Raw genomic sequence first — 72,089 nt, 5'->3', positions numbered from 1 at the left:
TTTATTTGATCAGTTGCAAGGTGCCAAGTGTTTTTCAAAAATAGACTTGAGGCCCGGGCACCATCAGGTAAGGGTTAAGGAGGAAGATATTCCAAAGACAACATTTAGAACCAGATACGGGCACTTCGAGTTTCGTGTTATGTCGTTCGGTTTGACTAATGTCCCAGTAGTATTCACGGATTTGATGAATCGTGTGTTTACGCCCTTTTTAGATCTGTTCATAATTGTATTTATCGACGATATATTGGTGTATTCTCGTTCAAAGGTTGAGCATGCAGACCATCTGCGTACTGCGCTTAGAGTTCTACGAGAAGGGAAGTTGTATGCGAAATTTTCTAAATGTGAATTCTGGTTGAACTCTATAGCTTTTCTTGGGCATGTCATTTCGGGTGAAGGATCCAGGTGGATACACAAAAGATTGAGGCAGTAAGAACTTGGCCTAGACCCACAACACCGACGAATGTTCGTAGCTTTCTTGGTTTGGTAGGTTATTACAGGAGATTTGTAGAGGGATTTTCTTCTATTTTAGCACCTTTGACAAAGTTGACTCAGAAGGGAGCAAAGTTTCAATGGATTGATGCTTGTGAATGGAGTTTCTAGTCATTAAATGACAGATTAACGTCAGCACCAGTTTTAACGCTTCCAGAAGGGACCGATGGTTATGTTATCTATTGTGATGCTTCAGGCGTTGGGTTGGGTTGTGTGCTGATGCAGCATGGTAAGGTTGTGGCTTATGATTCTAAACAACTAAGAAAGCACAAGAAGAATTACCCTACCTACAATTTAGAGTTAGCTGCAGTGATTCATGCACTAAAGATATGGATGGCACTACTTGTATGTCATTCATGTTGATATCTATACGAATCATAAGAGCCTCCAGTACATCTTCAAGCAAAAGGAATTGAATCTATGTCAAAGGAGATGGTTGGAGCTACTTAAAGAATATGACGTTGATATTTTATACCATCCGGGGAAGGCGAACGTAGTAGCCGACGCCCTCAGTCGTAGATCTATGGGTAGCCTATCGTATTTAAAGCCAGAAAAGAGGGGAATAGCCCATGAGGTTCATCAGCTAGCTAGTCTTGGAGTTCGATTACTGGACTTAGGTGATATTGGAATTACTATTCAGGATACGCCAACATCCTCTTTAGTAATTGAAGTAAAGGAATGCCAGTACGAGGATCCTATGTTAGTTCATTATAGGGATACCACCTTTCAGAAGGAGAAGACACATTTGAAATTACAGAAGATGGGGTCCTTAGATATCAAGGATGATTATGTGTCCCTAATGTTGCAGGGCTATATCGGCAGGTTATGGGAGAAACTCACTATTCTCGTTATTCTGTCCATCGAGGAGCGACAAAGATGTACCATGATATCAGGGAAGTATATTGGTGTGACGGAATGAAAAAGGATATAGAAGAGTTTGTTGCTCAGTGTCCTAACTATTAGCAAGTTAAGATTGAGCATCAGAAACCCGATGGGTTATTGCAAGTTATGGAGATTCCGACTTGGAAATGGGAAGTAATCAATATGGATTTCATCATAGGCTTACCTCATACCCAGCGTAAGTTCGATTTGATATGGGTGATTATTTATAGGCTTACAAAGTCAGCCCATTTTCTGCTCGTTAGAACTACATATTCCTCAGAGGATTATGCAAGGCTTTATATTAAGTAGATAGTATGACTGCATGGTGTCCCTATATCTATTATCTCGGATAGAGGGGATCAATTTATAGCTAACTTCTGGAGGTCCTTCCAAAAAGGATTGGGGACTCAAGTAAGTCTCAGTACAACATTTCATCCCCGGACAAGCTGAGCGTACTATTCAGACACTGGAGGATATGTTACGAGCTTATGTAATAGACTTCAAAGGTAGCTGGGATGATCATCTGTCGCTTATTGAGTTCGCATATAATAATAGTTACCATTCCAGTATTCGGATGGCTCCATACGAAGCTCTTTATGGATGGAAGTGTAGGTTGCCTATAGGGTGGTTCGATATTGGAGAATTTGGATTACATGGGCCAGACCTGGTTCAGCAAGCCATAGAAAAGGTAAAGCTTATCTGGGGTCGACTATTGACAGCTTAGAGTTGTCAGAAGTCATATTCTGACGTGCGGCGTCAAGATTTAGAGTTCGAGGTTGACAACTGGGTATTTTTAAAGGTGTCACCTATGAAGGGTGTGATGAGGTTTGGCAAGAAAGGCAAACTTAGCTCACAGTATATTGGGCCTTATAGGATTATTCGGAGAGTGGGCCAAGTAGCTTATGAGTTAGAATTGCCCTCGGAGTTGGAGTATGTCCACCCAGTTTTTCACGTATCTATGTTACGGAAGTACATTGTCGATCCTACCCGAGTGGTGCCCATGGATGATGTACAGATTACAGAGGGCTTGTCATACGAGGAAATTCCAGTTTCCATCCTAGACCGACAAATCCGCAAGCTACGGAATAGGAAGGTAGCCTCCGTAAAAGTACTTTGGAGGAACAACAATGTGGAAGAAATGACTTTGGAGGCCGAGGAAGACATAAAGTCTAGATATCTCTACTTATTTCCTCCTCCAGAGAATGTTCCGACTAAGACATCATAACCATAAGGTACGTGTACAAATTCTTTTATTGGTTATTATCGTTGGTCGTGTGAGGCCATTGTTGTTGGTCGTGTAAGGTCATTATTGTTATTGATAATTGTGGTCTTGTATGGCATTGGATTATTAAGCTTCTACAGGGAGAGTTGGTAGTAGTGTCGTTACAAAGGCGACCCTGCCAAAGTTATATAGATCACGGGGAGTTGAACATTTGAGGATGAATGTTTCTAAGGGGGGAAGGATGTTACATCTCGCGTTTTCGTACGTTAAAAGTTTCGTCTTCAGTTAATTGACGTAGACTCGGGGATGAGATCATCTTGACGTTAACTTATTTTCGCTATAGTGTTATGAAGGATAAAGGGGTACATGAATTAAAGAAAACGAGTTTCGTTAAAAGTGGCCAATTTGGAATAAAATACGGGTCGAGAGATAATACCCGATAATTATGAACTAGTACCATACAAGGTACCATATAACCATGGTAGTATAATGTATAAAGTATATTAAAAATAAGTAGAATTTTAAGTAATTTGCGATAATTTTTAAATTATACAGGTAATTGGTTAATTACCGGATAACGGGATATTATCTAGTTAATTATTGAAGTGTGGAAATAAGACGTGGCAGCAAGCCACTACTAAGATATATGACTCTTAGTCATAATATCTTAGGTGGCCACCTAAAGTTAGCTACATAGTGACACCTACGTGTAAGACTTTTACGATTTAGTTTCCTTATTACAAAGCTTGGTTTTCATTGATTTCTTTTTACACAATCTTTCCTCCTAAAGAAAAAACCTTCAGAAACATATACTAACACTTAAATGTATGGAGACATTCTGATCCTAAGCTAATTTCGTCAAAAATTTCAAGAAGCAAAAGCTAATTTCGTTAAAAATTTCAAAAAAATAGAAGCTTAATCCGATTTTTGGGGTTCTAAGTTTAATCCACGAAGGTTTCCAACGGAATATTATATAGAGTTTTCCCTACTCCAGGTATGTGAAGGCTATCCCTTCTTTCTTTTTGGCATGATCTATAAGACACAAACAAAACGAGCAAACACACAGTTTCCATAAATTACTCTATTCATAGAAATACTAGGGGTGTCTATATTATTGATTCCCCATGTGAATTATTATTATCTTCTGTTCATGGGTCTCAGAATAATACGTAGTTGAAAAAGTTTATCTGGAAGGAATATTGAGATTTTTACGTTTTTTTCATGCATTTCACCCATTTATCCATGTGCATTGACCCATGATCAGATGACGTTATATACACATATATATATATGTAAATATATATATATGGTATATGGGAAAAGGTTACGACGTTATATACGCACCGCCACCTGATCAGCTGATACATGTTTATGATGTTGCCCACAGTGGCCGAGACGATATAATGGGATGCCCTCAGTGGCTTGATGATATTATGTACACCCATACCTATGCATGACATGACATTTATATGCACGTACATGACATTATAAATGTTTCAGAATTTACAAAGTTATTCAGATTTAAAGATGTGTTTCTTTATTCCATGTTTCACCTTTTTTTTTACGTACTAATTTTCATGCCTTACATACTCAGTACATTTTTTGTATTGACGCCCTATTTTACGGGGCCCGCATTTCATGCATGCAGGTGCAGGTAGGCAAGCTGACAGTCCTCCTTCTTAGGATCCCTTATCAATGAGAGTTGGCGTGCTCCACTTGATCTGGAGCTGCTTTTGATTTTGGTACGATACATTTATATATATATGGGTATGATGTGGCTCAGTCCCGTCTTTGTACAGTTATATTTCTATTAGAGGTCTGTAGACAGTATGTCTAGTTGGGTGGTATGTGGCCTTGTCGGCTTTCAGTTTTGGATGTATAGTTGTCTATAGAAGCCTTGCCGGTTCGCCCACTGTATTCTGCAATGTATATGTACATATGCCTTGTTGGCATGTCTCCTTCATGTATGTTATTTTCGTAATTCAGCAGATATTATTCAGGTTCATATCGTAGACGCGTGCTTAGGGGTGTTTGACAGGTAAGACTCAGGCACCCATCGCGGCCCATCGATTTAGGTCGTGACAAAAATTGTGAGAGTGAACTCAACAACGAAAAATGTAACAAGTAATAACAACTTTAATTAAATATATATAAGTAAACTAAGAGTCTAAACCAGTAAATTTTCACATATGTGACTAAGGAAATGGAGCAGACGTGGCCGGACTATGACTCAACCTCCGAACCACAAAGAGGCAGGACATAGAGGCTATACAAGATGACAATGAACGAATTGATAAATTCTCTAAGGAGATTTGAGATATCTTATGACAGCTTATGCACCAAAGTGATCAACACTCAGAAGTATTTTTTTAGAAGAAATTAATTATGATGGGTTGTTAAGACAATGCTTTTGTTTTGTTAAAAGTCCTTATTTTGTGGTTGTTTAGGACTGTGATCGACTATGGGCCACCTATAATTGTTTTTGCCTGACTAGTGTTACTATCTATATGTTGTATCTATGCATATCTTTGTTTGTTGTTTATTTCCTTCCTTCTTTTTGATTGATATCAAAGGGAGAGAATAAAAGAGTATAAAGACAGGGAGGCAGCGACAAAGTAAGTTGTGGACCTAAAGGAGGGGAGAGCACCAATAAAAGGGAAGCACACATTAATATTTAACTCTTTTTTTATTTTTATCACAAAAATGGGGAGATTGTTAGGTTCATAATTTTAATAATGACCAAAACAAGAGTTAAGTTCATACTACTAATGCAAGAAATACATGTGCGGGGACATCAAAATCAAGATGAAGAAGAACGACTCAAGAAGCCAAGTTGCTGCTGAAAAACGATTGAATAAAGCCCATCAATCAAGGCACAAAGCAGGGTAGCAGAGAATGAAAGAGAATCAGTCAATACAACATTGCAAGATATATGGAAGTCATCCATCGGAAGATATGAAATAAATTAAGAATTTCAATCAGCCCATTCATTGGAAGATATGAGATCAATCAAGAACTTCAAATCAGCCTTTATGTGCATAGAAAAAGATTGCCAAGAAAAGAAAATTGTGAAGATCAAAGCAGTCGATATCAAAGAAGATCTGACAAGCAAAATGATTCAATGAATCTAGTCACACTCCGTGTACTGGATCCAAGAGGCATTCCTTGGGTCTTACTGTTAGAATATAACTTCCTCAAAAGGAAAAATACAATTAAATGTTTTTGTGTTTTTGATCTCTCAGTACAAGGAAGACAGAATACATCACATGCATTGGTGGGTAAGAGCAAGAAGATTTGAAGATCACTATGTAACTTTCATATAGTTTTCTGTCTTTCTACTTCATAGCAAAAACACTGTATTCCTAAGTCTACTTGTGTCTTAATAGATTGAGAGAAAAAGAAATCAAGTGAAAGGTTGTGTCTAAGAATGACTACTATAACTCGTTGGTGGTGAACAAAAGTGTAATGACCCGATTGGTCATTTTGAGCATTTGCATTTCGTTCAGCTATTTGAAGTTTTGAGTATGTATTATGACCTGTGTGAATCGTCAGTTTTGGTTTTCAAGTGATTCAGAATTTATTTGGAAGAATGATTCTCAACTAGGAAGCTTTAAGTTAGAAGAGTTGACCAAGTTTGATTTTTTAGTATTTGACCTCGGATCGGAGTTATGATGGTTCCGTTAGGTCCAAATGGTAATTTTTGGACTTGGGCGTATGCCTAGATTTGAATTTGGATATTTCTAGAAGGTTTCGGCACTAATTGGTGAAAGTTGGAAATTTGAAGGTTTAGAATGTTCATAAGTTTAACCGAGAGTTGACTTTGATGATATCGAGTTTGAATTATTGTTTTAAAAGTTGGAATAGGTTAGTTATGTCATTTGGAACTTGTATGCAAAATTTGGATTCATTCCGGATTGGTTAGGCTTGAATCGGACGCTTGGTTCTAAGTTTGAAGTTTATGAACTTAAGAAATTGATCTTGATCGACGATTCGTGTTTTGATATCACTATGTGTGATTTGAGTCCTCGAATAGGTCTGTGTTATGTTTTGGGACTTGTTGGTATGTTGGGACAGGGTCCCAAGGGGCTCAGGTGAGTTTTGGAGTGGTTTCAGACCATTCCAGGCCATTTTTAGTTGTTGGATTTTGGCCACAGAGGTGTGCATCGCGATCGCAGACTTTGGGTCGCGTTCATCAAGAGAAAATTTGTTGTTTGGGAACTGTGAGTCGCGATCGCGGAAGCCTTTTTGCGATCACATAGAGGAAATTATATTGTCATTGACCTGACTTTGAAAGCTTATATCTTGCAATCTATAAGGAATTTGGAGATAATCTAAAAATAAACGTTGTAGCACTTTGTGTCTAATTTTTATATAATCAAATCGTTTTTCAGGCTGTCTGAGAAGAGTTTGGGAAGGGTTAATGGAAGTTTGTTCATCGCAATCGCGGGGAAATGGCCGCGATTGCATAGGGTAAAAATTGTCCTGGGAAATTTTGTAATTGCGATCGCTAGGTTTGTGACCGTGATCATGAAAGGTACCTCTGGAACAATATATATGGTACTAATTTCGAAGGTTTAAGATATTTTAGCATATTTTGAGCTATGGAGCTAAGATTTAGGCATTTTTTAAGGCGATTTTCACCACATGGATTGGGGTAAGTATTTTCTACTTGGATTTGATTATATTTCATGAATCCATCTTCGAGTGTGGCATTTGATTAATGATTTTGAAAGAAAAATTGGGGGGTTTTGTCTAAACTTTTATAAAGTGAATTTTTGAGTTTTGAACATCAATTCGGAGCCGGATTTGAGTAAAACTAGTATGGTTGGACTCATAATTGAATGGGTTATCAAATTTTGTCGGCTTTGTCGGGTTCCTAGGTGCAAGCGCGAGTTTGACTTTTTGGTTGACTTTGGGTTTTTGATTAAAGATTTCACCTTTATCGATTGAGTTTGTTTCCTTTGGCATTATTTGATGTTCTTGAGTTGCTTTTGGCTAGTTTCGAGCCGTTCAAAGGTCAGTACGCACGGGTTGACATTCCTAGAGTATGGGTTGGCTTGCTCAGTATTGAATTTGACTTGTTCGAGGTAAGTAACTCATCTAAACATGGATTTGAGGGTATTTAACCCTGGGAACTGTGTTATAAAAGATGTATTGAGGTGAGCACATTCTAGGTGGTGCGCGTGTGCGCGTAAACCAAGTAAATCATGATTTTAGTCGACTATTAGACTATGATCAGACTTGTTTTGTTGTAATATCTTGTTACATCCATTTTCTCACTACTTATTTGATTGTATGAGCTGTGAATCGTGTTAGAAATCATGTTTAGGCTATATGCTTATTCTGTTTAGACCTACTGAGGTCATCTATGCTATTGAGTTATTTGCTTAAATTGCAAATACATACTCAGTCATATTCATTCATTTGTACGTCATATCTCAGTCTCTATTATCATTTATTGTCATAGCATTTTATCATCGTTTGGGCTGATTGACATGAGATTTGTGATCCCAAGAGACTGGAGAGATTTATGACTTAATTGGGGCTTGAAGGCAGACTATGAGTGATAATTATGGGATCAGGATGCATGTCGCAATAGGTTTTGTTGATTCATGATGGATCGGGTTGCATGCCGCAACAGATTTTATTGATTCATTATGGGATCGGGATGCACGCCGCAATAGGTTTTATTGATTCATGACGGGATCGGGCTTCACGACGCAACAGGCCATGTTGGCTTATATTAGCGCTTGGGTAGGATCCGCCCCTCCGGATTTTGACATACCAACAATGAACGCAGGTACCGAATGCCGAGTAACGAGCGATTGAGTGTGAGACACTAAGATTGAGTAATTTGAGAGTGTGAGTACATGAGTTCATCACTGTGATGCATTACATTTGACATGCATAGGTATGTAGGCATAGAGATGCATTTCCTCATGCTAAATGGTATTGTGACATTCATGGCTTCACATGCACATTGACATGTAGGCATAGAGGTGTACTTTCCTCATGCTATCTGATAATAAAACATCTTATTTGTTGTTGAAAGTTTTTAAAAAAACCACAGTTTTCTGATATACTCATATTTTGGTGATTTCGGTGAAAGAATTAGGTTTTACTGTTATACCTAAAAAGCATGCCTATTTTTCGTAATTGTGAACGAGATGAGCATCATATTTTTGAGTTATTACTTGTGTTGCTTTTATTATATTGTTACGAGTTGTTCTTGGCTATTGGTATTGGACCCTGATCGTTGTCCAAGCTCGTCACTGCTTTCAGCCTAAGAATAGGTTTGTTACTTATTGAGTACATGGGTCGCTTGTACTCATACTACACTTCCGCACCTTGCGTGCTGATTTTAGAGTTGATGTTGCTGTGTATGGCGGGAGCTGACATTGAAGATGTACCTGCATTCTTGTTATATCTGCCTCTTGTTCTTCTTAGCTTTAGATTTATACATCTGTTTATGTATATTTCGAATAGATGATGTATTTATTTCATACTAACTTTGTAAACACTAAATCTTAGAAGCTCATGATTTGTACTACCAGTCCTTGGGTTTTTGTATAAAAGTTCAGTTATTTGATCATTATTTTCTCAGTAAATCTCATTTGAAATTGGAATATTGTTAAATTGGCTTACCTAGCGGGTTGAGTTAGGTGTCATCACGACTAGTTGGATTTTGGGTCGTGACAGAAAGAAAAACACAAACTAATCTATAACTCAATTCGATTGAAGATCTAAGAGAATCCTTATGACCCAAGAGGACTGGATGTAGGTGTTATATCGGTACACGAACCAGTATAAAAATCTCTAACTCATCTGTTGTTTATTTCTTATCTTCTAATATATATATATATATGATGTGCTAACTATTATTTGCAGAAAAATTACAGTTGACTGAGAAGTAACCAAACCTAATAATTGATTCGGTATGGTTCAGTTCGTCGGTTTAATTGTTTTTGAAAGATCCATTAACAACTCTAGTAATTTCTTTCAAATAAATCATCCAGAAATTATATCGAAATACTGGTGATACTGTGCATCTTGAGAACATGAAAAGAAATGAAATCTGAGACACAAAAAAGATCATTATCTTCTTGAAACAGTGTCAGCCTCTTGGATTTTTCGAGCAAAGTTGAAAGACATAAATTTTTTAAAATAAATCCCACACAATAAAATCTTACTTAAACGTAGGATTTTCAGTTGCTTACGAATCTAGTTGACGATGTCATACATTTGGCAACAATCATCTACATCCAAAGAATCAACGGTGCACAATTAACTAGTGTGTTTTGTCTCTGATTTATTAAATGAAGCTATCTTTACCTTTTAATACTCTCGTGTGCGCAGTAAATCAAATTTGTCCACTTAAACCTAAACAACGCACACGTAAGAGAGAAGGCGGAAGAATACCACTTATGTTTTTCCTATTTTGCCCTAGTAAGTAATTGGAAGAAATGAAAAGACTTTTTATGATTTTAAAAGGAACTGAGAAGATTAGGGTGCAAATCATTAGGCAAAGGAATAAAGTGTAAATTGCAAAAGAGTACATATGTTGGGTGCAAATTGCAAAATATCCCAACATCTTAGTTCTTAACATTCAAACTAATTTTAACATACCCAAAAATGCAAACAATTCATCAGAAAAGGAAAACGAAAAGAATAACAAGAGAAATTTCATTTAGAAAGCCCAGATATTTTTAAAAAGTTGAAGAGCATACTCTAAAACATAAAATAAATTGTAAGCAATAATGAGAAAGTGGCACCGATTAAAAAATCAAGAGAAAATGCATAAAATAACTATTAAATTTGTCCGGAAAAATTATTTACACACCTAAACTTTACGGGCGACCTTTTACCCCCCTATTTTAAACTTAAGTGAATTTAATACTCTTTTGAGTGATGACATGGCGTAAAACATGTAGTTATACGCGTGAACGTAAAAAAAAAATAACTTAAAACTAATTTAATGGTCCAGGTGTCACTTTCATATTGAATATTATAACTAATTAACTTAATACTATTTTTTTCTTTTTTCTTATTCATTTTTCTTTTCTTTTTCGTTTTTTTTTCTCTTTCTTCATTTAACAGAAACAGTGAACTGGGCGCTACCTTGGCTAAAATATCCATTTTCGGTGACCTTATTCTTATCTACATCCTTCTTCAATTGAGATTTTCTCCATCCGATTTTTCATCTATTTGCTGAAAAATACCTCTTTAGAACCAGAAATAATGTTTAAAAGAAGACAAGGTGTCACCGGAAAATTCTCCGGCCGGAGAAAATTTATAGGTCCTTAACGAGTGGCTCTATATCTCAGGTTTTATTCAATCTTCCAATACAAAACTAGGAGGAATAAAGTGACAAAAATTCTACTAAGGAAACCCATACGAAGGAAATTAGGAGCACAAACCCAACTCATCAAAAAATAGGTACCAACGATACCAAACTTTCCGGCCAACCCAAAATTTCTCTCTATCCCAAGCTTTCCGACGCTTTTTCTCCTTAATTTCGTGTAATGTCAAAGCCACAAATAAATTTATCTACAATGAAAAAAGAAGAATAGAGATAGAGTTATTTAAGGCAGGTTATGGCTGTGAATGACTTCCACAGTGGCAACGGCAAAAATAATGAAGAAGAAAGGTGAAGAAGATGAAATGAAAAAAATATAGAAAAGGAAAGAAGAACTATATATATATATATAGTGTAGCATTTGATAACATTTGATACATGTATGGCGCGTGTTAACACAACCCACCACAAGACTGGTTCAGTATTTTGAATGAGGTATTAAATTCACTTAAGTTTAGAATAGTGGGGTAAAAGGTCGCCCGTAAAGTTTAGATGTGCAAATGATTTTTTCGGACAAATTTAAAGGGTACTTTATGCATTTTCTCAAAAATCAATGAAAAGAATAGAAGAAAAACAAAGGTGAGAGTTTGATTCAAATGGAACCAACAACAACTAAAAAAAGGAAAATAAAGAAAACAATGGCGAGAAAATTTGAGCCAAATGGCAAAGAAGCGAAAACAGAAAAAAAAAAAAAAGAATAAAAATGAGAAAACAATTGCGAAATTCTAAATGAAAATTAATGTGAATGAGAGAAGAAAGAGAAAAGGAAAAAGAAGAAAAAAAACGAAACTGTTATAAAATAAAAGAAATGCAGTAAAATGTAAATAAGAAGAGATAGAAAGAAGGAAGAAGTCTTTTATTCTTTCACTTTGGTATATTTTTCCATTGTAATTACATGGCCTTTTATAGGCATAAAAAGTAAAGATGATGGACATAAAGTAGGAGATTTAATCTTTAAGTTATTCACAGCATGGGCATCCAATATAGCATCCAATGTACTAACTATTCATAACACTCCCCCTTAGATGTTCATGTAAGATAATGTGCCTCATTAAGAACTTACAAAAAAAAATATTGGGATGTACATAGTTATTTATAATATGCATTGCTTGCTGCCTCATTAAAAACCTTACCAGGAAAATCCAGTGGGACAAAACTTTGGTTAAGGAAAAGAGTGCAGCGTGTAGTTACTTCCCCTGATGAAAAATCACTTAATGTCTCGAAGACGACGCATTCCAATCTTATATATCAGCTTTTCAAATATTGAGATTGGTAATGCCTTAGTGAACAGATCAGCCAAATTATCACTTGAACGAACTTGTTGTACATCTATTTCACCATTCTTCTGAAGATCATGAGTGAAAAAGAATTTCGATGAAATGTGTTTTGCTCTATCTCCTTTGATATATCCTCCTTTCAATTGAACTATGCATCCAACATTGTCTTCATACAATATTGTTAGAATATTCTCTTTCGAAGAAAGACCACATGTTTGTTGAATGTGTTGAGTTATAGATCTCAACCAAACGCATTCTCGGCTTGCTTCGTGAATGGCTATTATCTCTGCGTGATTTGAAGAAGTAGCAACCATAGTTTATTTTGTCGAATGGCATAATATGGTTGTACCTCCACTTGTAAATAAATAGCCTGTCTGAGATCGACCTTTGTGTGGAACAGACAAATATCTTGCATCTGCATAATCAATCAATGATGGCTTGGATTCATTTAAATAAAATAAACTCATATCAATAGTCCCTTGGAGGTATCCGAATATATGTCTAATACCATTCCAGTGTCTTTGTGTTGGTGAAGAACTAAATCTTTCCAATAAGCTTACTGAGAAAGCTATATCTGGTCGGGAATTATTGGCAAGATACATTAATGCCCCAATTGCACTAAGATATGGTACTTCGGCACCAAGAAGCTCTTCATCATTTTCATGAGGTCGGAATGGATCTTTCTTTATATCAAGTAATCTCACAACCATCGGGGTACTCAATGGATGTGCTTTATCCATATAGAATCGCTTTAAAATCTTTTCGGTATATGTTGATTGATGGGCAAATATTCCATCTTTCATATACTCAATTTGTAGACCAAGACAAAATTTTGACTTTCCAAGATCTTTCATTTCAAATTCTTTCTTCAAACAGTCTACTGTTTTTGGAAGCTCTCCAGGAGTTCCAATGATATTTAAATCATCAACATACACGGCGATTATAACAAATTCAGATCCAGACCTTTTTATAAAGACACAAGGACAAATTGGATCATTCTTGTACCTTTCTTTCAACAGGTATTCACTCAGGCGATTGTACCACATACGACCTGATTGTTTCAATTCGTATAAAGATTTCTGAAGCTTTATTGAATAAGTTTCTCGAAAACTTTTATATGCTTCTGGTACTTTAAATCCTTCAGGCACTTTCATAAAAATTTTGTTATCTAATGATCCATACAAATAGGCTGTAACAACATCCATTAGATGCATATCAAGTTTTTCTTGCACTTCCATATTTATGAGATACCTGAAGGTGATAGAATCCACTACAGAAGAATATGTCTCCATATAATCAATTTCAGGCCTTTGGGAAAACCCTTGTGCCACAAGTCGCGCTTTATATCTAACGACTTTATTTTTATCATTTCGTTTTCGCACAAAAACCCATTTATACCCTACTGGCTTTATGCCTTCAAGTGTTCGAACTATGGGTCCGAAGACTTCACGTTTTTCAAGTGAAGTTAACTCTGTCTGGATAGCGTCTTTCCATTTTGGCCAATCATTTCTCTGTCTACATTCATTGACAGATTTTGGTTCAAGATGCTCATCTTGTTGCATAATTTCAACAGCAACATTATAAGCAAAAATGTTATCGATAAAAATATTATTTCGGTTCCATCTTTTCCCGGTTGAGACGTAACTTATTGATATCTCTTCATTCTCATTATTTTCAGGTACCTGGACCTCCCCTAAGGTCTTATCATTTGTTACGTCTTGGGGCTCTTCTTGAGCCACTACCTCTGTGTTATGTTCACTTTGATCACTTGCTCCTTTTCTTCTTCGAGGATTTTTATCTTTAGAACCGATTGGTCTACCACGTTTCAAGCATGGCTTAGACTCATTTGCTTTAATTAATTGTCCGACTGGGATATCAACTCGAATTGGAGCATTAGCAGCTGGAATATATGACTTAGTCACCCTTGGTAGGTCAGTGAATGCATCTGGCAATTGATTTGCAATATTTTGCAAATGAATAATCTTTTGAACCTCTTGTTCACATTGATTTGTTCGAGGATCTAAATGAGACAGTGATAATACATTTCAATCTATCTTCTTTTTCAGCTGCTTATTTTCTCTCCCTAATGTTGGATATACTGATTTATCAAAATGGCAATCAGAAAATCTTGTCGTAAATAAATCTCCAGTCATCGGCTCTAGATATTTTATAATATAAGGAGATTCATATCCAACATATATCCCCAACCTTCTTTGAGGACCCATCTTTGTGCGTTGTAGTGGAGCAATTGGAACATATATCGCGCAACCAAAGATCCTAAGATGGAAAATATTTGGCTCATGACCAAAAGCCAATTGCAATAGGGAGACTTTATGATAACTTGTGGGTTTTATCCGCACAAGTGCTGCTGCGTGCAAAATAGCATGACCCCATACTGAAATGAGAAGTTTTGTTCTCATAAGCATTGGTCTAGCAATTAATTGGAGGAGTTTGATCAATGATTCTGCTAGACAATTTTGTGTATGAACATGAGCAACTGGATGCTCAATTGTTATCCCAGTTGAAATACAATAATCATTAAATACTTGGGATGTAAACTCACCAGCATTATCAAGACGAATTGTCTTAATTGCATAATCTGGAAATTGTGCTCTTAGCTTTATTATTTGAGCAAACAATCTCGCAAATGCCATATTGCGAGTTGATAGTAAGCACACATGTGACCATCTTGTAGATGCATCTACCAAAACCATAAAATATTTGAATGGTCCATATGGAGGGTGAATGGACCCACATATATCACCCTGTATACGTTCCAGAAATGCAGGGGATTCCATCCTAACTTTAATAGTTGATGGTCTAATAATTAATTTTCCTTGAGAACATGCAGCACAAGAGAATTCCTTAAATTGAAGAATCTTCTGATTCTTCATTGCATGTCCATGTGAATTCTCAATTATTTTACGCATCATATTAGAACCAGGATGGCCCAACCGGTCATGCCAAATAATAAAATTATCTTGATTAGTAAACTTCTCGTTTACTACGGCATGTGTTTCAATCCTGCTAATACTTTTGTAGTATAAGCCGGAGGAAAGAGCATGTAACATTTCAAGCACATATTTCTTACCGGACATTATTTTAGTAATATAAAGATATTCAATCTTTTCATCATTTGTAGTCTCAATATGATAGCCATTTTGGCGAATATCTTTGAAACTTAATAAGTTTCTTTGAGATTTACTACAATATAGTGCTTCATCAATAATCAAATTTGTTCCTCCTGGTAGTAATAAATTGGCTCTTCCAGAATCTTCAATTAATCTTGTACTACCCGATATTGTATTAACATTCGCTTCTTTCATTACCAAATAAGAGAAATATCTCTTATCTTTTAAAATAGTGTGTGTTGTAGCACTATCCAGAAGACATATATCATCTTTATTAATCTTGAGTCCAATTGAAGACTGGGGAATTTTCATATTCTTCATAAAAAAAGACAAATAATACATCATAAAAAATATGAAAGACAAGCAGAAAAAAAAACATTAAGAAATACATTAGGAATGTAGAAACTAGCAACACGTGATGCATTAGGAAAATACACTCAAGAAAAATAAACTAGTTGCAAACATAAAAATAATAACTTTTATAGGTTCATTCCCCAGTAAGATGATTAGTTATTCAGTCAATATCCTCAAAGAAGTCTCCAGCTTCTAAATGAGTAATATTTGTTAGGCTTTCAAAATCATCATCTTTATATGCAAGATGTGCCTTAGAATCATATTTGTTTGAGGGACCTGCTTCATCATCATTATTTTGAAAGGTCAAGTGTGCCTCCACATTATTTTCTTTTTTCCTGAGGGAGGCTTGATAAAGTTTGACAAAATGTTCTGGCGTACGACAAATGTGTGCCCAATGACCTCTCATACCACATCGGTGACACATACTAGTTTTACCTTTTGAATGATTAATTTGAGAACCCTTATTGTTCTCCAATTTATTTCCACCATAATGACGATAATTGTTTCGCCCCCTGCCACGTCCACGTTTACGACCATTTCCACGACCACGGTAATTATTTTGTTTTCTTTCAAACTTATCATATACTGCTACAACATTCACTTCCGAAAATGGAGCTGACCCAGTGGGACGGGCTTCATGATTTTTCATTAATAGAGTATTATTCTGCTCTGCCACAAGTAGGCATGTGATTAACTCAGAATATTTCTTAAAATCTTTTTCACGGTATTGTTGTTGTAGCACCACATTTGAAGCGTGAAAAGTAGAAAATATTTTTTCCAATAAGTCCTCATCTGTTATAGTGTCTCCACATAATTTTAATAGAGAACTTACTTTAAAGATAGTAGAATTATACTCACTTACGGTTTTAAAGTCTTGCAACCTTAAATGTATCCACTCATACCGAGCTTTCGGTAATACCGTAAGTTTTAGGTGGTCATATCGATCCTTCAAATTAATCCATAATTCAAGTGGATCTTTTACGGTTAAATATTCAGTTTTTAACCCTTCATGTAGATGATGACGAAGGAAAATCATGGCATTCGCTTTATCTTGATTTGATGCTTCATTTCCTTGTATAATAGTATTTCCAAGACCTTTAGCATCAAGGTGAATTTCAGCATCAAGGACCCATGATAAATAGTTCCTCCCGGTGATGTCAAGTGCCACAAATTCAAGTTTTGATAAATTTGACATAGTGAAAACTATCATAAAAGATGAATAAGTTAGAGAAATAATTATAATAATAAACAATTAATGAAAACAAAATGATTAAGGTAAAAGAAATGAAAATAGAGTTATATCATGTTAACAATCTACTATTTCATTTTATGCTTGCCATAAAATAGAAATTACATACTTGTTTCATTTCACTTTGTATTATTGATATATATATGTGTTAATAGAATTGAACGTGACTAACATTATTTATATGTTTCAATAAATATAAAGTAATTAAACTATAAAATTATTGCTTGTCAATTCATTTCTCACAGTTCTTCAAAATGCCTTAAAGATATGTTTTGATCCAGGGAGTCCATGAATATTATAAGTATGACATTAGTGCATAGCTAGTTTGATGACTTTGAGGTCCTCTAAGAGTTGAGCACGGAAGGAAATAGTTATTTTATCACTGCAATGTACTTAAACTATTTAAGATGCCCAAGCGCACAAGTAATCTGCAAACAGTGAGCATATGATATGTACTGCCATAAATAAAATGATTATAATGATACATACCTTAATTAAATATGGCTCAACTTAGTGGGAGATAAGAATAAAATTAGAGCTTCGTGCTGATAACGTGTTATAAAATAACAATGCAGTAAAATGTAAATAAGAAGAGATAGAAAGAAGGAATAAGTCTTTTCTTCTTTCGCTTTGGTGTATCTTTCCATTACAATTACATGGCCTTTTATAGGCATAAAAAGTAAAGATGATGGACATAAAGTAGGAGATTTAATCTTTAAGTTATTCACAATATGGGCATCCAATGTAGCATCCAATGTACAAATTATTCATAACAGAAACAATATAAAGACTAAATGAGTGAAATTCTTTTTGTTTTGATTGTCCCTTTCTTTTATAAAACGTCATACTGTTTGTCCAGTTAATAGGGGTGCCAAAATTAACCCAAACCCATTTGACCCATCCAACCCGTCCAAGTATTAATGGGTTTGGGCTAGAACGATTTTAAAAATGAGTTGTTTTGGGCTAACCCAAGTAAACCCATTAAAAATCATCAGCCCAAATGAACCCATGATGATACCCAACCTTGACCCATAGAAATGCTCAATCTTAGAGTTCTACCTTGACTCATATGCTGGAAAATATTTTTTAATTTTTTCATATTTGGTTGATTTAAATATTTGAAATTATTAGGCAGAATACTCTATCTACAACATTAAAAGAAAATACTTTATATACAACAGGCAAAGACATTACTCATTTTGTGGGGAAAAAAAATACTTCTATATGATGAAAAAAAAAGTACTTATTTTATTGAAATGAAAGAAAATACCTTTTATACATCATAAAAAGAAATATTCATTTTGTTGAATTAGAAAAGAAAAAACTCTATTTACAACATTAAAAGAAAGTACTCTAAATGATATTTCTATTTAGGGATGGGTGGTGGGAGGTGGGTTAGGATCGGTGGGAAGTTCCAATTTTATTACTTTTTAATTATTCTGATCTTTATTAGTATTATAAGATGAATAACTATCAAATAAAATTATATATCCAAATTGAGGAATAAAATCATCTGGCATGAATTAACATTTATTCCAAAACATAAGTTGAGAATATTGTAAATATTTGGGTCAATTTGGGCGGATTGGGTTACAACTCATTATTTAGCTCATCTTGACCCAGCCTATATGGAGAAATTCAAAAATAGTCAGATTTACAAGTGGTCATTCAAAAATAGTCACAGTTTCAAATTAAGTGAAATTTAGCCATTTTTCATGTAAAAATAAATCTGAACGAAAATATTGTTCAAAATCCGGAAAAATACTCCAGCATAATATACTGGAGTTCCTGTATAATATACCGGTCCTGCATAATAAACTGGAGTTTGGAGCACCGATACTCCAGTCTCCAGTATATTATACTGGAGCCAGCAAAGCATACCGATCCAGCATAATATGCTAGAAGTTCATACACAGGTGCACCAAACTCTAGTATATTATGCTGGACCAGTCTCTGTTGCAGCAAAAAAGTATTATTTTCCAATGACTTGGCAAACACTGACTATTTTTGAATGACCAGTCCGAAAACTGGCTAGACCGTGCTATTTTGTCCATCTTAGTCCAAGTGAACTTTGGGTAGGGTTGGGCAATGACCCATATAATGAGTCAGCCCAAATACAACCAATTTGCTACCCCTACCTAAAAGTAGAAATGGCGTGGGATAGCCACTTTTTAACATGATATTTAATTTTTATCCAATATTTTTAATGTTGAGCAAAAATAGTCACTACTCTATAAAAATTAATACGAAAAGACGTTTTATTCTTTTTCATGAGTGTTGTGTAAATATTAAGGACATGGTATCCTTAACATTTACAATGCACACATTAAGTTAAGGGCGCCATGTCCTTAACATTTACACTACACATATGAAATTACGGACATGATGTCCTAAAGTTTAACGGAAGGTGCAAATACATGACACTTTCTCCTTAATATTTACACAACATTCATGAAGTTAAGGACACCCATGTCCTTAATATTTACACAGCACCCATGTCTAGCACAAGGGTATTTTCGTCCAGGCAGGTAAAAATTTATTAAGCACTGGCTAAAGAATAAATACATTTTAAACAGTGGCTAAAGAGTAAAGACATCTCTAATTAGTGGCTTATTGTGCTTCCCCTACCTAAAACTGTCATCTAAAATCGGGAGAGCATGAAGCATAAACTTAGAATTTAGGCTGCCCCAAGAAAAAGGAATTACGAATAGACCCCGTTAATAGATATGTGAAAACTGCAGTTTTATGAATATAGCAATCCCTGAAAAGCATCAAGCACTGCTACTAACAAAATCTAATAGGTTGGCAATAACAGCCAATCCTAACACTACTAACTTATCAGGTTTACTGATTTTGAATTTCTCGTACATGATACACCCGAAATTGAAAAAGTGCGATGTCAACAGGCTCAAGATACAACAATCATGATGTAAAAAATTGCCACACCTTTCTACTAATGGACGCTTCACCTGGGTGCTCAGATTCATTACTCCCATCGTCCTCATCATTATTATTCTCATCATACTCGTCATCCTCGAGAATGTGTTCATTATGTTCATCTTCACCGCAGTGTTCGGGAGTATAATCTACCTCTTCTTTTAGATCCCTCTTCTCCACAAACTTTGCTGCATCACCATTTACATCTATGTCATCCTGCAGTGCCTTAAACTGCATCATAGCAAGAAAAAGTTGAACATTGGGGCATCCTGGAATAAACAAATAAATATTACTCCCTCCGTTCCAGTTTATGGGAACCTATTTCCTTTTTGGTCCGTTCCAAAAAGAATGACCTCTTTCTAAATTTGGAAACAATTTAGCTTAAACTTACAATCCTACCCTTAATGAGAACCTTTTATAACCACACAAATACTCTGGGCCCCTTTTTAACTTGTTTAGGACTACAAATTCCAAAAATCTTCATTTTTTCTTAAACTCCATGCCCAGTCAAACAGGTTCACATAAATTGAAACGGAGGGAGTAGTAAACAACATGATGGCATAGAGCAAAGACTTTACCCTGACAACCCTATCTACAGCCACATTTTGATTTTTGGTGCTCCTATATGATGTAACATGCACCAAGGAAGTTTGGCTACCATTCTCGTTCCCTATTTCCACTGCTTGAAAGGAAGCACTTTCATCTTTTCCTGCCGCTTGCAAAGGACGATCCTCATAACTCATTTCCACATCAATACTCTTCTCACCACCTGCAGATTGATCGCCTGTCTTCGTTTCTATGCTGATCATTTAACGTAAAACTTTTAGAATCGTGTTCAAGTTGAGCTACATTAGCTCTATATTTTTTTGGGACAAAGTTGATAAGTTTAAATTAGCTCAATTTTCTTATTCACAAATAATAACAAAAGTGATTGAGAGGCAATTATACTGTTAATAAGTCTGCACTAACTGAAACTGATAGGAAAATGCCCGGGTATATCAGCAATCTTTTCTTTCAGCAATCATCATAGTTTCATCGAAACCAGGGTTGACATTTACTACCCAGATCATTAAGGATTTAAGAGCTTCACCGCACAGGAAAAGTGTGTCTGTTCCCTTAGGAACTATATCAAACTCTCATAGCCAACAAATAAAAGCAGCTATTCTAGTTAGGCAACTCCATTGCCATTGTAAGTTGAAAAGAACTCATGCTAGACAAGTAAATCGAAGAGGATAAACACAATTAAGCTTTAGACTAAAAGCAAGCTTCTGAATTAATCATGCACAGCAAAATTCATACCAGGCTCCTCCAAATTTCTAATATACACCAGCGGGAGCAACCAGCAGATATCACTCCCACATTAATTACTTTATGCACATTAAAAAAACTGCAACTTACGTCTTGTGTCGTCTGAGATTATAACGCCTCTCCCCATGATTTTGCACAGCTGAAGTGGATGGTTGATGCCTCTTCCTCCGTCCACCTGTTGCGACACTTTCAGAATGACCCTCACTATCATTAGCATCAATTCCAGTCGCTGTAGTTTGAGAAGTTTGTCCGCGAGTCCGCTTCCTTGGGACGGTAGTGGCTGCTGCCTTTCCAGCAATGGCAGAGTCACCCCTACTCTCACTGATATCTTCGGGATGTTCGTCATTTGGTAGTAGTTCAGCATTGTTTCCAAGAAAAGCAGCAGCTTCTTCAATCACTGCCTTCACGGTGCGTGTTCGACAAATTCCCTTTCCAGATCTTTTTCTAGGTTTACACTGACCACTTGTCAGCTCAGATTGCTCGGATTCCTCTGGAACCTCTTGTATTCTACTATCCATGTCACTTTGATAATCAACAGTTGTATGCCTCACCCCTCTGACACTGTTGTCAGGTGGTAGATGCTTCACACTTGGGCCTTCAGCTATATCTTGTTCTCTTATGTCTGTACCAAATATCTTGCACGGCTCACATGGTTTCAAAGATGAATCCATTACCAGATTTTTTCTGTTCGGGGACAAGCTAAAAATCTTTGTGGTGCATTTGTGGAACCAGGAAATCCTAGAATCAGAATCTTTTTGTTCAACCTCAGCAGGAGATCTCTCAAAATTTTCTCCAAAAGAAGCAACTTTTTCACCAAGTTTGTCTCCCCGCAGAGAAAGAGGAGACTCCTCATTATCACCTATTTCGCCCAATGGAAAGTTACAAGTGGCATACTCTCTAGCAATTTTCCCACAATTTTCACAATCCTTGATCTTTTCAACATATGCAAGAAAATGGTTTTTCTCCTTCACAAACTGCCGGCGCTGCTCCTTGAGCTTCTTGTTAAGAACGCCAAGAGCATCTATGTCCTTGCGCAGTTCAAATTGGTGATTTTCCAACTGCTTCTTTTTCAATGACATTTCTTGTTTTTCATTCTCTAACCTAATCCTTTCAGCTCTTACTTCGTCCATTTCCTTCTGAGTAACTTCTTTCAAAGAACTAATTTCAGTGGCTTTCTCTCTCTGGTCAAGAAGTGATTTTTCCTTCAGTTCAATTTTTTTGTGCATTTCTTCCTGTTTATTCTGCAGATCAGTCTCAAGATCTCTTCTCCGAGCCTCAAAATCACGAAGCAATATGTTATGTTCATTTTCAGCTTTCTCAGATAACAATAATTGTTCGTACTTCATTGTTGCAGCAAATGATTCTTTCTCCAATTTAAGAGCTTCCCGCTCTCGCCTGACATAATCCTCAGTGGCAAGCTTATTTTTCCTTAATTGTTCGTCTTCAGTGTCTCGCAAGTCATCAAGCATCGTTTTCTCTTCTTGGAGATGTAGCAACTCTTTAGTTACAACAGCTCTCTTCTCATCCAGCGCTTCCCACTGCTTTTCGAACTTCATTCTGTCTTCTTTCAGATCTTCACCCTTCTTCAAAATCAAATCCTGCTGATGTTTGTACCTCTGAATCTCCCTTTTCAACTCCATCTGCAACTGAAGATGCTCAGCCCTTTCCGCTTCACTAACTTTAAGTTTTTCAGTTGCTTCAGAAATATTGATTTCCTTCTGACTTATTTCAGCTTTCATCTGATACAGCTCACCTTTGAGATTTAGCTCGCTTTGTTTATCAGAAAGTGTTTCCTTTTTCACAACCTCCAGCCTTTTCTCCTCAGCTTTGAGAAACTTTTCTTTCTCTTTTACTTCTTTCAACTTCCACTCAATGTCTTTTTCTCTCTCTTTAAACTTTTCTAACTCATTTTCCAGAAATTGCTCCCTTTTTCTGAGTTTTCCCTCTAAGTGGTTAAGTTCCAGTTCCCTCTCTTTCAAACCATCAAACTTCGCTCTCACCTCTTTGTCAAACAAATGTCTCCTATTCAGATTCAACTTAAGTTCCTGCTGTTCGGCATCAAAAGCAGCTCTATGCTCATCAAGAAGCTTCTGAATCTCCCCCTGAAAACAAAATTTAGCATCAGCTCGTGCCCCAAAACTAAATATATTGCACATTTAACTCCTGAGCCAGTGAACAAAAAATACTTTTTACGTTGACTTGTGTATATCTTTAGTAGCAAGATAATATACATCAAGTGTTCATTTTTTATGAAGATAATGCATCAATTATTCATTCTTCTGTATTTCGGCATCACTACAAAGCTTAAGCAAAAGAATAAAGTATACAGCCTCTAAATAAATAAATAGAGAAATTGGCAAGTCACATTATTAGACAAACATAGCAAACAATTACAGAAAAGCTTAGCGAGTTAACCAGCAAAAAAATAAGTTAGCCACCAGAAATCGTAGCATCCTAGATTGTTTGAACAAATACCAAGTGTTCATTATAAATTTAAAAGTGAAATAACTAAGAATTTTATCAAACAAAATTAAATAAAGAAATAAAAATAATAGGCTAATCAGTGGAGGTATAATAAACTTAAAGAGAGACAAAGGTAGTTAGTCTTGCACTGAAGGTTCTATAACCAGTCCAAAATACATAATGGATGCTAGGGTGCAATTTATAAATGTCACTTTTACATTAAACTAGTCTGTTATAAATATATGATTCTTAATTCGGAACATTTCCCTGCTACATTGGCGACCGACTAAAAAGCTAAGTTGCTCGGACACCGGTGCAGTGTCTGACACGAGTATGGATCTAGAGGTTGGATCCTTCGAAATGTAAATTCTAAGATTCGGGGATACGGATCCTAGTACAAATACCGGTGCAGGGATCCGGCTAAAAATAATTCAAAAAAAAAATTTCTAAATTATGAGAAATTTTGTAGAATACCTACGTATAGCTTGTAAAGTGTGGATTTCGTTTTTATTCTCAAGTTGTAGATAAGTAAAGGATTGATTCCCTGGATAAGGTATGCTACTTTCTTCAAATTTACCTTAGTTTTGGTTCTGATTTCGGGAATTAAATTATATCCCGTCTCGAGTTTTCCGTCTGTTGTGGTCAAAGTATCCAAAATTGTTCGACCAGATCCGGTACGGATCCCACACCCACACATACTAGTGTTGTGTCGACACGGGTGCAGCACCTAAACTGCCGTAACAGAGCAATTTCGCTAAAAAGTGTATCATCCTCACTATATTGTTTGTGAACATGTGTCACTTCTATTTCCAACAACACTTGTTAAAGTGTATGACCATCTCATCTATTTATTTAATTATGTTTCAACAAGCCCCTTTCACGTGCAGGCCTGATTCTTTTTCATGGGTCAAGCATATCAAAAAGAATGAGAATAATATTACACGGTGTTAGTCTCTGCAGCTGATTACGCATGACAGGCAAGAGCAACATTATAGACGTATAGTGAAGCCGTAATCATGAACTAGCAGTAAGAGAGTTTTGACAAATGGTTATAGCTTTTTAGGAAACTCATTGTAGAGAATGAGAAGAATAAGAAGACAAATGGAAACAAGAGGAGAAAATTGATATGGAAAATATATGCTACAACGTCCAAGAAAGGATGTAAACATTTCTTAGTTTTCTAACCCCTGGAGAGAGGTCATACCCGTAGCAATGTTATCAAAGGCAAAAAGCGCAAAAAAACTCTAAGGCATGTTGGGGCTTTAAGCGTAAAGTGCAAATAAAATGTGGGCTTTAATGAAGAAAGGCGCAAATGGAGAAAAACTACAAATATGTATGTGTAGTCCAAGACTAATATCTAAAAGCATGAACACCAACTATATGGACAAAGATATTGAATTTTTTTTTACAATAAAGTGAAAATTCAATTGTTTAGTGTCGCCTCTTATGGATTACACTCGTTAACAAGTAAAAGTATGCCTTAGAGCCTTGATAGGCCCGTTAAGCGAGGCGAAGCGCTCAACATGTTTTGAGCCTCGCTTCAGGGCTTAAGCGCGCTTTAAGCGCACTTTTGATAACACTGACCCTTAGGTGTGAAAATAGCCTTAAATTGAAGGTTGTGACTACGGTTGAATTGAGGGGCACATGCTCTTGCCTTGTAGAGACAATCTGAATAGCATGCAGAGAAAGATTTTGGCTTAGAGACTAGAAAAGGCGAAAGTGCATGAGTAGTCAGTAGTGCTACCAAGAATGAACTATAAGTCATATACACTCTCCAAGAAGTATGGAGTTGAGAAGTTACATCATGGCAGAGTTACCACATGAACGCATTTCGTGCGAAGTAATAATAGAAAGAAGATCGTATGTTAAGCCCGCATAAGATAGCACCAACAGTTGTATTCTAAGAGGGTGTTTGGATTGGCTTATTTTAAGTGTTTATTGGCTTTTAAGCACTTTTTTAGTTTGTGTGGTGTTTGGCAATGATAAAAAGTGCTTAAAAACACTTACTTTTAGGCATAAAAAGTACAAAAATAAGCCAAAAGCCAAAAGTTGGGTATTACCAACTTGTGACTTTTGGCTTTTAGCTTAAAAGCTACTTTTTATAAGCCAATCCAAACACCCTCTAAGTTGGCTGGCCTTATCACAACCACTATCAAAGTAGTAATCGGTAATGACTTTAGAGTCTGCATGCGTACTTGAAGTTAGTGGAGAGCACAAACGAGTACGAGAGGAGAACAAACACAGAAGTGTATAAGAAAGCTAAGAAGGAGGCGAAGTTAGCGGTCATGGAGGCTAAGACTGTAGTTTGTATGAAGAACTGGGGGACAAATGTGGGGACAAGAAGTTATTCCGGTTGGCCAAGGCGAGAGAGAGGAAGGCTCGTGATCTGGACCAAGTGAGGTGCATCAATGACGAGCAAGACAGAGTTTTAATGGAAGAGGCATAGATTAAGCGAAGATGAGAGACGTACTTTCATAAACTTCTAAATGAAGAGGGGGACACAGACATTGTGCTAGGTGAATTGGAGCACTCCGAGAGTCCCCAAAATTTTAGGTATTGTAGGCGCGTTAAAGTTGAGGAGGTCGTGGAGGCTATGCGTAAGATGAGCAGGGGCAGAGCGACCGGACCAGATGAATTGAGGTGGAGCACGATGATTCCATTGTACGAGAACAAAGGTGATATCCAGAATTGTAACAACTATATGAGTATCAAGTTGTTTCACACTATAAAAGTTTAGAGGGTGGTGGAAGTGAGGCTGAGGATGGTGCCTATATTCGAGAACCAGTTCGGATTCATGCATGGTCGTTCAACTACGGACGCTATCTATCTAATTACGGGGTTGGTGGAACAATACAGGGATAGAAAGAAGAATTTGCACATGGTGTTTATTGACCTAGAGAAAGCGTATGACAAGGTCACTAGGGAGGTTATGTGGAGATGTTTGGGAGCTAAAAGTGTTATGATAACATACATTAGGGTGATTAAGAATATGTATGATAGAGCTAAAACTCGGGTTGGGACAGTGAGAGATGACCCGGAGCATTTTCCGGTTGTTATGGGGTTACACCAAGAATCTGTGCTCAGCCCGTTCTTATTTGCCTTGCAATGGATGCATTGACACACCATATTCAAGGGGAGGTGTCCGTGGTGTATGTTATTCGCTAATGATATAGTTCTGATTGATGAGACGCGAGACGGTATTAACGAGAGGTTGGAAGTTTGGAGACGGGCCCTTGAGTCTAAAGGTTTCAAGTTGAGCAGGACTAAGACAAAATACGTGAAGTGCAGGTTCAACGGCGCGTCGAGAGAAGCGGTCATGGACGTGAGGCTTGCCTCTTAAGTCATCCCCAAGAAAGTGAGTTTCACGTATCTGGGGTCGGTTATCCAGGGAATGGGGAGATTGACGAGGGTGCCACGCACCGTATAAGGGTGAAGTGGATGAAATGGAGGCTAACGTCTGGCGTCTTGTGTGACATGAATGTGCCTCAAAACTTAAAGGTAAGTTCTATAGAGTGGTGGGTAGACCGACCATGTTGTATGGGGTAGAGTGTTGGCCAGTAGAATTCTCATATCTAACAGATGAAAGTAACAGAACTGAGGATGTTGAGATGGATGTGGGGGCATACTAGGTTGGATAAGAATAGGAATGTGGATATTCTTGTGAAAGTGGATGTGGCCCCCATGGAAGACAAAATGCAGGAAGCGAAGCTTAGATGGTTCGGGCACGTGCAGAGAAGAAACCTAGATGCCCCGGTAAGTAGGGTTTGGCGGGTATGAGAAGAGGTAGAGGACGGCCTAAGAAGTATAGGGGAGTAGGTGATCAGGTAGGACATGGCGCGGTTTCAGCTTATCAAGGACATGGTCCTTAATAGGAGGTGTCGAGGTCCAGCATTAAGGTTGAAGGTTAGTAGGTAGTCGAGTGTTAGTAGGTAGTCTAATAGTGTCTTGTCTTAGACTACTAGTAGTACATATTGTTTTCATACTATTTTTCCGCTCTGGTTGCTTTTGTTAATGGTTGTTGCTATTGTTTTTTCCATCTATTTTTCTCGTTCTTACGGTGCTGGTACTATCTTTCTGGCCTTTGTTGTTGTTATTGTTCTATTGTTTCGTTTCATCTTCTTGAGTTGGAGGGTCCATTGGAAACAAGCGTCTCTATCCCCCTAGGTAGGGGTAAGGTCTGCGTACACACTACCCTCTCCAAACCCCACCTATGTGATTATACTGGGTTGTTGTTGCTGTATGTAGCAGATGCATGATGGTAGGGGCTACCTAGTGTCCCATTTACATGTGATTGATGGTACAGAGTCACTTGGAACTCCCTAGTATATTGTTAAATCGTAGCGATATTTTGCTAGTTAAGGATCGAGGCAGGTGGAGATCTAGTCTTCTAGAAGTGTTTTCCTCTAAATAGCATGTCTTCCAAGTATTTGATAATTTTGCATAAATGATGCATATGATTTAAATTGTGGGATTGTGCTTGTGGGAGCGAGCGAGTAAAAGTTTCACGGTGTAAAAAGGATGTTTATGCCTATGTTTTACGAAGATGAAGCTCATGATCATATTTTGGATACTCGCATGTATTTGAACTATGTTTTAATTATTAAAGCACATATTTTAGCTTATGGTGAAAATGAACTCGCAATATGATTAGCAATCTATTCTTGAATGCTATTTTTCAATTAAGTCAAGCTATTCTTGAATGTTATTATGTTCATGTTTAAGCTTGAGGGTCATATACAAATTATGAATGTTAAAGATATGCTTTGGGAGGAACCTTTGACGACTGAGAGAATATTAATCATTCTCTAAGTTACTCGGACTCGGGTGCGAATGTCTAATACGGGTGTGAATTTAGAGATAGGATCCTTCATGACCTAAATTTTAAGATTCGGATACGGGTGCTGGAACTTAGCTAAATTTAATTAAAATATCTAAAAGTAGAGTTATAAAAATATGTCAAAATGATAAGACATTATGTAAAAACTTACAAGGTATTCTGAGAAAGACAAAATATTATTTAAGAGAAGAACTCGAAAAGGTGATAAAAAGAAAAGGTCTGACATAAAAATTTCTATATATAAGGTATGAGAAGCAATTTAATACATAAATAAAAAATATTAAATAGGCATAGATAAGTGACCAAGAACTAAATAAAAATAACATATTAATCAAATCTTTCAATTCTCATATTAAGAAGTAAATAATAGATACTAAAACTAGCCAATAGTCCTCAAAAGTCATAACATATTAAGCAAATGCAAAGCCAAATCACAAAAGGAGCAACATCCTATTCTTCGATACGCCCAAGCTCGACCTTTCTTTTGGCTTGATGCCATTGAATAATAGGATAGAATTTACTACAATCACACCAAAAAAAAAAAAACAGAACGGCTAAAACAAAGAAAAAAAGTAGAACAATCAAGTTGGATCTTTTTTTTTGGCTTGATGTTGTTGAACAATAAGATAGAATTTACTACAATCACAAAAGAGAAAGAAAAAAAGAACACTTAAAACAAAGAAAAAACCTAGAACAGTCAACAGAGATTAACAAAAATTAGAGCAGAAGCAGAACATAGAAAACAGAGAAAGGATGAACTGAAAAAAATAGAAAAGAAGAAGAGAAAATATGAGAGGAGTCAGGAAGGAGGTAAAGCAGAAGAGGAAGAGAAGAAGATAAGAGAAACTTACCTTGAGAGAAGAGGAGGAGAAATCGCAAGGCTTGCAGAAGTCAGTCGAAGCGGGTGTTTTGGAAAAGGTCGGGTAAGAGTGTATTTGCAAAAATTTTACAAAAAACCCAAGGCAGCCGTCAACCTCGATTAAGCGAGTTTTTCTCGCTTTTCTCTTGCGCTACGGGACCTTTTCTTCCAAAACATCTGCTTCGACACACTTCTGCAAGCCTTGCGACTTCTCCTCCTCTTCTCTCAAGGTAAATTTCTCTTATCTTCTTCTCTTTCATCTCTTCTTTCTCTTCCTCTTCTGTTTTTCTCTGCTTTACCTACTTCCTCTCGACTCCTCTCCCATTTTCTCTTCTTCTTTCTATTTTTTTCAGTTCGTCCTTCCTCTGTTCTGCTTTATTTTCTATGTTCTGCTTCTGCTCTGTTTTTTTGTTAATCTCTATTGACTGTTCTGGTTTTCTCTCTGATTTAAGTGCTCTGTTTTTTTTTTTTTGTGATTGAAGTAAATCCTATCTTATTATTCAACAGCATCAAGCCAAAAAAAAGATCCAGCTTGATTGTTCTAGTTTTTTTCTCTGTTTTAGCTGTTCTTTTGTTTTTTTTGCGGGTGTGATTATAGTAAATTCTATCCTATTATTCAACGGCATCAAGCCAAAAGAAAGATCCAGCTTGGGCGTATCGAAGAATAGGATGTTGCTCCTTTTGTGATTTGGTTTTGCATTTGCTTAGTATGTTGACTTTTGAGGATTATTGGCTATCTAGTTTTAGTATCTATTATTTACTTCTTAATTTAAGAATTGAAAGTTTTGCTTAATATGTTATTTTTATTGAGTTCTTAGTCATTTATCTATGCTTATTTAATATTTTTAATTTATGTATTAAATTGCGCTTCACATGAAAAAAGTGCGCACTTCGCTTCACGCTTCTCGCTTCGGTAAAGCGAGGCATCATCGCTTTTTTCCACTTCTTGCTCTCCAAAACACTGGTCGGGACCTATATTACGATTGGAATATGGGAATGTTGTTGAGATGATGGTGCCATGAAGGACACATCATATGTGACAGATATACAAGTAAATATTCTTCGATAGGTGAAGCTCTATCAGATGTCGGTCGCAGCCCCCTAGTCTGGGTCAGAACGATTTTTTTAAAAGTAAATATTTGTTATTACTACACTAAACAGCACCCAACGAGTACTGGTATACAAAAGTTATATACAATAAAAGGCTAAGCCTGGAGAGAATTTAGAACTATATGAATATCAACCACATATACATCATTAAGTTTACACCAAAACATTAACTGCTGTGCGCCTGTGAGCATTTCATTTAAACTATGTATAGGTTGAGCTATCCCTTCAAACATCTTCAATTTCATTCCTCCAAGAAAACCAAAAAAACACGAGCTGGAACTGTATTCTATACTTTTGCATCATTCCTCAGATTATATGATTATATGACCAGCAGCACAGTAAATCCTTAACAGAAGCAGGCATCACACATGAGATTCCAAAAAAATTAAGAAATAGACTCCATAATTGTAAAACAACAGGATAGTGTAAGAAAAATGTCTTGATGTCTCCACAGCTTTTTTTGTATGAGTAATAAAGGAATATTATTGTTGTAAAATAAACCAGCATTAAGAAAATGCTGGAGCAAAAATACATCCAAAAGAGAACTTTACATTGTGTGTAAAGAACTAAGAAAGTCAACAATAGCTTCTGACTCTAAAACATATGCCGTCCTATTGTCCCACCAGAGACTAAGCAAAAATATACACTTGAGCTTGAGATTAATAACATTGTCCCCTCTTGTCTTCAAACTCTCGCATTTCTTTATCTCCATATGACCCACCACACCACCATAGGAATGGTTTTCCAGACATCTTTGGAAGGTTTTGAAAGGTTCAGTCTATTCCAGGAAAGCAAAAATCCACTGTATTATTTGGCATACACCATTGGATCCCAGAAGATTAAAAGAGAGATGCCAAATATGTCAGCAGAAGCTACAATGGAGGAATAGATGGTTAACATCTTCCTCCACTTCACAGAGAGCACATCTGTTACAAAGAGTAGTGCCTCTCTTTTGAAGATTATCAAGTGTGACATTTTCTATATGCCAGTATCCAGGAAAAGCATTTAACTTTGTAAGGAGCTTTATTCTCCCAAATAGACTTCCATGGCTAAGATGTTAGAGAGGGAGTACTGCTTGTCAAGATTGTATAACTACATTTCACAGAAAAGCTTCCATTGTTGTTGGCCTTCCAGGATAGAGAATCTGGTTAGTCCAATTGTTCTGCAATTGGAAGGTGTTGGTTGGTGGCGCATCTAAACAGAACAGGGAATGTCGTCACGAGGGGAGTATGACCAAGCCATAAATCTTGCCAAAATTTTATCTTTCTGCCGTCCCCTACTCTTAAAGAGCATTGTTTCCAAAAGTAAATCCAATGGCATCGGATGTGTTTCCACACGCTTAAGCCAAGTGGAGAATACCCGGAAGGTCTTGCCTAATTCTGGAATCTAGACACTCGTGGGCAATAAGAACTGCATCAGAAATTTGCCGCCCTTTAACAAAAGCCATCTGATTGGAAGAAATAAGGTTCCCCATCACCTTCTTAAGCCTGCCAGCTAACACTTCGGAGAGAATTTTATAGAAGCTGCCTAAAAGACTGATAGGCCTAAAGTCTCGTACCACCTTAATACCATCCTTTTTAGGAATAAAAGCAATGAAAGGGGCATTAAAGCTCTTGAGGAACTGTTCCTGATGATGAAAATAGTTCATGGCATTTCAGAAATCATGACGAATGACACTCCTAACATTTTTGGTAGAAACACATAGTAAACCCATCTGGCCCGGGTCCTTTGTCCCCTTCACACTCTTCTAGTATACTAAGGATTTCATCTTCCAAGAATGGTTGCATCAAAGTTGAATTATCTTCCTGAGAAATAACCGGAGGACTCCTATAAGACCAAAGAAGTCTCAATGGATCAGATTCACTATAAAGAGCAGTGTGGAAGGCAACAATCTCATTGTTAATGGATTCTTCATCTAATATAATAGAACTATTAAGATTGAGAGTATGTGAATGCTTCTACGATGGGCATTCGTAATTTCACGAAAAAATCTAGTGTTGTTGTCCCCCTGCTTCAACCAAAGACTTCTAGATTTTTGTCTCCAACAAATTTCCTTTTGTTCAGCAATAGACTCAAGGTCCATATGCTAAGTGCAAACCAGCTCGATGAATCAATTCGGAATCTGCAAGGTTCCTGTCTTTAGCAATTTCTCAAACTTGAGAATATCCTCCAGAATAGAAGATTTCCTCGACTCCAATACGCCAAAAATCATCCCATTTAGAAGAGAAAAGAGATCTGTCAATTCATATATTAGAGAGGAATTAACTGTTTTAACCCACGTAAAGAGGCCACCAACCAAAGATGGATCATGTAACTCCGTGTCCTCAATAAATTCCAAGAATTCCAACATACTTGAGGGACAGAATGTTTATTTTTTCGCTTGGAAGCGAATTGGGTAACATTAAAGTCGCCACAAAAAACCCAAGAGCCATTTTGTAAGCCTCTAACAACCGTCAATTCAAGCCAAAGGTCCTGCCTTGCTTTCTATTAAGAGGAGCTTAAAACCCGAAATGACACATGAAAAATTTGTCAAGACATTAAAGAGAGAAATTGAGAGAGATGAGGAGTAGAGAAGTAGACCAAGTCCTTTCATCCCAGAGAAAAACAATACCACCTTTTGTGCCATCAGCCACTAGAGCAATGTAATTCACCCATCTTCCAGCCCATACATTACCTGCCTTCTTAGAATTCCAATGCTCAATCTTAGTTTCTTGAAGTTTCTTGGAGACGAAGGATATCAAGTTTCCATTTAATGAACAAGAGTTTTAAGTGATTGCATTTGTCCGAACAATTTAACCGCCTAACATTCCATGATATGATGCTAATATTCATTATAGACAAATGGCAAGGACCTTCCTTCCTTTCCCACGGCTAGTGTTACCATCATAATTGACGAGGGATACCAAATTTTGAACTTCATACACTCCTTTTATTTCTTGGGTTTAGATGAAGAAGAAGAGAACGCATGGCAATTGACCGGTGACCTGTTTTTGTCAATCCCCATGAGTGTTTGAATGATTTCATCCTTAGCAGAAGGGCAATTGATACCGAGAATGCTCATTATTTTGATAGCATGCTTTTTACCCAATTTGTGGCTTCATCTATTGTAGAGGGAAGAGGATTCATGTCTATCCCCATCGAATTGCCATGCCGGGTTAGTTGAGAAATTTTCCATATATGAAACTGGAGAAGCTTCCTGAATATCAGTGAGAAGACTTCTTCTCACTGAGCTCCATCGAATCTCTATTGGTCACGGAGAAATTATGAGTAGGCTGGAGTTTGGAGACCGTTAGTGTGTTGGTCATGGGCGAGGTAGATGCGGAAGTAGAGGAGTTTGTGGAGTTCTTTGGAATTGAAGAACTTGGGTATGAAATCGCCAGAGATGAGTTCTGGGACCTAATTGGGGCTGAAGAATTTGTCTTTCAATGTGCTGGTGCTGCGGAACCAATTTCAGAAAGAGGAAAATTAAAGGTAGGTTTTGACTGCAGCAGTTGTTTTGTAGTGGGTTTGGAATTGGGCCCAATTTATGATTCTCGCATCATAAGGGTTGAGAGGGGTGAGAAAGTGGCAAAGATGGGAGTAAGAAGAAGTGGGTATTTGCTAGGCCCAAAAGGGCGTGGGATTTGTCTAGTGAAATGAGATGGTTTTGGGCTTCCGGTTAATTGGGCTGGGTAAAGGAAGAATGGGAAGAGCTGATTAATTTGAATTCCCTGCAGGAGATATGGGCCTGCACGTGGGGATGTACGTGTCCTTGACCAATCTTAGACCCAGTGGGTTTTACCATAAAAGGTTCTCCCCTTTGACCGGTCTCAGCAGAAGCGACCTCTTCCTAGTGAGGAGAAACAGAATCAGGAGGGAGAAGAAACGACGATTCGATCCAAAAGGGAATAGCGGTAATCTTATCATCAACTTCAATTTCCACGGCTTGGGATGGGGAGTCGTTTATTTCTCACTTGAATTATGATCCATTTCAGGCAAGATTTGTCTTCTATGTGGGTCAATAGCCGTTAATTCTCCGAGAAGCTTCCTGATTTGTTGAAAAATCCCTTCCGACCAAGGAAGACCTTTTAGCATTACCTAAATATTAGAAGATTTCTGCCTCCAGCGACCACCAGTCAAGTTGGACAGCCCTCCTTTTCCATCTCCAATCAAATGCCATAATTTCTCTCTTGAAGGACATTCAAATAGGAAAGAATCGTTGGAAAACTATTTTTACCCATATGAGTACCTTCCAATTATTTAAATGCCCATTCACAGACCTCAATTAATGCAGGCTTAGAGGCAGTTGGGAATACCCCTACTACGCATTTATGAAGGAACTTTTGTCTAGCTAAGGTGGAGTTCACATTAACTGTGATTCTGGACTCCCCGGATAACTTGGAAACAATAAGATTAGCAGGACAGGGGGCTGGTTTTGTCATGTCTGCATATGTTCCTGTAGGGGGGGTTTATGGTGGCCACCTGAATTTTCAGAGAATCTCCGGAGCTTTTTTACGATCTCAGACCATCCTGTGTTCAACGAAATTCCGGGATGATAGTGCTTTTTCTGATGAGGTGATATTGGTACAATTTTCAGATATCTTCCATAACTATTAAAAGTTCTGAAAGATGGAAAGTTGTACTTGCTTAACCTTCGAGGACCATCTGCCGCTGACATTTCCGTGTCGTTCTGAAGCAACATAATCTGGCAGGTCCACTGAAGGGAGGACAAATTAACATAAAGGCGACTAACAAAACCAGTCTTACATTCAATCAATTCATACCAAAAGTCAATTACAGAGTGTGATTCCTGAACTTCAAAAGATTTATGACCTATACTAAATAGAGAAGTTCTCTCCATCACTGGTTTTAAAATGATCACCTGAAAAAATGATCACTAAACACTAAGAAGAAAGAAGAGGACAGAAGGAAAAACCAGAGAAAAGAAAAGAGAGAGAGAGAAGAAGAAAAAGGAGATTGAGAAAGACCAAAACAGAAAATGGAGTAAGAGTGACCGGAAAAGAAGAGAGAAGAGAGCACTTTCTCTCTCTTTATACAAGGAACTCCTTAATAGTTTCTGTCAGATAGTTATGTAATTAGTTCGAGTCCCACATTGAATAGGAGTAGGATATGTATTATGTATAGTTATAAATAGGGCTTGTAGTATTAAACTTAATACATCAATAATATATTTTTCTCCCATGCTTTCCCACATGGTATCAAATTGGTGAGAAAATTATCATTGTGCATCATTCCAGCAACTTCCGAGAAGAAAGACCTCGTCGCCGTGCAATTTTCCGGCGACTTAAGAGGCTATTCGCGCAAAATCACTTTCCGTTGGTGTCATGCAAAAACCAACACCACCACTAGGTTGCGCCGATCACTCTATGGTCTAAAGCAGTCTCATCGAGCCTAGTTTGGTAAGTTCAGCACAGTTATTCAGGGAGTTTGGCATGACTCATAGTGAAACTGATCACTCTATGTTTTATCGGCATTCTGCTTCAAATCTCTGTATTTATCTGGTGGTTTATGTTGATGACATTGTAGTTACCGACAATGATCAGAATGATATTACTAAGTTGAAGCAACATCTCTTTCAGCACTTTCAGACTAATGATCTGGGCAGATTAAAATATTTTTTGGGTATTGCGGTCGCTCAGTCTAGCTCATGTATTAAGATCTCACAACGGAAGTATGATTTAGACATTCTTGATGAGACAAGAATGACAGGCTGTAGACCTATTGACACTCCTATGAATCCGAATTCTAAACTTCTGCCCAGGGGGAGCCGCTTAGAGATCCTGCAAAATATAGGCGGTCGGTTGGTAAATTGAATTACCTCATAGTGAATAGACCTGATATTTCCTTTCCTGTGAGTGTTGTAAGTCAGTTTATGGATTCTCCATGTGATAGTCATTGAGATGCAGTTGTACACATTCTTCGGTATATAAAATCAGCTCCATGCAAAGGATTATTGTTTGAAGATCGAGGTCATGAGCAAATCGTTGGATACTCAGATGTTGATTGAGCAGGAACACATTCTGATAGACGTTCTACGTCTGGATATTGTATTTTAAGGCCATCTCCAACCCTCCCCCATTTCTCCATAATGGGGGCAACTTTGCCATAATGAAGCTCCAACCCTCCCCAATTTTGGGGGATGAATAATGTTCCCTCAAATATGGGGTACACTATTCATCTCCCCAATTACTATTCATGCATATTTTATTATTTATCTCTTTTAATTTATCTCTTTATATATACCTAATTATGTTTATGTAATATCTTTATAATATTAATTTTACATTTTAACTTTGGCGTATAATTTTGATAAATTAATTTTCGTACATTTATTATTTTTATGTAAAATTGTAAGTTAATTTTATTATAAGTTATAATTGTACAAAAAATATATAATCATCTCAAAAAATGAATGGTGCAAATATAAAATATTAGATGTTGCTAAAATTGAAAAGTGAAAATTGAAAATATATTAAAATTGGAAATACATGAAAATTGAAAATACATTAAATTAAAATACATAAAAATTGAAACTTCGATAAATAACATAATAACTTAGTAGGGAGATTTTGTCGTTTCCAGATACACCAAAATTATTATAATATTGAGTGAATGGGGATGAAGATTGTTGTGGTTGTGACTGTGGATATAATGACTACATGTATTATACTGCACAACATGATAATCGAGAATGAACGTGATCTTAATGCACAAATTCAAGATGATTTGGAAGGTCCACCTCCAACAGTAGAAATAGCAGTAGATGAAAATCAACGATTTTAAGAATTTTAGCTCGACATAGAAGAATTAAGGACAAAGATGTTCATTTTGCACTTCGTAATGCATTAATAGATCATTTATGGGAGAATACTAGAGGTTGAAGTTGAATATTTAGGTAGTATTTCGAATGAATTTTATCGTTATGTAATATGTATTTAATTAATCTTGTATCGCAATGATTTAATTTTTATTTGAATTATTAGTTATCTATAATAATTGCTTGCAAATTATATTACTTAAAATTTTATGAAATTGTATTAATGGAAATTACAAATTAATGAAAATAAAAGATGGAATTTGTTTGATGGAAATTAAAAAATAAAATTGAAATGAAAGATAATAATATAATATAGAACAGAGAGAAGAATATAAAAAAGAATATTCTCTTTTGGGAGAAAAAATGGGGGAATGGTTGGAGTAAGTTGTCCCCAAAATGGGGAAATCCCCATTTTGGGGACCAAAATGGGGGTAAAGGTTGGAGATGCCCTAATAGGAGATAATTTGATGTCTTGGAAGAGCAAGAAATAGAATGTGGTTGCTCGATCTAGTGTAGAAGCAGAATATCAAGCAATGGCTATGTCAACATGTGAGCGAGTTTAGACCAAACAATTGCTCAAGGAGTTGAAATTTGGTGAGATCAGCCAAATGGAACTTGTGTGTGATATCAAGTTGTCCTTCATATTGCATCGAATCCGGTGTTCCATGAGAAAAATAAACACATTGAGATTGATTGTCACTTCATCAGAGAAAAGATACTCTCAGGAGATATTGCTACAAAGTTTGTGAAGCTGAATGATCAACTTGCAGATATTTTTACCAAGTCCCTCATTGGTCCTCGTATTAGTTACATATGTAACAAGCTCGGTACATATAATTTGCATGCACCGGCTTGAAGGGGAGTATTAGATAGTTATGTAATTAATACGTAATTAGTGCGAGTCCCGCGTTAAATAGGAGTAGGATATGTATTATGTATAGTTATAAATAGGGCTCATTGTATTACAATTAATACATGAATAATATATTTTTCTCCCGGGCCTCATAATTTCTAATTAGTGTTTATTATTGATGTCTCGACATCTTTCTCGCTCACTATTCCTTGATTTCTCAAAAGGAACAAGCTTCGAATATGTAAATTCACATTACATTGTATATGTTTCTCTAAGTACTTCTTACAGATTGTGATGCTGTTATACTGGATTGGACTATTCACTCACCTATATATAGAGGTTGTCTTAGAAACTATTAATTTTCAATTTAACCTTGCTCAGCCTGCCCCTCCCCCGTCCATCTTCAAGCTAAAACTTTAGAAATGGCTTACAAGTTCCAAGGCAAATAAAATACTACAAATTTCTCTGTGAGTTTTTGGTTGCGATAATGCATATTGCAGTCTAACTTGGCAACCCATAAACCCCTAATGCAAGAATGACAACAAGCATAGAGAAAATTATATATCTGACAAGCAACTTTAGTAATGTACTTAGGCAGGGGAAGGGGGAACAAAGATGCAACAGATGCAATTAGTAACACTGGTCAGAAGGATAATATGAGGTGTTCAACTAACCCTTTCTCTAGAGTTCAACTTCTCAGCCAGAAAATTCAATTCCTTCTCCTTCATCTCCAATTCAGCTCTATAAGACTCTATATTCTGCAATAGTACTAAAAGTAACTAAATGTATCCATTTAACACATTTGAACAGGATAACAAAAAAGAAGAAGAAAAAAGGATTAGAATCATCCTCACACCCACTTGTTCCTTTCTAGTCATATCCGCAACCTTCTTGCTTATAGCATCATCTCTTTTCTTTAGAGCTATATTAGATGAATCAATCCTTTTCTGCTCTTCTTCAAGCCTCTTTTCCTTCTGCTTGTGAGCCACATCCAAATTATTCACCTTTTCTTCTCTTTCGATGAGCTTCCTCCTCCCTTCATATAGTTTCTCTTCCTTCTCCTGCAGCTTCCTTTCCCACTCCCCTAAATCCTCTTTGTGCTTGGAAAATCTAGCTTCATGCACTTCTTGCCTAATGAAACAGTAGAGAGGAAGTCAAGCAAAATCCATCAAGATATCTCCAAAACGGGAAAAGCAAAAGGAGAAACAGTCAGTTGTAGTCATTGTATTGTCTGCCATACTCTGCAGTCAAGGAGGCATGCTCCCTTCTTAGCACACTTTCCCGAATTTCAAGTTCACGCAATTTCCTCTCCAACTCAGAATTCATTCTATTTGCCTCAGCAAGCTTGGCATCTGCAGTATGCAACTTTCCTTGCTCTTCCAAAGACTTGTCATGATATCCAACAACCAAAGCTCTAGCATCAGCCAACTCGGTTTCAGAGGCAAGCTTAATCTGTCCATGCTCTGCTTGTGTTTGACGCAGAGCCTTTTCAAGCTGCAACAACAATGATTGCATGAACAAGTTAAAGTAAAATGGAGAAACAAAAACCTCATGAAAAAAGTATCAAGCACTTTGTAAATGCGTAAATGTAAATAGTTACATGTTACAAGATGAACAAAGCTGCATAATCTTAGAACAGTCCATTCGTCATAATGTATCAGTTTCTTCTTTTTCCATTTTCTTTTCTGAACAACAAATGTGTTGATTAGAGAATAAATAAATAAAAGCTTTGTCGGGGTCCCAACCCTTTGGGTAATGCATTGACCATCTAACCAGCACAGCAATCTTTTGACTTTTGGAAGCTTATACCACAAGAAAACAGTAAAAATATCTTCAACTAAGTTTAGGTGTTCTGCGAGGAGAAAAAGACTTCTCTAAAGAGGGAAAATTCCAAGGTACTTCGGGCGGAAAGAAGAGTTTCTTTTGGTATAACAAATTGTAATTAATTTTATTGAAGAATAGCACCCAGAGAGTGCAATCACTGAGTAGTACGACAATCTGCAATATGCTTTTTAGTGCACTATCTACATGTGAAAGCAACTCAAAAAATTAGCCATCCTATTTATTTCCTGTACAATTTCATTTTTATTTTTTTACAGCAAAAGGGTAAGAGAGCTAAACATCTGTGCTTTAAGTTACAAATATTTTCCTTTTTGCATTTAAGTATATCTGATTTCTTTCCTGTCACTGAATCCACCATATGGTCGTTTGGTACAGTGATCCACAACTTCTAGTCATTTTTTGTAGTCCTCTTCTATTCCAAAAATGTAGCAGGTCTCGAAGAGACTCTGGAAGCACCATTTGACTTCAAGCAAATTGAAACAGCATGTACTAATCTGGTTTGTGATTTTGCAATTTATGAATGCGTACTATGCCAACCTCTTCTTGTAGACTGTTGGGTCAAGCAAGCCTCTCTAGCTACTAGCCATGAAAACACTCTAACTTGTAAGGTGCTTTGTCTCTCCATATCAATTACAATGGCTATACATGTTCTTGTTGTCTATTTTGGAACAAAACTATATATCCAGACTTCACCGACAAAGGGTCATCCGTATGTTTATTCCATACTATCCTATCTGGTATTAACTTAGAAGCTTTCTATCATCTATAGAAAGCTGTTCATTTCCTCCATCTCCCCATTATTGCATATTTTAACAGAAATGCTTCACCTTGAGCAGATTATTATGTCCTATCCATCACCGAAGAATGTATGTCGTAACCATCCGATCTCTAGTCATAAAAGTGATGATATGGCTGATGTGATAACTAAGTGTTTGCACGGTTGGGGTTTGGAGAATGTTTTTACTATTACAGTTGATAATACTAGTTCGGATGATACCACAGTGAAAGAGTTATCTAAACAATTGAGTAAATGGGGAACTAATATGATGGATGGTTCACACCTTCATGGAGGTGTATGGCTCATATAATCAATATCACTGTTCAAGAAGGTATGAAGGAAGTTGGTGATTTAGTGAAACGTGTTAGGGAAGTTGTAAGGTACATTAGCAATCTCCTGCAAGGTGTAAAAGATTTAAAGATTGTTGTAACATTGGAAAGATAACATGTAAGACAACATTATGTTTGGATGTTCCTACAAGATGGAATTCCACATGTTTAATGTTGGTTACAGCACAACAGTTTAAGAAAGCCATTGTAAGATATAGTTGTCTTGATATCGGGTTGTTGAATTATCTTCTTACATATCCTTGTGAGGATGAAAGGCTGCAAGTTCACTTGCAAGAGGTGATTGGGAGAATGTAAGACACATGGGAAAATTAATCTCGAAACTTTGTATACCCTTACCTTGAGGATTTCGAGTTCACTATACATCACATCGAATGTTCACTTTCAGGAAATTAGGGGAGTTAATTACTTTTTGAATCAATTGATGAAAAATGAAGATACAGAGTTGAGTGAATTGGCAAAAAGCATGAAAAAGAAATTTGACAAGTATCAGGGTGATCCAGCGAAAATGAATAAAATGATCTTTATTGAATGTGTGTTTGATCCCCATTTGAAGTTTGATTATGTGGCAATTGTACTCGTGAAAATGTACGGGGAAGAAAAAGGGGGAAAACATAAGAGATGAAGTGAAGGAGTACATGGTTTCTTTGTTGAAGAATATCAAAAGAGAAGTTCACTGCGATCTCAGTCTTCATCATCTACTGCATCCAGCAATATTACATTAGACATATCAGGACTTCCCCAAAGACCTCAAGCTCTTAGATTAGAGGAGGATCTGGATTATCTTGAGCAACTTGAAAATGGTAAAGATTTAAAGTTTTTCTTTTGCTTTTTATTATGATGGTTTATATACATGTATTGATGTCATTTTTTTAATTCTCTTTAGATTTGAGCAATGATAGAAGAGATGCATCTGTAATGGACATATAGCTACAAAGAAAGAACTGTAAGTCAATGTATCCAATTTGCTCAACTTGTCATTAGTTTTTTGTTTCATCCATAGCTAAGAAATATTAGTTCAGTTCATTCAAAAAGAAGAGAGTAAAGGTTGCACTTGTAGCGATTATATGCAAGTTCATGTTCCGTGAAGACATATAAGCAATTACTTTGACTTACTTTTTATTTGTTTGGTTTCAGATTGAAAGCTTCTTAACCGAAGACATGTTCAAGACTGATGGTTCAACCTCATTTGTTCTGATATTTTTTCGGCTTTTATAGTGAATGGTTGTTATACATCTATAATAGCATTTGACGTTTAAATATTTTTTGGTTGTTATAGATAAAATTATCCAAAAATTAAAACTTTTTTTTTAATGTTACCAGTGTTATCAAAGGCGGAAAGCACAAAAAAGCTCTAATGTCTGTTGGAGCTTTAAGCACAAAGAGCAAATAAAGCATGGGCTTTAAGGAAGAAAGGCGCAAATACAGTAAAACTACAAATATGTATGTGTAGTCCAAGACTAATATCTATAAGCATGAATACTAAATATATGGACAAAAAAATTGAAGAGAATTTACGATAAAATGAAATATCAATTGTTTAGTGCCGTCTCTTCAGGATTGCGCTCATTGGCAAGAAAAAGCATGTCTAAGCGCTCAACGTGTTTTGAGCCTCGCTTTAGGGCTTAAGCACGCTTTAAGCGCGCCTTTGATAACACTAATTTGTTACATATAAAAGATAAGAATATTATTCGAATTTAAAATCTCAAAAGATATGCATATTTCACTAGTTAAATATTGAAGAAAGCTAATATATTATTAATAAATTCATAACTAAATGTATAAAGATTTAAACTATAAGGCAAGCATTTTAAAGCTACCTAGAAAAATAAATTCTTTCAAGATTGATGGAAGAACTTTGTAATTGTAGCTTGTTTCGTAGATTTCATTCTCTAAGTAGCAATATAATGCTTGAATTGGCGAAGATTCGTGTACAAATTTTCAGCAAAAATGTATCTAATAGCTTTCCTTTGAAGACAATCTAAGTAACAATTAAATTTTTTATCTAAATATTTTTTGGAATTTGTCCAATGGAAAATATATCATGTGCAAATCTTCAAATCTTATTTCTATGCAAGATAGAAACTTTGTTTAATGGAAAAGATTGTATGAATATTTTTAGAATTATTATTAGTAATCTTAAAGATTCTATATGGTTGTTATATAGAGGCAACTTTACAAAGAGCGTTCTGCTATAAATATGGTTGTTGTTGTTATAGGTAAAAAGTTGTTATAGAGAGGTTGGTAAACTATAACTTAAAAAATCGGTTTTGAGGAAAATTTGGCTTTTATAGTGAATGACTGTTATATAGGGATGGTGTTATAAATAGGTCTGACTCTATTTGCAAGCAAGATTTAATCTTATTTGAACTTGGATTATAGTTTAGATTTTATATTTTTGGTCATGTATTTATATACTTTTAAGTATTGTGTTTTTTAAGTTTTACCCGTGACTTAGATTAAAAAATATATTTAAGAGATTTGATGTTATTAATTCTCATTCTCTATGATATTTCTTCTTTTTCTGTGATTCGAGTATTCGATTATGTTAAATTTTTTACATGACACCGAATAACCAAATCGAAAAACAGACAACAACATACCAAGTATTATCCCACATCGTGGGGTCTAGGGAGGGTAGTGTGTACGCAGACCTTACCCCTACCTTGTGAGGATAGAGAGGTTGTTTCCAATAGACCCTCGGCTCGGGAAAACATAAGCACCACATTAATGAAAAATATAGACAATAAGGGGCAGTACCAAAAAGCCATATAAAAGCAGAATAAAAACAAAAAGATAGCAAGGTGATCAACAATTAAGGAAACAACGGTTAGTCATAAAAACCTACTACCAACAGAAAGCGAGATTGCGTGTCAATACTACTGTTATGAACACTCTAGACTACCTACTCTACTACCCTAATCCTCGACCATACCTCCCTATCAAGGGTCATGTCCTCGGTCAGCTTATTTTGATAGAAAAGAGAAAAATCGAACCAAACCAAACTTATTTTGGTTCGATTTGGATTACACTTTTTCAAAACTAAAAACCAAAAAAAAAAAGAAACTGAAAAGTGCAAAACCAAACCAAAAAACTGAAAGCAACACCTAGGCCACAATATCCCCGTCATTCCCACCTTGTGCAGAGGGGCATTTACTAGTAGTCATGCCTGTTCTGAAACCTGCGTTGAAATTCCTTAAAGAGAAACAATCACCTTTTATGGTCGACATATATTCATATTATGCATAGAGGGATTCTTCGAGCAATGGTGTCGCTAGACTATGCTATATCTAAGTGATCCTCCTAAGTGATTGATCCAAACACTAGGCTACTCTACACAAACATGTTTTCTGCCCAGCTTGATGCTATTAACTATTCTTTAATAGTGGCTAAATATCAATGAGACAAGTTGGTCATTTAAAGGATCTCCAAAAGAGAAAGCTGCAAGCTTGCAACTAAGGGATAATGCACATACTTGCAATGCAAATTGATACATGTTATCAACAATACTGGAAATTCCGCCAGAACATGCAATTAATGTATTTACTCGGAGTTCAATGAGAAAAGGAAACCTAGTTTAGAATTCGAGAGGAATTGGGATTTATTTTTTCAAGACCAAACAAGTGTATACAACCTTGATTTCATTGAGAAGGATGTTTTAGAAATGACTACGGATGCAAACATTTGAACTGGTGTATATAACCTTGATTACAACAGGAAGGGTGTTGCAGATATGACTACATATACAAACATTATCAGTTCAAATGGTACTTGGCGCATCGCTTCTTTTCTGCATTTGAAGCTCACCTTTAGAATGCCTTGATTGGGCTTGCGGTTCTCGGAATGTAGATTGTTCTGCTATACAACCTAGCCAACCTTGTTCTTCTATATAACCTTGCATCCTATGCACTCAACAATTACTAGCAGCAAAATAGAGCAACTGACATTTCTTGAAATTTTGGAGTAGTTTGCGCTAGAACAAACAAAAAGTCAAGTTATGACAATTGTCTATATGAACGCCAGAAGTACAAAGGCTATCGCTAGTGCAAGTTCTACCAAGTCTTCATCATAACCAAACAAGAGTTACTGGTGGACTTACGATCTACTTAGGCTTTTTTATGTTACTCCTAATATCGTTCTCATCTAACTTGGTTGGAGATGTCTCAAGTAAATAATGGAGACTAATCCAGAAAGAAAAATGTAAAAAGGGTAATGCAAGGAAAGATATGTTCCCTTCAGAAGGCTACTAAAATTGCTTCCCAAATGGGTTGAAATAGGGATGTTTGGGTTATAAATGATGATTCCATCTATAGCCGAAAATTTTGTATGACAGACAAGGTAGATTCTTGGTAGATGTAAAATAGAAGAAACCCAATTACTCAAATTGGAATCATTTCTAAACTGTTTTGTTGATTTGTTGGCTAGCAAGCCTTGTACTAGTTCATTTTAGTGAATCCTCAAACCTGTTTGGCTAGCTTAGCACAAAATATTTTACCATTCTCAGTGTTTTCTACCAACCATTTACGTGATTGCTTCAAAACTTGGTTTACGCAGCTTCATTATGGAGAATAGAATATACTTTACAGCGGGGGGCAAATCTTATGATATAACTGAAAAGCATATGGATGGAGAAATGTGGTTTGAATGGGTTGAGCGCACGAGAAACCTGATGACTTTCAGCAGGAAAATTCTTCTATGGTTATGTGATTTATTGCATAAAGCTTCTGAAAGAAGGGGTAATGTTTCTAATAGGTGGAGGACCAGGGATCATTTATTCAACTTTTATTGCTCACAGAAACACAACAGTTACGGGAGATTTATTAGTATTGTTTCTGTACGTGGGGAAAGCAGAGCAGTTATTATTCTACCTGAAGTTGAATTAAATGCAGTGTGGGAAGAGAGAGCCTCTAAAATAGAAATGTTAGCGGAAACGAAAAAAGAAAGAACACAAGATTTAACGTGGTTCGGATCAAAATAATCCTACGTCCACCAGAGAACAATTGTCCTTTTAATATTAACAAAGGAAGGGGAGATTTCCCAATTACACTTAAGAGAATTTCTCTCTTAACTCTCTACTCACTACAATGTATTGTATTATTTTGGGATGATTTCTACAAGTGAAGGAGTGCATCTATTTATAGAGGTAAAGACCTCCTCTTGATGTCATTGGTGACATCAAACTACCTCCTCTTGATGTCATGGGTGACATCAAAGGAGGAAGCTTCCTCCTAGCATCCACACCAACTCTTTCCACCAACTCTTCCAATTGGCATGCCATTGTTGACTAAACATAAACCAACATTTTCAGCATGTCATTGTTGACTAAACATAAACCAACATTTTCAAGAAAGGTTCATTCAAAGAAACTTTCGCTTTACAAGAGCAACAAAGGTTCCAAAATTACATAATGATCTTGCTCATACTCTACGCTCAAACAAATGGTAAGAATCAAACGCTAGCATCAGAGTTATTCAACCAGAAGGCAGCCTTATCAAAATTGTTGCTTCAATGCCAACAGACAAAAGTCTTTTGGACAAGTGCATTGTCGGCAAGTTCTCGAAAGAACTAGATTTAATTCCCTCACGCACAGAGGTTAGAAGATGGGTAAACAGCAAGTGGAGTAATGTCGTTGGAGTCTATGAACTGAATGGACTACAATTTCTCTTCGAATTCCCAACCAGTAGGATGGCGGAGCAGACTATGGAGGAAACCTGGAGATGGAAGAATGCTACTCCATTGCTGAGCTGGTGGTCCCCGACAGCAGCTTGCTATCCTTCTGAAACAAAATTCGACCGGATCTGGGTGAGGATTCTCGGACTCCCATTACATCTATGGTCATCGGAAATCATGAAAGCTATCGGAGAAAAATGTGGTGGCTGGATTGAGACGGAGGAAGAGACGCATCTGTGAAATCACATGAGGTGGGCTCGAATCAAAGTTAAGGGACCGGCTGAAAAGATCCCTAGAGTCGTAGAAGTAGGAGGAATGTTGTTTTCCTTGCCATTGTGGAGTGAAATTCCGACGACCGTGAAAGTTTTCCAAGAAGAGACAATAGTGGAAGTACGCCCTAAGCTCTGTGAAGATATAGATACAGGCACTATTTTCATGAAAGAGGGGTCTAGGCACGTGGGCTCAGTAACAGGGCCCTTTAATTCAAAAATTGACAGTTGTATCACACGTGCCATTGAGCGGGGGAATTGCTCTAATGAGATTAGGGTAAATACTGAAGCCCAAGACTTCACAAAAGATAAAAGGTCCAGATTCCACAAAACTGGCTGATGGAAAAAACCCAAGTTCTATTATGGGTATCTGTGGGGCCAATCTAGCAAGGCCCAAAACTTTGGTCTCTCAAGATGTTGTAAGTGAGGAACTGAATAGGGATTCTAATTTACCACAACAAATGGAGTGACCTGACCTTCTGTTCCTTGAGATAGAAGCGTGTAAACATACGGAGGTGTATCTGAGAGAGCAAATTAAAAAATCAGCAGCTGCTCAACCATTATTATCTCAATTGGAAGATGATGGAAGTCACACAGATCATGACATGCAAGAGGGGAAAATTGAGGGGGAGGTTCTCATACTCGATAATCTGAATCAACAATAGATAATTGAATATAGAGGTGCATATGCATGGGAGATAGAAGATGTTGATCTAATTCAAGTTCAATTCCAAGAAGCTGAAATGGAGGCAACTTTATGGATACATAGGAATATATTGAGAATGAGCAAGGAATATGGAGCAGTGTTCAAAGGCTGTGAAGGGGAGGCTCTATCTCTTTTTATGAAACTAGATGCCAGAAGGAAGGAGGAGATGACAGAAGCTCCTATTGCCAACTATGGTACTCCAAAACAAAAGGGGGCAAAGGAAGTGGAAAAACTAGTTTTCAATGTGATGTATAAAGATGAGGGGAAAAGGGCAAGGGGGAGGTCAATTTCCAGAAGTGAACCATGAAGATAAAAATTATCTTGTGGAAAGTTTGGGGATTGAATTTGAATAGAAGGGAAAAAAGAAGGTTAGTGAACATGTTGATACAAAGGTGAAAAGCATACATTTATTGCTTTCAAGAAACTAAGTTAGAAGGAAATATTGAACCAATAGTCAAGCAAATATGGACCAATATAAGGGTAGAGTTTAGTTGCTTCCAATCAAATGGGAGAAGTGGGGGAATTCTTATTATATGGGATAATAGGGCATGAAGAGGAGAGGTGATCACCACTGGAATATCCACAATCACTTGAAGATTCAGCTCAGTGACTGAGGAGTTCTCATGGCACCTCACAAGGGTATATGCACCTTGCAACAGGGTGGAAAGACAGCTTCTGTGGATGGAAATTGCAGATACTAGGGGACTTTTTGATGGTCCCTGGGTAATATGCGGGGATTTTAACACAACTAGATTTGTAAATGAGAGGAGAAATTGTAGGAGAATGACAAGATTCATGACAGAGTTTTCTGATTTCATTGATGACATGGAATTGGTGGATCCTCCTCTTATTGGAGGAAGTTTTACTTGGGCAAAAGGTGACAATCAACAAGCTTTTTCAAGGATAGGCAGGTTTCTATTCTCTACGGAATAGAATGATGAATTTAGGAATATTTCCCAAACACTGTTACCTAAAGTCTCTTCTGACCATGCTCATTTACTGTTAGAATGTGGAGATTGGGAGAATCACAAGTCTTATTTCAAGTTCGAGAACTGGTGGCTCGGGGTGGCAGGTTTTAGTGACATGGTGAAAACGTGATGGCTTTCTTTTGAGGTACAGAGTAAACCTGATTATATTTTGGCCAGCAAATTAAGGATGCTGAAAGGAAAAATAAAAAAGTGGAATGATACAAATCATGGTAACTTTATAGTAAGGAAAACTCAACTTCTAAGTTCTATGGCAGAAATGGATGTTGTACAGGAAACTAGAAGTCTATCTGAAAATGAGCTTTTGCAGAAGGCCAGCATGTTCATGGAGCTGGAAGATATAGCAAAAAATAAGGAGATAGCTTGGAGGTAGAGATCTAGAGTTCTTTGGCTCAAGCAAGGGATAGGAACACAATTTTTTCATAGAATTGCAAATGCACACAGAAGAAATAATACAATTGATAAGCTAGAAGTTAATGGTGTGACGGTGGATAATCAAGAGACTATAGAAGGGGAAATTCTATCCTTCTACCAAAAACTTTACACTGAAACAGAGGAATGGAGACCAGAGTTTGTTTTGGCTGATTGTCCTTCTATAAGTGAGAGTAAGAAGCAGTGGTTACAAAGATCATTTGAAGAGGAAGAAGTTTGGGCAAGGGTAAAATTATGTGCTTCAGATAAGGCACCTGGGCCAGACGGATATATTATGGGATTTTTTCATTCTTGCTGGGACATTGTAAAGGAAGATGTTATGCAAACTTTGAGAAATTTTCATACACAAGAGTTTTCTAAGAAGAGCTTTAATGCATCATATATAGCCCTTATACCAAAGAAGACTGGAGCTTGAGAGTTCAGAGATTTTAAGCCTATTAGCTTAATTGGTTCTGTGTACAAAATTATTTCTAAGATTTTGACCGAGAGATTGAAAACAGTGATCTCCAAGCTAGTAGATAGGCATCAGATGGCTTTCATTAAGGGGAGACAGATAATGGATGCAGCACTAGTGGCTAATGAATGTGTTGATTCAAGGCTAAAGATGAAGACACCTGGAATTCTTCGCGAACTTGATATTGAGAAAGCATATGATCATGTCAATTGGGTTTTTCTTCTTAAAATGCTGAAATCTATAGGTTTTGGAAGAAAGTAGATTAAATGTATGCTTTTCTGCATAAGCTCAGTCAGGTTCTCTGTTCTCATCAATGGTACCCCAGAAGGTTTCTTCCCTTCACATTGAGGTTTGAGACAGGGCAACCCTCTTTCCCCCTTTTTGTTCCAAATAGCAATGGAAGGTCTAAATAACATGATAAAGACAGCAAATAACAGTAGGTGGATGACTGGTTTTAAGGTGGCAAGTAGTGTAGGTGGAATGGAGATAACCCTATCGCTTTTTGTGCTTCTCACTCTCAAAAACACTGATCAACCTACTTGGGACAGGTGCAGGCAGTTATAGAGGAATTTAAGAAGTTGATGCCAGTCCAGTGTTTAGAAAAGCGATCGCTTCGTCGCTTAAAGCGCGAAGCGACGCGAAGCGACAGTGTATCGCTTCTGGCTGCTCGAAGCGATGCGATCTTGAAAAGCGCGCGCTTCACTAGCTGAAGCGACGAAGCGAGAAAATCGACGAAGCGATCGCTTCTTTTACAAAAGCGCACTGGCCCTTTTTTAAAAAAAAAACTTGGGGTCTGTTTTTTAATTATACAAAAAAGACCCCTAAATAGTCACAACAGACCACTGCTTCTCCCGTCAAAACAGAGACATCGACAAAGGGCTAGGGTTGACCCCTTCTCTCTCAAGCTCGAGCTCGACCACTGCTTCTCCAGTCCAGGTAATTTCTTTCTCCTTTCTTCTTCATTTCTTCTTCTCCTTTCTTCTTCTCCTTTCTCCTTCTCCTTTCTTATTTTTCTTCTGCTTCTGCTGCTTCTTCTTCTGCTTATTTTCCTTCTGCTTCTGTTGCTTCTGCTCTTCTGCTGCTTCTTCTTCTGCTTATTTTCCTTCTGCTTCTGCTTCTTCTGCTTCTGTTGCTTCTTTTTCTGCGTCTGCTTCTGCTTCTTCTGCTTCTTTTTCTGTTTCTGTTTCTGCTTCTGCGTTATTATATTTCAGCATATAAAATTAATTATATATATGTATTATTTTTAGTTTATGTGATTTTTTAAATGTTTTTTTCAGTTTATATAATTAATTATTATATATATTATTATTATATGTATTTTCAGTTTATTGATTATGTTTTTTTCTTATATCTTAAATAATAGGGATATTAAAATATCTCAAAGTTCGAAAGAGAAAGACCCGGCTTGGCAATATGGCGAGAGAGCTAATGAGAAGAATATAAATGTTGTATGCAAGTTTTGCAACAAGATTACAACGGGTGGCATTTATCGCTTTAAATACCATCTAATTGGTGGCGATAGAAACGTCACAAGTTGTCCGAAATGTCCACCGGAGGTGAGGGAAGAAATAAAGAATTTTGTTGAGAAGAAGAAGGAGCAAAAAAATCAAATGGTTCATCAACCAATGGTGACCAATCTTGATGATGATGATGATATTGAAGAATTGTCACTTCCAACAAAACGGGGAAGAGATGGGTCAAGCCATGGATCATCGACTAAAGGTCCTATGGATTGCTACTTCTCAAAGAAGCCGGGAGCAAAGGGCGGTGGAAAAGATGTACAAAAAATTGCTAAAGACATTTTGAGGGATCGTGTGGTTAGAGCTTTTGCACGATGGGTCTATGATGCTGGGCTCCCCTTCAATTGTGTCAACTATGACACTTTTGGAGACTTTATTGAGGCCATTGGTCAATACGGACCTGGAATGAAGCCAGGTCCTTATCTAAATAAGGAAGTGGAGGAGACTAATAAAATTGTTGAGGAGCATAAAGTTGTGTGGAACAAGTACGGCTGCTCCATTATGATGGATAAGTGGACGGCAAGAACGGGGAAAATTATTATTAATGTGTTGGTGAATTCTCCCCGGGGAAGCTTGTTTCTTGAGTCCATTGATGCTAGTGACTCATCCACTAACCACATCAAAATGTTCACCTTGTTTCAGAATACCATCGAAAAGATTGGTCCAAGCAAAGTTGTTCAAGTGGTCACTGATAATGCAAGTGAAAATAAGAAAGCAGGTGGCATGATTAAAGGAGCGTACAAGAATGTCTATTGGACTCCATGTGCGGCTCATTGTATCAACTTGATGTTCGGGGACATTTTCAGGGAAAAACCCTTCTCTACAGTTTTTGGCCAGGGCGTTAGGTTACATTCTTATATTTCTCAGCGGCCCTTGTTATTGAATATGATGAGAAGATTCACCATGCAAAAAAATTTGGTGAAACCGGGCAAGACAAGGTTCGCCACTGCTTTCTTGACTTTGCATAGTATCCACTGTCAAAAAAACAATTTGAGAAAGATGGTCACTTCAGAGGAATGGAGCAAGAGTAAATTTGCAAAGGAAAGTGCGGGGAAAGAGGTTGCACGCATTATTCTTTCTTATTCTTTTTGGAATAATGTCCTTCATGCTCTTAAAATTGGTGGCCCTTTGGTTAAAGTACTCCGTTTGGTGGATGGGGAGCAAAAACCATCAATGGGCTACCTCTATGAAGCTATGGATAGGGCCAAGGAGGCTATTCAAGCATCATTCAGTGATGAGCAGAAATATGCAAAGGTCTTTCAGATCATTGATGCAAGATGGGATGAGCAACTTCATAGACCTTTGCATGCAACTGGACTTATTCTGAACCCATCACTCTTTTATGAGCAGCATGAGAAGAATTCATTGGCTAAAGAAGTGTAGACAGGATTCCATCAGGTTGTTATCAAGTTGAACCCAGATGAAGACTTGCAAGAAAAGATAGTAGATCAGCTTGCTATTTACAAGGCAGCTGAAGGACTTTTTAAGCTCCGACTTGCTATTAAACAAAGGACGACGAAGTCGCCAGGTGACCAAGTGTTTCTATATTTTATAGCTCTAACTTCAATGTATTCTTTATACTTATTAACTCTTGAACATTTTTTTGACTTCTTAGTTGAATGGTGGGACCAATATGGTGTAGACTCCGGAGCTACAGGCTTTCGCCACCAAAGTTCTAAGCTTAACTTGTAGCTCATCCGGATGTGAAAGGAACTGGAGTGTTTTTGAACACGTGAGAAATAAAAAGAATTATTTCGTATTTTGAGATAAAGTAAATTATATCTCAATTGTCCAAACTCCTACTAATTAGTTGACACATCTTTTTTGCAGATTCATACAAAGAAAAGGAATCGACTAACCTTGAAGCGCCTCTATAATCTAGTGTTCATAAAATACAATAGAGCATTGAGGCGTCGCTACAACCACCTCAATATAATTGATCCAATTCTTTTGGACAATATTGATGAGGCTAATGAGTGGCTAACCGGAGTCCCCGAAAATTGTGAAGATGAAGAAGTATTTGAAGGCGACTCCGATTTCACTTGGGGTGATGTTGCGGTTGGTAGTGGAGTTGGGGAAGATCCTTATGGTTTAAGGAGATATACTCCAAGTTCAAGCTCTATTAGGAAGGGAAAAAGTGTGGCTACTACAAGTCGATCCCTATCCCTAATTGATGAAGATGAAAGTGATTATGAAGAGGAGGGGGAAGAAGAAGATGACGAGCACTATGAAGATAATAGAGGAATTCAAGATTTTGACAATCTTGAAGAAGAAGAAGAAGAGTAGAAGAATAAGATGTTGATTCTAGTAATTTAGTAGCTTTGATTTTACTTGTCCTATGGTTTGTGGATGATTTGGTGGTACCTAGTACCTACTTTTAAGTATTTAAATTGAAGTTTTTGATTATTTATAATTTTACATTATGTTTTTTAAGAATTGCGCTTCACTTTAATAAAGCGTGCGCTTTGCTTTTGAAGCGAGGCGAGCCCTTGTCGCTTTATTGCGCTTCGCGCTCTCAAAAACACTGTGCCAGTCAGAGCTAGTGTTGAAAAACAACAAGAGCAGCGATAGAAGATGTTTCTAGTTCTTACACTTGTTGGACTGCCTAATGACCTTGACTCGGTGAGAGACCAAATTTTGGCTAGTCCTTCAATTCCTACAGTTGATGAATTATTCTCTCGATTGCTTCGTCTTGTTGCGCCACCCAGTCACATAGTGGTCTCACCACCAATTGTTGACTCCTCTATTCCCGCATCTCAGACAGTGGAAAATCGGACATCTCAGGAGGTCATTTTGGGAGATCTCGATCCAAGTGTTCTTATTGTAATAAACTTGGACACACTCGTGAAGTGTGCTATTCTTTACATGGCCAACCATCCAGAAATGCTCATGTTACTCTTACTCAGACCGAGACCGAGACTACAGGTAACCAGGGATTTTCTTTATCTGAAGGGGAATATAATGAGTTCCTTCAGCATCGAGCAAGTAAGCAGACATCTCCACAAGTAGCCTCAGTTGAAATAAAAAGCCTAAAAGTTTTAGAATTAGTTATTTTATATGCTCCAGATCATTGAAAAAGCCATTGATGCGCCTTCTAAAGAAAGTCAATGTAGGCATCATCAAGAGCTTAACCAAAGTGAGGTGCCCAATCTCGTATTTGAGAGTTCGCGGCTTCGTTTCTACCACTGCCTCCCCAACTGTCGAATGCGAGAACAGTAAGGAGCACAGAAAGAAAGAATATCGTTGTGCGAAGATGCGATTCACCAAGTTGGGGCGAAGAAAGCTATCAAAACCAACCGCCATAAGAACACGAAGGCCTCTCCTTCGTATTTCCTTTTTCATTAAATTTAAAGGATACTGAACTTAATGCAAAACTATTTCAATGTTAACCACCAATTATAGATAGGCCTTGTCTAAATAAAAGATGAACCGGGATAGCATAGTAGCGCAAGTTTCACATCCTACAATATAGCATATTGAAACATCAGGTAAGACAAAATTATACCGCAGTGACTCCGTGTGTCGAGCAACCAAAACATTGTTGGGTCGTGATTGCAACATGTTAATGTACCATAAAATAACATTTAAATTGATAATTGTTGCGAGTTGAGACTGCAAAAGATCATGTTCCGCATAAACTAGATGCTATCATGAGAAACTTCTGAATTATGTTGGCAAATATTACCAAACTTGGAATCCCAATGCAGAAACACATTCCAGTCTCATAAGTAGGAAAATTTGGTTATAAGCATTGTTTTCCCTAGTTCAATATCACAAATTGCAAACAAAGTAAAACTAGTTTCCCCTAAAGAAAAGTGTCTTGGTTCCTAAAAGCATAAACCAACTCAAACTCAGTCTTCAGAACATACTTACTTTGGTTTTCAAAAACAAAGTAATACACTTCAAAAACTAAAGCAAAATTACAACGAAATGCCACCAAAAATTTGGTTTTGCACAAAGTATTCATATATTTTGTCAAACAAACAGGATAAAATCAACAAGAACTTAACAGTCAGGAAACTTAGCATAAAGGTACATGGTTGGGTATGTTAAGAATTACAGTCAAATTATATTCTGACAAAAAGCAAAAGAAATATGAAGCTGTTAAAATATTTGAAAATACAAATAGTGCAAGGAAGAATAGGTACAAGAGAATTAAAGATCTTACATCAACCATACATTGCTTCTTAGAAGCCAAAGCATTTCTCAAATTTTCTTCTCTCTTTTCAACTTCCGCAATGGAAATCAAATGAGCAGACTGCTCACGTTTGAGAGATTCATGTAGTTCTGCAAGTTCTTCTCTAAGTTCATCATACTTGGATGTCCATTCATTTTTCTCAATCAATAGAAGCCCCATATTATACTGATAATCAAAAAGCTGCCCATAAAAGCAAACAATTAGGGTAAAAATTCAATCCACCAGTAGAGTTGTGAAGAAGGAAATATACTTATTTCACATTCCAAACCAATAAATACACCATAAGTTTAGTTGTTTTACCTCTTTTTCAAGCTTGGCAATCTTTAGGAGCAGGGCTTGGCGGTCGCGGCCTTCCATTGCAACCTCGTCTAGCAATCCAACTTCCTTGAATCTCCTCCAATCGTCAATGTTTTCCCTATCTCCCAAATTCCTTTGAGCATTCTCACTCAAGAGCCCCACAGGAAGAGGAACGTGGTCATCCGCAAAAGCCACTGCCTTGCCCTTACCGTTTCTTGGCGGCGTTACGGGTACCGCCGCCCATACTTTTCTTTCTTGAGTGAACATCAAACAGTCAATTGCCAGTCAATTGCCGGATGGATTGATCCAACTCTGTTCTAAAGCAAAACCCTAATGAGACATGACTATTATTGGCCGACGAACACCATGCAACTTTTCTTGAAGAGGAAACAGTTGAGAGCAAAAATGCAAGAGTGTAGTAGGAGGACAGCGCTCGCTGTTTTCTTTTTCAATGAAAATGTGGTTTAACACTCCCCAACTTTTCTTCTTTCTCCTCCCTCTTCTTTTCTTTTCTTTCCTACGGTTTGACAGAAAATGACCAAAACGTCACTCCCTCCCATCCACAATAACGGGTGTTTGGTACTAGGTATAACAATATATAAGGGTGCTATAGAAATATAATATAACCTTAATACTCTGTTTGGTTACCAAGTCAGGTATAAGTTATTCCGGTGTTAAAATGGTTACCAAGTCAGGTATAAGTTATTCCGGTGTTAGTTTTAACACCGGAATAACTTATACCTTATAAAAGGTAAGGTAATTAGCACCGGTATAACTTATACCTTCTTCTTAGAAATTATGCAATTGTCATTCTTAATACAACATAACAAACAATAAATAAACAACAATCCCAGCATAACTTATCACAATATAACTTATACCGGCATAATTTATACCGGTATAAATCGTATGCCAACCAAATGACCCTTAAGTGACTAATTTGCTTTTTTATTTTGTTCCAAAATAAGTGTCCATTTATATAATTAAAAAAATCAATTTGTTTTTTCAAAATTACTCTTATGTACGTATCCCTTAAAAGTCATTTACTCCTCACATTCGAGAAGAGAAGTAAGTACTACTATAACTATGCTGCAACATTTAATTAAGGGTAGTTTAGTCACATTAACTATTTTTATCTAGAATTTAGTATTTTCTTAATGGGTGTGCCAAAAGTAAATTGATCACTTAGTATGGACCGGGGGGAGTAATTTTAACAGGCTTTAGAGTGAAACCTATACATTTGGGGGACATTTGGTAAGATAGATAGCACAAATAATCGTAGGACGAAAATTTAGTATCATTTTATCCATTATTTGGTTATTAATTCTAAGATAAGTTATTAAAAATTAAATATAATACCGAAATAACTTATGCCTTGTTTGACCCAAAAACTGGTTTTGAGATTAAACAATTAAATTTGTATTTTTCAAGGGCCACTAGCAATTTGTTTGATTCAAAACGGTTGCACACAATGAATAAAGACAAATAATTAATTACGAAATAGATTAAAAAGAACTATGCAACAGAGAAAAATCTTGTTTATTTCCAATCCCGAGCAAGTATGATTGAATTACAAAGCTTAGTCAAGAAAAGCCTAGCACAAGACGATATTTTGTTTCAGAGAGAGTTTTCCTTTCGATGATCCCTCCTTCGAGCGTTGTGGCGGCTACCATTTCGAGTTTCGAGCCAACACGTTAGTGGATTAGGTAGTGGAGAGCAGGATCCTCAATAATGGCTTCCGTTTCGATGTAACGTTGATATCCACGATCTCCGTATAAGGTTGGCTAAGTCTTCAAATTCATTTGTCCATCTTTTGAATATTTGACCCTTCGATGACAATAATCTCAAGACCTTCTGAACTTGGAAGTGGGTCCCATTACTTGATTTCTATATCTTAATTTCCACGTGGGACTTTTTCGTTACGTCACATGGAGAGGGTAATTTTTACCCACACAGTCAGTCCCCACCACTTGTTTGGTGATTCAATGACGAATGCTCGATAAGTGATAGTCTTCTTTCCTTGGTAGGAGTCAATCTTGCAAAGAATTCTTCATTTGCAAGAAAGAGTTTCAATAAAACTCAATTTTTAGGAATAACGCGACTCGCGCACTGTCCATACTTAATACGCTAGGACACATGGCTGTTTTTAGTCGATCTTCCCACCTGTTACAGTTCCTAGGCAATGATGATTACTTATGATAGGGAACTTTTCCCGATTTTGGCGGTTACAGGAGGAGGATTCTCCCGCCTATCTATATCGGGTTGTGGGCCTCCCAATCAACTCAAAATTCCTTCTCTCATCTTCTTTACTGTCTTTCTTGCTTCGCTTAATTTCCAATCAACTCTTCATTTTCAACCCCTTTGTTTGTAACTCACATGGATTCCCATGGTTTTGGCTTTCCTTCAATGGATGATCACCCCTCAATGCCTTTGGCCAGAGGTGTTTCTCCACTTCCACCAGGAGGGAAGCAGACCTTTAAGCCCACGGTCTTGGAGGTTCTTCCCAAAAGTTGTGATTTTGAGGGAGTAATTGAAGCATGGAATAAGGTGACAGTGCAATGCGGGAGTTCACATGTTGAAAATATAAATTCCCTTGTCCGTAAAGAACATGCTCCCCTAATCCTTTATGATTGTCGATATGGTAATCATGTCGCTATTCACGTCCCTCAGGTGACCAAAATAATTTCCAGCCACATGCCAGGATTCTCTTTCGTCTATACTTATCTCTTCACCTTTGGGTTCGAACCCTTGATAGATCCTGTAATCTTTGACTTTTGTCGTTATTTCAACGTGTGCTTAGGCCAAGTTGGGTCGAATATATAGAGGCTTGTGGCGTGCTTCTATTTCTTGGTAAGTGTAGTCGATGTTCTATTCTCTCTCTCTTACACACACGCCCCTTCTACATCTATTTGCTTCCAAGTCGCCTAAGGGGAGAATTATTCAATGGCTAGTCGATGTACTCGGATCCTTGTGGATGCCGAGGATGACCACGACAGGAGGTGGTTTGATACTTTCTTGCAGTCCCCACTCATGAGTTGGTCAAGCCCGAAGACAGGCCTATTTCGGAGAGGTGGAATGATAGACGTAAGTATACATTCCTTTGATTACATTAGCATTTCTTATTTTAGCCTCCCTATTTTCTTATCTGTCATTGCTTTGTTCTTGCTTCTCCTCTCTCGGTTGGCATGTTGGTAGTTCCGGAAGGTATTCCAGACATCAAAGAGTGGGTGAAAAAGATTTTGGCATCCTCTCCGATAACTGAGAGATCCTAGAGATTTATATCTGAGGTCTTAGAGTGGCGAGCCAAGGATCATGGTAAGTGTCCATACCAACTGCATTTCAACTCTTCGGGATTCTTAGTGTGACACCTTTTTGCATGTTCCTTTATAGGCATATCTCTAAGGAAGGCTGCTCTGCAAGTGTTGATAAGGCTTCCGTCTTCCATTGACTCTTCCCTGAAAAGGGTAAGACAAATTTCTCCCTTGAAAAGAAAAGCAGACCTTCCAGTTTCTATTTCGACGGGTCTTTCTCAAAAAAGAACAAGGTTGAATTTTTTTATAGATCCTGACTGTGTCCAAGGTTTTCCCCGAGCTATCCCCTGATGAGCATCCTCGATACACCACCCGCAATGTTAAAGGACTAGGGGTGGGATTCCCCCAGCTCTGAGTCAACGAAAAAAGTTATTGGGGACTAGGGTCTAGAGTCCCCTACTTTGGAGTCAGCAAGAGCCGAACCCTTTTTCTTGGACCGAGGAAAAGGGATAGATGTGGCCAAGCCCTCCAAGAGGCCTTTCCTCCTTCATCTATTACACCCTTCTGCTCTATGACCTCCCTTACTAGTTCTTTGACGAGCGCCGGTGTTTGCCAGTTTTGACTAATGTGTCGGTGGGGGGGTTAACCTTCTGAATCACTCGGGAGAAGGGAAGGCATGACTGGAATGATTGGTAGGTCCCTTGGAGAGGGAGCATGTTAAAACCCCATGTTTTTATATGTGAGAGTATGTCGTAAGTCAATTCATGTAAGCTCAGAAATAAGATTATATTTGGAATCATATAAAGTAAGTTAATCATGTTACCGTGGAGGTTACAAATATTTAAGATCATGAATAATGAGTACCAAGAGGGTTGGAAAGCTTAGAAGCTAAACCAATTGAAGAAAATAAGGTTCGTCAAAAGTCGACAAGTTTGGAATGTTATAACATGTACTTTGGGGTAATACAAGGGTTCTTAACATGGTAAGGAGGTTATTCTGTGAGTTATTATAGTCGTATGATAGTTGTGTGCTATGTTTTGAAGTCAAACAAGTTGTGGAACAAAAGGTTGGCAAAGGTCATCACAAGTTACATTCATAATATGCTCAAAATTAGGTCAAATGTAGCTGAGCTTTTCTCCCAGTATACTTGGAATTATTGTATGATATATCTACCAAATTGAAGATCTATGAGTATAGTTTTCAACGCATTAAACCGTTTGTCGATACAACGTCGGAGTAGAGATATATTCGCATTTTCGCGAGACTGCGCAAGTAGCTCCCATGGGACCCACTTAGGCGGTGCTCGACCTACTTCACTTTAAAAACGATTTGGACGCCTATTTTCTGCTAATTTTTTAGTCAACTCATCTCCAAACTTCTCCTAACCCTCCTAAACAGATACCATAAGGGTTTGAAGTGATTCCAAAGTGATTACACCATATTTCAATATCAAAAGTTAGTTATAGTGAAGAACAACACCTCTTTGAGGTTGTGTTGTCATTGAGGATAGTTGTGGGTTGTGTTTGACTGAATTTTCAAGTTGTTGCTACTGGCTAAGGTGAGTATAACAGGATATTAATTGTTCTTAAGCTTGCTTGTATATTGATTAAGTTGTTAGGATGATAAACTACAAGATAATAGTTGGATTAGCTTAAGTCACTTCTATGGTGTTGTATTGCCATCGAGGGTTGTTTATAAGCTAAATATAACTTGGATTTTAACTTGAAGCTACTGTAGGAGTTATATATTTTGTGTTCTTGCATGTGTTTAAGGTTATCTTGATATTGATTAAGTTAAATGGATGGACTAGACATGAACTAGTGAATAAAGTTGCTAATTAAGGATAGTTGGAGTTCTAAATTATTTTTGTTGTTATAAATATATGGTATAAGGCTGGAATCATTGGTGAATGACTTCATTATCATGTTAAATGTTACGCCCCGCAATATTACGTTGATATTACGTCCTACAATATTATATTACGATGATGTTTCGCCTTGTCAATATTACATTACGATGATGTTACGCTTCACAGTACTAAATTATGATGATGTTGCACCATGTAGTATTTATACTGTGACGACCCGGCCGGTCGTCTTAAGAATTAACGCCCCGATCCCCTATTAACTTCTTTCCCCGAGTTTATTTGTGCTATTTTGATTTGCCGGGATGTTCGATTTTGAGTTTCGGAGAGTTTTGGGACACTTAGTCCCCAATTGAGAGCTTAAGTGTTGGAAAGTTGGCCATAGTCGGAACAGTGTGAAGACGGCCTCAGAATAGAAATCCGATGATTCTGTTAGCTCCGTTGAGTGATTTCGGGGTTAGGAGCGTGTTCGGATTGTGTTTTGGAGGTCTGTAGCTAATTTAGGCTTGAAATGCCGAAAGTTGAATTTTTGAAGTTTCAGATCCGATAGTGAGATTTTGATCCGAGGGTTGGAATTGAATTCCGGAAGTTGGAGTAGCTCTGTAGTGTTGAATGTGACGTGTGTGCAAAATTTCAGGTCATTCGAACGAGGTTTGATAGACTTTTTTATCGAAAGCGTATTTTTAGAATTTTTGGAATTCTTAGGCTTGAATCCGATGAAAAATAGACGTTTTTATGTTGTTTTGACCATTCCGAAGGTCAAAACAAGTTTGAATGATGTTGTAGAATTGGTTGGCATGTTTGGTTGAGGTCCCGGGGGCCTTGGGTGTGTTTCGGATGCTCAACGGACCAATTTTTGACTTGGAAAAATTGCAGATTTTCTGTTGTTGTGTTGCAGAGAAAACATTCATCGCGTTCGCGAGGGGGTCTCGCGTTCGCGTAGAGCATCTGGGAGAAACAACTGAAATGTGCTTCGCATTCGCGATGATGTCCCGCGTTCGTGAAGGTAAGGACCCGTTGGTCTTCGCGTTCGTGACATGGTCCTCGCGTTCGTGTAGGGTCTGCCAGTGTAAGCTACGTGTTCGCGAGTCGATCTCACGTTCACGAAAGAGGAAATTGGCCAGTAGGACTTTTGTGCATCGCGTTCGCGAAGAAGAACGCGCCTGGGCAGATATAATATTTCAAAATCGAGGGTTTAGCCATTTTTATCAAAACTTAAGCTTGAGAGCTCGAATTTGAGCGACCTTTTGAGGGATTTTCAGAGATATCGATTGGGTAACAATTCTAGACTCCTTGTTGCTTGTAACTCATTAATCTAAACATGAATCCATCATTTAGTTTCGAAATTTGTATGAAAATTGGGGAAAAGTTCTTCGACCAAGAAATTGAGTTTTGATTGGGGATTTGACATAGGATTTGAATAATATTGGTATGGTTAGACTCAAGAGAGTTTGAGGATTCTGAAACTATAAATTTTACCCGATTCCGAGACGTGGGCCCGAGGGGTGTTTTGGTCATTTTATATAATTTCGTGTATTAACTTAGAATTTCTTTGCAGAATCAGCTACTTAAAGTGTTATTTACGTTATGAAATTGAATTGAATAGATTGGTCCATTTGAAGTCGAGTACTCGTGGCAAGAGCATGGTTTCGGGTTGATTTGAGTCGGTTCGAGGTAAGTGGCTTGTCTAACCTTGTGTGGGGGCCCTTCCTCTTAGGATATGATATATTTGATAATTGAAATGCCTTGTACGTGAGGTGACGAGCGCGTACTTGAGCTAATTGTTGAAAAATCCGATTTTTCCTTAAGTATTTCAATTGAGGTCATTTTCCTGTTTTATTCTACTTGCGAATTTAGCCTGTTGCTAGTTTAGAAAAGCATGTTTAGTTGACTTAATTGCCTATTTGCTTAAACTGTCTTAATTGCATTACGTGAAGCATGTTAGGCTAGAATTAACTGTTTACTTGGTACAAAATTTAGCTTAATTGGGTATTCTTGTGTTGCTGCTGTGTGTTTTTACTTTGAGACTACAGGACGGCATCCCGGGAGATCCCCTGTACATATTTATGATCTGAACTGAGGTGCGGGATACCAAGAGATCCCTCGCACATATATTGAGGATACCAAGAGATCCTCGAGATACCGAGAGATCCCTAGCATATATTGAGGATACTTAATTGGGTATTCTTGTATTACTGTTGTGTGTTTTTTCTTTGGGACTATGGGACGGTATCCCGGGAGATCCCCTGTACATATTTATGATCTGAACTAAGGTGCGGGATACCAAGAGATCCCTGGCACGTATATTGAGGATACCAAGAGATCCTCGGGATACCGAGAGATCCCTAGCATATATTGAGGATACCAAGAGATCCTCGGGATACCAAAAGATCCTAGCATATTTTGAGGATACTAAGAGATCCTCGGGATACCAAGAGATCCCTAGCATATATTGAGGATACCAAGAGATCCCCGGTTATCATCCTAGTTATGAGTGGTACTTCCTTGTGGTTTGCCTTCATCTCTGTTTCCGTTATTGTACTCTTATTATCCTGTATAGATTCTTACTGTAGATTCTCAATTGTACTGCTTATCTTATCCTGTCATCTTTATATTTATTTAATCTTAGTAGGGCCCTGACCTTCCTCGTCACTACCCAACCGAGGTTAGGCTTGGCACTTACTGAGTACCGCTGTAGTGTACTCATGCCTCTTCTGCGCATGTTTTTCATGTGCAGATCCAAGTACCGCTACTTAGGCCTACCATCCTTGAGGAGGCGACTGCTCTAGAGACTTCAAGGTACATCTGCCGCGTTCGCAGACCGAGAAGTCCCTTTCTATTCTAGTTGTTAAACATTGCCCTTCTGTATTTTCTTTCTTATTAGACATTTATGGAGTTGGAGCTTCTTATGTATCTCTTAGCTTGTGATTCATGGGTTTTCGGGTTTTGGGAAAATGTATTGGTTTTAAGAGTAAATATTGTGTATGCCGAGCGTCACTTTTAAACGTTGTTTTATTACTCTATTTCTGTTTTAAATTGTTTTATTCCCCAAAATTTTGGTTTTTCTTCCGCAATTTAGGCTTACTTAGTCATAGAGACTAGGTGCCATCACGATGGTTCACGGAGGGCGAACCGGGGTCGTGAAAAGTTGGTATCAGAGCTCTAGGTTCATAGGAGTCATGGATCATAAGCCGGTTTATTAGAGTCTCGCTGATCGGTACAGAGACGTCTGTACTTATCTACGAGAGGCTATGTAACTGTTAGGAAAATTTCCGCTTCATTTGATTTCCTTGTCGTGCGATAGTTTGACATCACAATTCTAACTTCTGTCTTCTATTCTCTTACAAATTGTGAGGACACGTGTTACCCAAGATGATCAGGCACCCGCGCCCCCTACTACAGCCGTCAGAGGTCGGGGTCGGGGTAGAGGTGGAGGACGCACATGTGGTACATCTAGAGCACCTGCGCGAGCTGCCGCCGAGGTACCACCAGCAGTTCCAGCCGGAGTCCATGCGCCTAACATGCCTACTGCTACCACTACTCTAGCCCTTCAGGAGACTTTGGCACAGTTCATGAGCATGTACACCACTCTGTCTCAGTCAGGGTTGTTTCCCCTTGCTGTAGCTACATCTCAGGATGGGGGAGGAGCATAGACTCCCGCCGCCCACACTCTTGAGCAGTGAGTGCATGTTGAGCAGGTCCCTGAGATTATTCCTGTACCGTCTGCAGTGCCAGATCAGCCCAAGGACAGGGCAGCGGCTTCCGAGGAAGAGCAGCAGAGGCTTGAGAGGTTCAAGAAGTACAAGCCTCCTGTATTTAGCGGTCTAGTATCGGAGGATGCTCTGGGATTTCTAGATGAGAGTTACAGCATTCTCCGTACCATGGGTATATCAGGATCGAGCGGGGTTTCTATCACTACTTTCTAGCTTCGAGGAGTCGCCTATGAGTGGTGACGCACCTATGAGTTAGACAGTCCGGATGAGGCTGCTTCACTGACTTGGACTCAGTTTTCAGATCTGTTCCTGAGAAAGTATGTTCCTCAGAGCCTTAGAAACGCATGGCGCGCAAAGTTTGAGTATTTGCGCCAGGGTGCTATGACTGTCTCAGAGTATGCTGTCTGTTACACTAGTTTGGCTAGGCATGCACCAGCCTTGGTTTCTACTATTCGCGAGAGAGTTCGCCGGTTTATTGAAGGCCTTATTCCCAGCATCAGGTCTAGCATGGCTCGTGAGTTAGAGATGGATATTTCTTATCAGCAGGTGGTGAGCATTGCTAGGAGGATTGAGGGTATGCATGCTAGGGAGAGAGAGGAAAGGGAGGCCAAGAGGTCTTGAGAGTCGGGCCATTATTCTAGTGCCCGTCCCCTGTTGCAGGTCGTCATGGTAGGGGTTATATGAGTCACCCTATTCATTCAGCTCTCCCAGCAGCCAGTGGTGCTCCAGCTCCTCCTAGGCCTTAGGAGCCTTATTATACACCTCCGGTTTCCAACGTGCCTCCTGCGCGGGGTGCTTTCAGAGGTCAGTCCAACAGACCTAGCCCGAGCCAGTCATAGCCACCACATCCTCCCAGAGCTTGTTTTGAGTGTGGTAACACATGTCACATGGTGAGGGATTGCCCTAGACTTTGGATGAGTGCACCTCCACAGACTTCTCAGCCACAACGTGCCCCGCAGAGTTCTTAGGCTATGATTACAGCTCCAGTTGCTACCCCACCTGCTCAGCCAGCTAGAGGTGGAGGTCGGGGAGGTAAAGGTCACCCTAGAGGGGGAGGCCAGGCCAGATACTATGCCCTTCCTGCCCGTACCGAGGCTGTTGCCTTCGATTCTGTCATCACAAGTATTATTTGGTTTGCCACAGAGATGCATCGGCTCTATTCGATCCAGGCTCTACTTACTCTTATGTGTCTTCTTATTTTGCTCCGCATTTGGGTGTATCTTGGTATTCTTTGAGTTCTCCTATTTATATTTCTACTCTTGTGGGAGATTCTCTTGTTGTGGATCGCGTCTATCAGTTGTGTTTGGTTGTTCTTAGTGGTTTTGAGAGCAGAGCTGATTTATTGTTGCTCAGCATGACAGATTTTGATATTATCTTGGGCACGGACTGGTTGTCGCCTCATTATACTATTCTTGATTGTCATGCCAAAATCGTGACACTGGCTATACCAGATGTACCGCATGTTAAGTGGAGGGGTACTTTAGATCACACTCCCAGTAGAGTTATTTCTTTTCTTAACGCTTAGCGTATGGTTGAGAAGGGGTGTGACGCGTACTTAGATTATGTGAGAGATGTTAGTATTGATACCCCTTCAGTTGATTCAGTCCCAGTTGTACGGGATTTTTCTGAAGTGTTTCCAGCTGATCTTCCAAGCATGCCGCCTGATGGAGATATTGATTTTGGCATCGATTTGTTGCCGGGCACTTAGCCCATTTCTATTCCTCCGTATCGTATGGCTCCTTCTGAGTTGAAGGAGTTGAAGGATTAGTTACAGGAATTGCTTGATAAGGGTTTTATTCGGCCTAGTGTATCACCTTGGGGTGCTCCTGTCTTGTTTGTGAAGAAAAATGATGGTTCTATGCGTATGTGTGTTGATTATCGCCAGTTGAACAAAGTGACAGTTAAGAACCATTATCCTTTGCCTTGTATTGATGATCTGTATGACCAGCTTCAGGGCGCATGGGTGTTTTCTAAGATTGATTTGCGCTCAGGTTACCATCAGTTGAAAATTCGGGAGTCAGATATCCTGAAGACTACTTTCAGGACTCGATATGGTTATTACGAGTTCCTTGTTATGTCATTTAGGCTGACCAATGCCCCAGCAGCCTTTATGAATTTGATGCACAGTGTGTTCCGGCCGTATCTTGACTCGTTCGTCATTGTCTTTATTGATGATATTCTGGTGTATTCCCGGAGTCGGGAAGATCATGAGCAGTACCTGAGGATTGTGCTTCAGACTCTGAGAGAGAAGAAGTTATATGCTAAGTTCTCGAAATGGGAATTTTGGTTGGATTTAGTGGCATTCTTAGGCCACGTGGTATCGAGTGAGGGCATTCAGGTGGATCCGAAGAAAATAGAGGTCGTGTAGAGTTGGCCTAGACCATCCTCAGCTACAGAGATCTGCAGTTTCCTTGGCTTGGCGGGCTACTACCGTCGTTTTGTAGAGGGGTTTTCATCGATTGCGGCCCCTATGACTAGGTTGACCCAGAAGGGTGCTCCATTCCAGTGGACGGAGGAGTGTGAGGCAAGCTTTCAGAAGCTCAAGACAGCTTTGACCACAACCCTAATTTTGATATTGCCTACATGCTCGGGATCTTACACGGTCTATTGTGATGCCTCGCGGGTTGGCCTCAGAGCGGTGTTGATGCAGGATGGTAGGGTGATTGCCTACGCGTCTAGACAGTTGAAAATACATGAGAAGAACTACCATGTTCACGACCTTGAGTTAGCTGCCATTGTTCATGCCCTGAATATCTGGCGTCATTATTTATATGGGGTTCCCTGTGAGATTTATACTGACCATCGGAGCTTGCAGCACCTGTTTAAGCAAAAGGATCTAAATTTGCGCCGGAGGAGGTGGTTAGAGTTGCTGAAGGACTATGATATCGCTATTCTGTATCACCCGGGCAAGGTTAATATGGTGGCCGATGCTTTGAGTCACCGGACAGAGAGTTTGGGGAGTTTGGCTTATTTACCAGAATCGTAGAGGCCTATAGCGATGGATATTCAGGCCTTAGCTAGCCAGTTTGTGAGATTGGATCTTTCGGAGCCTAGTCGGGTTCTAGCTTGCATGGATTCTTGGTCTTCCTTATTTGATCGTATCAGGGAGCGACAGTATGATGACCCTCATTTGCTTTTCCTCAAGGACAAGGTTCAGCACGGTGATACCAGAAATGTGACTATTGGTGATGATGGGGTATTGAGGATGCAGGGTCGGATTTGTGTACCCAATGTTGATGGGCTTTGAGAGTTAATTCTAGAGGAGGCCCATAGTTCGCGGTATTCCATCCATCCGAGTGCCGCGAAGATGTATCAGGATTTGAGACAGCACTACTGGTAGAGGCGGATGAAGAAGGATATAGTTGGATTTGTAGCTCGGTGCCTCAACTGTCAGCAGGTGAAGTATGAGCACTAGAGACCGGGTGGGTCTTCAGCAGATAGAGATTCCGGAGTGGAAGTGGGAGCAAATCACCATGGACTTTGTAGTTGGGTTCCCACGGACTTTGAGAAATTTCGATGTTATTTGGGTGATTGTGGATCGGCTGACCAAGTCTGCTCATTTCATTCTTGTGTGTACTACTTATTCTTCGGAGCGGTTGGCGGAGATTTATATCTGGGAGATTGTTCGTCTGCATGGTATTCCGATGTCCATCATCTCAGATAAGGGTACTTAGTTTACATCACAGTTCTAGAGGGTCGTTCAGCATGAGTTGGGTACTCGGGTGAGTTGAGTACAACATTTCACCCTCAGACGGACGGACATTCCGAGCGCACTATTCAGATTCTTGGGGATATGCTCCGTGCGTGTGTGATTGAGTTTGGAGGATCTTGGGATCAGTTCTTGCCGTTGGCGGAGTTTGCTTACAACAATAGCTATCAGTCCAGCATTCAGATGGCACCATATGAGGCTTTATATGGGAGACAATGTAGATCCCCGGTAGGTTGGTTTGAGCTGGGTGAGGCTAGATTGTTGGGCACAGACCTGATTCAGGATGCTTTGGAGAAGGTTAAGGTGATTCAGGATAGATTCCGTACAGCCCAGTCCAGACAGAAGAGTTACGCGGACCGGAAGATTCGTGATGTTTCCTATATGGTTAGAGAGCGGGTTCTTCTTCGGGTTTCGCCTATGAAGGGCGTTATGAGATTCGGGAAGAAAGGAAAGTTAAGTCCAAGATTTATTGGCCCTTTTGAGATTTTGAAGCGTGTTGGGGAGGTTGCTTATGAGCTTGCCTTACCTCCCAGCTTGGCCGGAGTTCATTCTAGTATTCCATGTTTCGATGCTCCGGAGGTATCATGGTGATCCGTCGCACGTGTTGGATTTCAGTTCAGTCCAGTTGGACAAGGATCTATCTTATGTTGAGGAGCCAGTGGCAATATTGGACAGGCAGGTTAGAAAGTTGAGGTCAAAGAACATTGCTTCGGTAAAGGTTCAGTGGCGGGGCCAGCCGGTCGAGGAGGCGACCTGGGAGACCGAGCAGGATATGCGCAGCCGTTACCCTCATATTTTCACTACTTCAGGTATGTCTCTATGCTCGTTCAAGGACAAACGAATGTTTAAGTGTAGGAGGATGTGACGACCCGGCCGATCGTCTTAAGAATTAACGCCCCGATCCCCTATTAACTTCTTTCCCTGAGTTTATTTTTGCTATTTTGATTTTTCGGGATGTTCGATTTTGAGTTTCAGAGAGTTTTGGGACACTTGGTCCCTAAATGAGAGCTTAAGTGTTGGAAAGTTGGCCGTAGTCGGAATAGTATAAAGACGGTCTCAGAATAGAAATCTGATGGTTCCGTTAGCTCCGTTGAGTGATTTCGGGGTTAGAAGCGTGTTCGAATTGTGTTTTGGAGGTCCGTAGCTAATTTAGGCTTGAAATGCCGAAAGTTGAATTTTTGAAGTTTCTGGTCCGATAGTGAGATTTTGATTCGAGGGTCAGAATGGAATTCCGGAAGTTGGAGTAGCTTCGTAGTGTTGAATGTGACATGTGTGCAAAATTTCAGGTCATTCGGACAAGGTTTGATAGACTTTTTGATCAAAAGTGTATTTTTAGAGTTTTTGGAATTCTTAGGCTTGACTCCGATGAAAAATAGGTGTTTTATGTTGTTTTGACCATTTCGAAGGTTGGAACAAGTTTGAGTGATGTTTTAGGATTGGTTGGCATGTTTGGTTGATGTCCCGGGGGCCTCGGGTGTGTTTCGGATGCTCAACGGACCAATTTTGGACTTGGAAAGATTACAAACTTTCCGCTGTTGTGTTGCAAAGAAAACATTCATCGTGTTTGTGAGGGGGTCTCGCATTTGCGTAGAGCATCTGGGAGAAACAACTGAAATGTGCTTCGCGTTCGCGATGATGTCCCACGTTCGCGAAGGTAAGGACCCGTTGGTCTTTGCGTTCACGACATGGTCCTCACATTCGCGTAGGGTCTGCCAGTGTAAGCTACGCGTTCGTGAGTGGACCTCGTGTTCGCGAAAGAGGAAATTGACCAGCAGGACTTTTGTGCATCACGTTCGCGAAGAAGAACGCGCCTGGGGAGATATAAGATTTCAAAATCGAGGGTTTAGCCATCTTTATCAAATCTTAAGCTTGGGAGCTCGGATTTGAGTGGGATTCTGAAGGATTTTCAGAGATATCGATTGGGTAACGATTCTAGACTCCTTTTTGCTTGTAACTCATTAATCTAAACATGAATCCATCCTTTAATTTCGAAATTTGTATGAAAATTGGGGAAAAGTTGTTAGACCAAGAAATTGAGTTTTGATTGGGGATTTGACATCGGCTTTGGATAATTTTGGTATGGTTAGACTCGTGAGAGTTTGAGGATTCTAAAACTATAAATTTTACCCAATTCCGAGACGTGGGCCCAAGGGGCGGTTTGGTGATTTTACATAATTTCGCGTATTAGCTTAGAATTTCTTTGTAGAATCAGTTACTTGAAGTGTTATTTACGTTATGAAATTGAATTGAATAGATTTGGGCCATTTGGAGTCGAGTACTCGTGGCAAGAGTGTAGTTTCGGGTTGATTTTGAGCCGGTTCGAGGTAAGTGGCTTGTCTAACCTTGTGTGGGGGACCTTCCCCATATGATATGATATATTTGATAATTGAAATGCCTTGTACGTGAGGTGACGAGCGCGTACTTGAGCTAATTGTTGAAAAATCCGGTTTTTCCTTAAGTATTTCAATTGAGTTCTTTTTCCTGTTTTATTCTACTTGCGAATTTAGCCTATTGCTAGTTTAGAAAAGTATGTTTAGTTGACTTAATTGCCTATTTGCTTAAACTGCCTTAATTGTATTCCGTGAAGCATGTTAGGCTAGTATTAACTGTTTACTTGGTATGAAATTTAGCTTAATTGGGTATTCTTATGTTGCTGCTGTGTGTTTTACTTTGGGACTACGAGACGGCATCCCGGGAGATCCCCTGTACGTATTTATGATCACTGAGGTGAGGGATACCAAGAGATCCCTGGCACATATATTGAGGATACCAAGAGATCCTCGGGATACCGAGAGATCCCTAGCATATATTGAGTGTGAGCACGTGATTTTTGCCCTATATGAATTACTCCAACAAATTCAAAACAAAATAATTTCTTTCAGTGTTTGCAATTTTGTTGGATTTCGTGGCATTTTCTGTTAATTATTTGCATTTGTCTGTGCACGTTTATTTTATTTAATTAATGAAAAATACAAAAAATATGTTGCATCTGCATTTGGGATTTAATTTTATATTTTTAGATTAATTAGTAAATTAGTTTGTATTATAAAAAATGAAAATCACAAAAATAATTCATTTTGCATTTTTACTTTTTAATTTTGAATTGTATAGTTTTTCTTTAAATTTAGGATTTAATTAATTATTGTAAATACCATAATGAGTGATTAATCTAATTGTGTAGTTTAAAATAAAATTAATTATTATTATTAATTAATTTAGGTTTTATTTTAATTTTGAAAAGAAAAGAATTTTGAAATTGAAAAAAAAGAAAAAGAAAGAAATGAAAGGAAATCCAAATCTGGGCTCAAACCAATTTAATTATCCCCAACCCAAACGAAAATTACCCAATACCCAGCCTAAACCACCCTAACCCGGTCCGGTTTCCCCCCAAATGAAATGACGTCGTTTTAATAAGTATTGATCTGAGCCGTTGATCTCCCCTTGATCAAACGGCTCAGAATTGAAGCCCCAGGGGTATTTAAGTGTCCGAAAACCCTTTCCCCCCTCAGAATCCCCTTCTGCTCACCACCCTCACCAGAAACACCCCCGAAACCCTAGCTAAGCCGCCCCCAAATCCCCGACCTCCGGTGACGGCGCCACCTCCAAACGCCACCACAATCGCACCCTATAGCCTCCTTACTCCCCTCTTTCCAAATCCATACTCCATTACCCTCGAATATTGCCCTAGTTCCTCGAATCTTAGATCAGAAACGAACCTAGAAATCCCAAGTCAAGTTTTGGCGAAATTTTGTGCCGAATCCGATTTTATTCGTGTGTTCTTCGTAAGAGCACACGATTAACATCAGATTTGGCCGAAAAATCTGAGGATCTGAAGACCCAGGCTCCCCTGCTTATTTTCCGAACTTTTCTTAGGTATTCTTTTTTTTCTTCTTTTGGTTTAATCTGTCC

At 38.1% G+C, this 72,089-nt stretch overlaps 1 protein-coding gene across 1 annotated transcript; it reads right to left on the bottom strand.

The window, feature by feature from the left end:
- Window positions 1-19,661: 19,661 nt before the first annotated feature.
- On the bottom strand, window positions 19,662-56,212 carry LOC107815144 (nuclear matrix constituent protein 1-like). Its single transcript, XM_075243055.1, has 8 exons — window positions 55,647-56,212; window positions 55,317-55,526; window positions 39,385-39,638; window positions 39,005-39,275; window positions 38,819-38,902; window positions 21,296-23,307; window positions 20,476-20,698; window positions 19,662-20,128 (listed from the first exon to the last, which is right to left on the bottom strand). The coding sequence occupies exons 1-8, from the start codon at window positions 55,908-55,910 to the stop codon at window positions 19,883-19,885; spliced, it is 3,564 nt and encodes a 1,187-aa protein (XP_075099156.1). The 5' UTR covers window positions 55,911-56,212; the 3' UTR covers window positions 19,662-19,882.
- Window positions 56,213-72,089: the final 15,877 nt, after the last annotated feature.

The sequence above is a fragment of the Nicotiana tabacum genome, chromosome 22 (genome assembly GCF_000715075.1).
Source record: "Nicotiana tabacum cultivar K326 chromosome 22, ASM71507v2, whole genome shotgun sequence".
Lineage (NCBI taxonomy): Eukaryota > Viridiplantae > Streptophyta > Magnoliopsida > Solanales > Solanaceae > Nicotiana > Nicotiana tabacum.
The sequence above is the reverse complement of the archived record's forward strand: the minus strand, read 5'-3'. Positions and strand labels throughout refer to the sequence as shown.

Excerpts from the sequence above, each read along its gene's own strand:
- LOC107815144 (XM_075243055.1), bottom strand. The coding sequence starts at position 55,910 with ATGTTCACTCAAGAAAGAAAAGTATGGGCGGCGGTACCCGTAACGCCG. Across the intron at positions 39,639-55,316 it reads AGAAGCAATGTATGGTTGAT|CTTGAAAAGGCTCTGCGTCA; the intron begins GTAAGATCTTTA and ends TTGTTGTTGCAG. Across the intron at positions 20,699-21,295 it reads AATCTCAGACGACACAAGAC|CATAGAAACGAAGACAGGCG; the intron begins GTAAGTTGCAGT and ends TTAAATGATCAG.